We start from the raw sequence: 72,089 nt of genomic DNA, 5'->3' as shown, positions 1-72,089 counted from the left end.
TGACGATGAAGATGAGAAATAGCCAGGTCCAAAGAGGAGTCATTGTCCAGCAAATGGAGCAGCGGTGGAGTTGCTACAATCAGTCTCCAAGTGGGAGATTGTTGGGTGTGGAGCCTGATTATCTTCTATATTCAAAGGTATCGCCACATAGGACCCCAGTTCAAAATGGGGGCGGCAATGCCGCCCGTAAAATATTCGCTGCAGTGGGGTCCAGGGGGGGTGGCTGCGACCTTTGGGAGCCCCCCCCTGGCGGGGGGTTTCAGGGGCAGCGCCCCCGAAGCTAAAAATAGCTGTAAAATTGCCTTGTAAAAGTATAGTAATTTCTAGTCAATCTGGGTCGTTCATTAGGCGGATGATCTGACGGTAGAACTTATGTTTAGTTTAGGGTTTTTTGCCCTAGAAGGCAACTCCTCTCTTAGTATGAGGGTATTATATTTGAGGCTGTGTGATATATGTGTATTCTGTGAGCGAGAAATAGAGAGGTGAGACTGTGAGAGAAAACAGAGGATATTACAACGGATTTGCTGTAGGTTGTGTCTCTTCATTTTGCTGGATAATAGAAAGGAAGGACTGGCTGTTCGGGGTGGACATAGCCCAAACTGGGTGAACCACGTATATCTGTGTCTCTCTTGTTTTGTGTGTTTTCTGTGTTTATATTTCTACAATATTTTATGTGTTCCATTGCTCCGTAATATATAATTTTCTAATAGTTAATCATGTCATTGCATTCGCACCCAGTTAGACATAACACATATTGCATTAAATTTGGAATTAAATGGTGGATCAAGAATTTAAAACTAACCAAAAAACTCAATTTTAGTCATGTCCTTGTAATATAATTTTTCCAATTTTACTGAAATATGTGTTACATGGTCGAATTCGAAATTGATGCATTTTGTAATTCTTTCAAATCCTGAATATTTATAGTTTTCCCTTTCAGAATATTTATACTTTTCAATGATGCAAGGGTTTTCTATTCTTTACATTTTGTTCATAATTCCTGTAGCATTTAAACTATGATTTATGTGTAGTATGCAATGTACAATTTTCTTTTATGTTTTTCTACATGCCTATAGATTGAGGCCTCATTACTTAATAACCTGAATTATATTAGCATATACAGACTTACATTTAGGTACTTACACAGTAACAACTCAGCTATTCTTTAACCATAGATCTATACACTAGAATTAAATAAACTTTATAAACTAAATCATACTTATCTATTTCCATAGGCTGAACAACTTCAGTCTCTTGGAAGATCTCACCACCCAACCTCGAGTCTGGAAATGACGTCCAAACCCTCCCCTGAGCTCTTCCCTCCAAACCGTATTTATAAAATCTATATTCAATTTAGGTATCTTGAAGTGTCAAGACCAATAGTCCAGCCTCAAGTCACATACCCTCATGGATTCTCTCTAGATCTCCCACTAGTTTATCTCACCCAACTCAAGGAGTTTCTAGTGGCAACATTCTTCTTTTTTACCAAATTTATACTTTCCTCTCTCCAATTCTCCAGCCCCCTAAGCCTTCCTCGAATTTTTCTTTTGAGGAAAAAGGTGAGTAACCACCTTAACTGTCTCAGGAGGTTTAACAATTGTTTCCTTTTCTTGAAAATACTTTAATTCTTATTATGTATTATTCATAAATTACTTTGGCCAATGGAGCCACAGTCCTAATTTGGTGTTTCCATAGAACATATGATGATAAAAACACATCACTACAGTAAAAGTAAAAGTAAAAATAAAAACAATAGAGTAAGATAATTGTTCATGTAATCTGGGGTGTCACAATTGATTAGGCTCAAGAAGTAGGCAACCCCACATAGGCTCAAGGAGTAGGTAGCCACAGCCAAAGAGTTTTCACTCCATTGGCGGTTAATATGGGAGTAGGCAGCCCCAAGGAGCTTTCACTCTAGTCAAGTGTCACAATTGATTAGGCTCAAGGAGTAGGCAACCCCACATAGGCTCAAGGAGTAGGCAGTCACAGCCAAAGAGTTTTCACTCCATTAGCGATTAATATGGGAGTAGGCAGCCCCAAGGAGCTTTCACTCTAGTCAATAACCAACGTCTTGGCTCTTGCTTACTCGTTGAGTCATTGCTGTAAACGAAAAATATTTATGACTTTAAATAAAAAAAATATTTTAAATTTATTTATTTTATCTTTATATGTAAAATTGCGAAAAAATATTTTATTTAAGTTGAAAATTAAAATGTTATTTTATAATGAACATTAAGTGTTATTAATGGATTACATTGTATTGTAATGTGTGGATTAATATATTATTAATTTCCACTTTTCCATATCTTACTATATTGTTTCTTAAAATAATAGATAGTTATTATCAAACTATATTATTATCAAATCTTTTTAATAAGTCTTAATATTTATAATAAATCTTCCTAATAATATTATTGATAAGAACATATTATTATTAAACATTATTAATAAATATTATTAAATTATAATTTAATAATAATTTGTAAATTTACTTACTAATAATTAGTTTAATTAGTCATTTCCATTTTATTATGAAATATATTTTTCCTTTATATTGCATAAATAATTATTAGTAACTTCTTTGTATTTAATAAGAATTATTAATAAATTTTGTATTTAATAATTCTTACTGATATACTTAATCATGATAATAAAGTTTTATTAATAATATTAATAATAAAGTTTTATTAATACTATTAATATAATGATTCAGTAATAAAATATATTATTAATATTAAAATATATTAATTAATTAATAATAATTAATAAGGTTTCTTTATAGTTCTTAGAATAGTATGTTGTATCCAACTATACCAATCCTAATGGGACAAGTAGATATGGCAATGAATAGTTCAGGACTTTCTCGGCCCACATAGTTTAAAATCGTGGTCGTTCCTCTTCTGACAAGACTGCCTCGTGAATCATCAATTAGGCGCCTGTGCCTGTTGAAAACTTGGATTGCCTTCGATTTCCCAGAAGATTTAGTGGCGATGGACGTTTTTTCCCCCGTTTAATCCTCAGACAATTTGACCGTCTAGATACCGATGTTGATTGTCATAGGTGAGCTATTACTAGCATTTGCACCAAATGTTGCAAAGGAAACGCCGTAAGGCATAAATTGAGGAACAATTCCGACATGGGAATGGGAAAATGTACATAAGATGCAGATATGTAGCATAAATGAGATTCTAAAGATGTATAAATTGAAGTTTATTTAGGGTGCTTAAGTCTATATTTTTTTTTAATTATTGAATTAATATTGCATATAAATCTCATAAAATTCAACCAACTTATAATTGAGGGCTCTGATCTCTAAGTTTGACTTTGGGTCATTAACATGGTAATGCACTGTCTCAACCACTAAACCACATAACAACAAACAAAAGACTACAAAATGTTACGATCATTACTATAGTAAACCCAATGACTCTACACACAATAATTTATTCTTTACTCGAAGAGAATATTGCTTAACCATATCCACAAAAAGATTGCAAGGTGGAAAGCATTATGCAGAACAAAATCTCTGTTATTATAACTTGTAAGTTGTAGCATTGTTCCAACCAATAAAACTATCTTCACATTTTGGAAGATCAAATGGAAATAAGTTTTGAAGAATTCAATAAAAAACGTCCAAGATCATTGGATCACATGATTAATGGTACCCTGTCCTATGAATCTAATATTTTTATGCACTTACAATTAAGGGAGAAAACAAGGTCCAAACAATGTATACCACAGGGACCAATAAATAGTATATTTGCTAATCCTTGCTAGGATCAGAAAAAACAACATTACTTCTCCTTAAATCCTTCACAATCAAATTATACAATTGTTGTACAACACAAGGCCCATGCTGTTGTCAATAGTTCTGATTGAGAATGCGACCAGATTCCTTCAATCTCATACAGTGATTAATGCACCAATTATACAATTGTTGTACAACACAAGACTCATGTTGTTGCCAATCAAGCAATAGTTCTGATCGAGAATGCGCCAGATTCCTTCAATCTCATATAGTGATTAATGCACCAAACACAGATGTACTAGTTGCAACGAATTTTATATCATTTTGCTGATGTTGTCATGTCAAAATCAATGTGATACAATTAAGTCACCTTTAAGAAGAACCTCATTGCAATTTCTATACAAGGATGTCTGTCTTATCATTACTCATTCTAATTTCACCTCTTTTGTTGTCAGACTTCACGAATTAGCCTCCAAATGCTTCCTTCATCCACAGACCAGTGAATTACCTTTTATAAATATATTGTTTGAGCATTGGAACTCAATAACATTTACAAAATTATAAAAAGTTTATCTCCAATCAATTTCTTTTCTTTTCTTTTTCTTTTTCTGATTTCCACTTATTATTGTTATATAAATATCTAAACTCATTTTATAATACTTTAAAAATAGAAATTTTCATATATTATAATCCCTAAATCCTTTCTTCCCATTCTTAATGACTTTTGCAATTGGAAATAGGGCTTTGCAATTAGGTTCCCTCTGCATTAAACTCTACAACTGATGCACCACGGTTAGTGTTGGAGTCCTTGGAGGGGTTTTATTCTCTTGAACAAAATTCAAGTGACAAGAAAGAGTCTGGGCTCCCGGCTCTACACCGGGCCTGTACATTATTACTGGAATCTCTTCTACCTGTTTTGGCAGATCCTATTTTGGGTGTTGAACATCCAGTTCTGCCCTTAAATATAAAGGAGCAAGCCAAAAGTATTGCACATGAATGGAAGTCGAAGATAAACCTTGAAGGAGATGTTTCCAATGGCAATTCGTTGGAGGCCCAGGCCTTCTTGCAACTTCTAGCTACTTTTGGAATTGCGTCAGAGTTTGATAAAGATGACTTATGCAAGCTTGTTCTTGCATTTGCACGGTGCAGGCAGACACCTGAACTCTGTCGTTCCCTTGGACTTGAATAAAAAATTCCAGCTTGGTTGGCTGGTGTTCTGTAATGTTAGCCTCAGTGGCTAGACTAGCAAAATTTCCATCCATTTTGGTAGATAGGCTTTTTGTTGTTTTTCTGGCATTCATGGCTAGCTTGGTTTTTTTGAGGGACTGGTGGATTTTATCAGTATACTTGGTTGTGGCTGATTGAGTTGAAGATAAATGTTGGTAATCCTGGCTGTAGTAAACCTTCCCAATGATTTTTGTTTAGTCCAGTGAACGGGTTTCTAAGTTGACGGGGTTGGTAGTCTTTTCTTTAGATCTCAACATTTCATATGCAAGGCAAACACTGAGTGGCCTCTACTAGGTAGACATCTTTTTATGAGGTAGAAAGTTGTATGTAAGTTATTTTGTTGATATTAATAAAGGCACCTGAAGATGATCAGCTATGGTAAAGTGTCATAAGGCCTTTCATGAGTGGGGAACTGTTTACTTACGAAAATGGTCTCAAGCTGGCATAGCTGTTATCTTTATTGACAAATCCGTTGAAGTTGTCTGTATTGTTTTTTCTTTCACAATAAACTATCTTTTGGTATTTCAAATGTTTGTGACATATTCAGAGTAACTGAAAATTTTGTGACAATTTCATGCAGATGTTATAGAAACCCTGGTCAATAGTGGAAAACAAATTGAGGCAGTCAACTTTGCTCATGCATTTGGGCTGACAGAGAAGTTTGCACCTGTTCCTTTGTTGATAACAAATTGAGGCAGTCAACTTTTCTCATGCATTTGGGCTGACAGAGAAGTTTGCACCTGTTCCTTTGTTGAAGGAATATCTGAAAGATGCTAAGAAAGCTTCTCAGGCAAGTTTAAAAAGCGGGAATAACTCTACTATTGCACAAGTACGATTGTATTATTGTTATACAAAATGTCTTGTTATGTGATGATCATTTTGGCTTAGTATTGTTGGTTATATCGGAAGTTCCTTTTTTGACCAATATTTTTATTTGCTGCTACAGAATGAAGTAAATACAAAAGAGCTTTATGCTTACAGAGCTGTTATAAAGTGCATTAAGGAGCACAAACTTGAATCGCAGTTCTCACCAAATCCTCTTCAAAAGCGTGTAGCTCAGCTAGAGAAAGCTAAGGCTGACAGAAAAAGGTCTGCAGGTGCTGTTAAGTCTCAACCTAAGCGTCCTCGTGCCAATGGAGGAAATGTTGGTGTATATATGCCTCCGTTAAGTGCAGATGAAAGAACTCCAACTCTTTATGCTTCTTCCAATGGTGTAGACAGAAGCTTTTATAGGTCTTTGGATAGAGTACAATATTTTGGTGCAGCTCCAGGTGTTACATCCTACAACCTACAGGGCCAAAATGCATATGACAGATCAAACCAAGGATTATATGGAGCAGGCTATGGTGTTGGAAATAGGACTCCAGTCTCGCTCTCAAGGCCATATATGTATCCATCAGATAACATGGGGCCTTCGTTGTTGGGTTCTGATTCTTACAATTCCTCTACTAATTACAGCAACCATCACTTTGGCAGTAGACTGCCTGCCCCTCCTCCAACTTATCAGTCTTATTTTATACATTAGGTAGGTACAGTGCTTATCTTACCGTGGTCAAGCAAGTTCTGATCTTATCAGGCCCCATAAAACCTTTTCTATTGGATGTGGCTGGTAGTAAGCACTTAGCTTTGAAGAGGTTTTTTTACTTTGTTTCTGTAAATCTAAAAGATTGGCAAAGTTCATTTGGCAGCTTTTCACAATTTTCAGTGGTGTTTTCTTCTATTAAGGAATTTTATTTTTGTATGGTATTGAGTGCTTCATCACTTTCCCAGGTTACTATATACTATAGTGTTTACAGTTCAAAGATGATTCTATGCATAATTTTGGTATTTTTTTATTTGTTTGACAAATTAGAGAGGATCAATCTGTCTCTTTGTGGAAGATTAAAATTTGGTGAATAATATATCATTTGTGATCTTGTTCGGAGCTCATAACACAAGACTTTCAATTGCATTGTATGCCGAGGGCTGGTCTTGTGCTGAATATGATTTAATTGTCCACTTGCACGTTACCTCATTGGTACCTATTTACTCTACGCCTATGAAGCGAATCAGATTTTATTTTGATTAGTCCAATTGTAAGGCTATTTTTGAAACTGGACCCTGCCCCTCTTAAGCTGGACCCTGCCCCTCTTAAGCTGCTGCATGATTTAAATCCCCCTTTTTGAGCAGAAATGATTTGTAGTGCTAGTGGTATAGTTGTTATACCCTGCATTAATATTTTTGTGTTCTCTGTAACAAGGACAAAGCACATTGGAGTTATATGTCCCATATAGAACTAGCAATTGTCTCAAAAGGTACAAAGAGAGGCCGATAGGATTATTAAATTAGAATTGTTGAATTTCTCTAGAAGAGATGTTGGTTCAAGCCTACAAGGAGCAAAGAGATTTGATGTTTGGAGTTCTATGCTTTTTAGACACCATATTTCTTTAAATACAACTTAATTTTAGAAAAAGTTCAACCGCAATGCAGTTCTGCCATGCAGACATACACTTAAATCGCTATTAGGCTTATGATATTGACAAATTCAAAGTAAACTGGTATACAAGAGAATGTACCAAGCTAAACCATAAGTTACACATCTTCAAACCTAAAAAATTACATAACAATGGTTTGGCATATCAATAGTGATATCATAATTGCTTTTCCTTCCACATACATACAATTGCTCCAAAGGCAAGGAAAAGAAAAATTTTCAGCTCTAGTGAGCACCAGTGGGTCACCAAAACGAGTGACCACTAATGGCTTTCACATTTATACAAGGAATTGGCAAGGGACGTTACATGGACTCCACTCAACTTCAGACACAGCTTCAGCCAATATGGAGAGTGATTGAAATTGAACATAGCTAAGTAGTGGCATTGGCTCACAGTAATACACCAAGTATAAAATATTTAAGCTTTTACAGAAGCAAGGAGTAAGAAAAATTATGAAGCTCAGAGAAGTAGATTTAAATCAATCAAAGCTTGTTGAACGACTATAATGTCCATAGAAATAATCTTCCAATGTTCTGCTCTCATGTACAAGATTTACACTTTGATCTGGACAACTGTTTGATACCAAACCATCATCAACTCCAAGCATTGCAAGTGATAGATGAGTTTGGATGTCACAACTCCCGGAGTTTTCTCCAGATTCATCCTCAATCAATTCATCTAATTCCATGGACATTGTCAATTACCTCTTGGTCCAATAAGGTAGGTCATCTCCTTCTCCTCGTAGTAATTTCAAAGTCTGCAATAATAAGTTACAGACAAACAATGAGGAAGAATAAGTTCACGTTCTTACATTAACATTTATACATTGTTTGAAATTTCACAAAGTCAGTTTAATGCAAAGGTAAGCCACTTTATTTGGGGAAACCAAAGCTTTCAATTCAAATCTTGCAATCTAGATTTCAGCTAGGATAGTGATTCTCAGGAAAGCTATATACTCTCTTGATATTGGAGCGAAAGCAGATATGCTGGCTCTTCTTGCCTATTCAGGGAGGGGTAATTTGCATACTGAAGCTTTGGTTTGAGATATGATGTAATCTCTTTTGCTAATATTCAAAGAATATTATATTTCATTAATGGAAAAATAGATTATTGGCAATTGAGGCTTTGAATATTTTGCCATAATCCACCATCAGCATTTAGGGCTAACCTGTTTAAGGGTGATGATTTTACAAACTGAACTACTAAACAAATGTTTAGATTACAACCCTAAACACTAGGTCTAAACACCCTTTACTCTATGATAGAAGGATATCAACTCGATATTTCATGTGCCATTCTTCGTTATGGGAAAAAACAATTCTAGCACTAACTCCTCACAGGAAAGGAAATGTCTTCAAGCAACTAAGTTTGACATAAGATCAGAAACTGAAACATATATATGAAACTAATGAGAATAAGAGTAATTACTCTATTCATTCGAGGTCGAAACTAAGCTCCCTGTCTCAGACAACATGCTGCACCAATGACCATTCTCTTCATCTTCCTCATGTCATAAGCATCTTCCAAAAGTGGATCTACAAGTTCTTTTACAGAGCCAGCTGCCAGTAATGGCCTTTCCTAAATTTTGAACTTTACAAGAGATTAAGATTCTGAACCAAGACAAAGAAACCAAAAGAATCCAAAATTATCAAATACAAAACAAGCAGCCTTGCCTAAATTTTGAAATTTACAAGAGATTAAGATTCTGAACCAAGACAAAGAAACCAAAAGAATCCAAAATTATCAAATACAAAACAAGCAAGGACACTAGAGCCCTACCCACATAACCAAGCTTTCTTGGCCTTTAGGATTCTTGTCATTGATTGGTTTTCTTCCAGTTATTAGCTCTAGAAGAACTACTCCAAAGGAATACACGTCCATCTTCTCATTAACCTTGCCATACATGAAATATTCTGGAGCCAGATACCTGAAATATGATAGCAGCTAGTTTTATGAAGGCTTGATTATAAATGACATTTATTTTCCTAAGGAAAGAGCTGGTGTAAAGAAAGAAATGGATATTTACCCAAATGTACCTACAACATCACTGCCTATTATTGTTTCTCACCCCCTCAAGAATAGATTCACTAATGGATTCCCACAGTTTGAAATAGAATCCAAGGCATCAAAAGGTAAACCTAGGATACCCACTTATTCAAGACATGTTCTCTAGAGACTGTCACTTTGCATTTAAGTAATTTCATTCATCCTCTTATGCAGATCTCAACAAGTTTCCTTCAACCGATCATCTTGGGTACCTGCTTGAGGTACTGGAGAATAACGAAGATGAACCTAAGCGGGACAATGATGATCAAGAAAGGTAGAGACCCTCATCCACAGTTTGCAGTTCTGTAAAATAAAGAACATGACAAAGATTTACTCAGAAAACAAGCTATCAATAATGGGTTCCTGGAAGTAGTTGAATAGAAGCTACTTTGTTTTGTTTTGGTGATTATTATAAAAAGGTAATGATCAGTGAGTTTCTTTCCTTGCAACAGCTATGGACATAACCTTCCAGAGAGTCCATTTTCAAATCTTAATGGATCCAATGATATTAAAACAATATTATATACTACAGAGAAAACAATGGGGAACATGCCCACTATTTCCAAAGTTTTAACACAAGCATCATCAACATCTGCTATCGATAAGGAACTTACTTGTTCTATATGCCTGGGTACTTAGAATAATCGTTTTTTTTACATTGTTATTTCAATGATTTATCTGTATTCTAACAACAGACAACAAAATCTGAAACTTCTACCCATAAATCTATGTGCAGATGCCGTTGTGGAACCGAAGCAATTAGCGTGTAGCCACTTATTTTGTTTCAAATGTGTGCCAAAGGTGAGATAAACCAAGCACTCATTTTCATTATTAAATCAATATATTTTTGAAAGAACATATATAACTGATTCAAGCTGCCATTTCTATGAATTCTGTTGGTGCAGGTAATTAAATTGTCTGAGGAGTGCCCCGAGATACATCAAGGATTTTATCAGTATACTTGGTTGTGGCATCCATCAATATACTTGGTTGCTACCACTTAAATACTTTATTTACAAGTCTTTTTTTATTTGTGAGATAAAAGGGAGGGAATTCAGAGTGATGCTCCTATTAAAATTTTTGACTCCGATCGACCTATTATGGCCATTAAATTCTGACTCCCATGGACCGACGAATATTATTATTTTTTCTCTGTATAAATAGGTCAATCTCAAATTTCAGGAGAATGACTTGGAGTCAATTAGAGATTCGCATGTTTTAGTACGTGAAAAATTTCCTCATGGTTTCAGAACCATAACTGACCTAGCCTCGAAATGTGCTGCATTTGAGAGATCTGAACGCCCATCCATGAACCTAAGTTGCTCGTTCTGTTGAAATTTGAGTTGAGTTGAGTTAGGTTGGGTTGAAAATATGTGGTTAACATTTTTTACGATAGTGGATTGTTAATTTGCTGTAGTGATTTAGATTAAGTTGAGGATAGAATTTTTTTAATATCACTATATTATTAAAAATATATTTGATCTGTAAAATTAACATAGATTTATTTTAAGTACGGATCTAACCTAAGTCAAGAAAAATCAAATTGTATAGATCCATTTTAAGTACGCAATCTAACGAGAAAGATCAATTTTTTTCACTGGAAAAGGATCTCAAATTTTTTCACCTGCAAACTTCTTTAGAGTGAAAAATAGAACGTGTTGATTTTCATAATTTAAATTGTATCTTTGAATGTCAAAAGAAAGTATATATAAAATGAAATAAATATTTTAACCATAAAAATTTATAAAAAAATTAAATGATATATAATATATATGTAAATTAAAATATTTTACATTTTATCATCAAAATTAAAACGTTGCAGCAGTCCATTTATCGTTCAATATATCATTTTAAACCCTTTTGGGCATTTATTTTTGATTTGTACAGATGGCGTTTCACATAGATTGTGAACATTGGTCCTCAAAGATCTGACTGAATTGCATTGTTGTGGTCATGATTTGTGACCATCACTAGAAAAGACAATCTCACAAATCCTTACTAGATATTCTGGAATACATTTCACAATAGTTTGGTAACAGTTACTAAAATCTTACCCTCCATGGACACACGTTCCACTGGCCACAAGTGCTTCAGTGTTTCCATCGAGAGTAATATTTAACTCATTCATACAAAATCTTATTGGGGATGGATATGTCAAGCTGTTAATTTCCTGATATATGGATAACTTTCCAATCTGTTCTCTAGAGACTGTCACTTTGCATTTAAGTAATTTCATTCATCCTCTTATGCAGATCTCAACAAGTTTCCTTCAACCGATCATCTTGGGTACCTGCTTGAGGTACTGGAGAATAACGAAGATAAGCCTAAGCGGGACAATGATGATCAAGAAAAGTAGAGACCATCATCCACAGTCTGCAGTTCTGTAAAATAAAGAACATGACAAAGATTTACTTAGAAAACAAGCTGTCAATAATGGGTTCCTGGAAGTAGTTGAATAGAAGCTACTTTGTTTTGTTTTGGTGATTATTATAAAAAGGTAATGATCAGTGAGTTTCTTTCCTTGCAACAGCTATGGACATAACCTTCCAGAGAGTCCATTTTCAAATCTTAATGGATCCAATGGTATTAAAACAGTATTATATACTACAGAGAAAACAATGGGGAACATGCCCACTATTTCCAAAGTTTTAACACAAGCATCATCAAAATCTGCTATCGATAAGGAACTTACTTGTTCTATATGCCTGGGTACTTAGAATATTCGTTTTTTTTACATTGTTATTTCAATGATTTATCTGTATTCTAACAACAGACAACAAAATCTGAAACTTCTACCCATAAATCTATGTGCAGATGTCGTTGTGGAGCCGAAGCAATTAGCATGTAGCCACTTATTTTGTTTCAAATGTGTGCCAAAGGTGAGATAAACCAAGCACTCATTTGCATTATTAAATCCATATATTTTTGAAAGAACATATATAACTGATTCAGGCTGCCATTTCTGTGAATTCTGTTGGTGCAGGTAATTAAATTGTCTGAGGAGTGCCCTATCTGTGTGCAACACAAGGGCAACCAGGGCTTTAAACTTTCTGCAAGGAGAGATTTACAATTTGATTATTACCCTTGGGAAAGAGAGCCAGTCCCACACCAAATGTGGCATCAAAACAAATGTATTCTAGACACAGATGAACAGAACTTACCGCAACCAATAACAGCCGCAAGCTGAAGGGTAGGTGTTGGAGCATACAGGAAGGGGGAAATAAAATGGAAGACAATTTGTAAATGAATAGTTGAATGGTGGATAAAGATCAAATCCATCAGACATGCCAGCACGTATTCACGCATGGAACAATCCTCATGATAGAGTGTCGTCTCAAATATAGGTAGAAGCCAAAAAAATGAGTTTGGAATTGAAGCAGCAGGAGCATGCCAATTTAAGTGCCAACAACCTGGTCTCTGAATCTTTAGATTGCAATCCATTTCCAAGATAAATTGCTAGTCTAGACTTCATCAAAGCTTCCTCCTCCTCCTTTGCCTCTTTCTCCAGCACATACTAAAAATCACCAAAATGAAATAACCATTAACTTCTGAACATAAACATTAAACGCTAAACCCTAAACCCCCATTTTTAATAATAAATCCTAAACGTTAACACTCGGCTACCTTCGAATTATAAAATCTAAAACCTGCACTCTAGAACAGAGTCGTTTGTTGTTGGCGTTCTCAAGTCTAAACCCTAGACTCCTAAGTCAGATATGCAGTTTAAAATACATCATTTATACTCTAAACACAATGTTAATGGATCCTTAAAACCGAAATCATGAACCCCAACCTATCGTTGCAGTTTAAATTCTAAGATATGAATCACGAACCTGGTCGATCTCTACTGAACTTTAAAATTCAATCCTGAACCTTAAATGAGGTAAATTAAATACCTCTAAAAGACGATCTTGATCGAAAATGGAGCTGCAAATCTTCTCCTCCACAACATAAAGCATCTCCTCATTCGAGGATTTGCCAAACCCTAATTCGAACATTGCTTCCCTGAGGGCATGAAAACTGAAATCTACAATGCATTTGGTGTAATCCACCAAACTCTGGGCCTCGACAACGGAATTGGCGTTAAGGGCTCGGCGGAGCAGCTGAGAGCAAAGTTGTTTGCGGCTACTGAATTGCAAAACAAAACCCTCAGATTTGAGGGAATCCAAAATTCCACTCAGGGCCCGCAAATCTTTGCACTCGGACAGAAAATTGAAGTGGTCTATCCGCACTGAATTGGGATTTTCAAACTGAGCAGGCAGCCAGGAAATTTGTCTACAGATAACTATAGAAAATACAGAAGATGCCAAGGAAATCGAAACTCCAGCGAAGCCATCACTACTGTCTGCGAAGGGTTTCGAGCGGGTAATCTCTCCAGCATGAGATAAACAGGGAGTTCAACCAGTGCTGATTAAAATTCCAACTATAATGATCTGATCCAACGGCACAATCTCTTTTAATCGTCTAACACATCAAATCAATGGTCAAAAATAGGACACGGTGGCATATAAGGGAGTTCTTCCCATAGGGAAACGCCTTACGGCGTAATTATACAGTGGCATATGCTTATCAACCCCTTGGTTTGTTGATGCATAACCTATTATGGTGTACACAATCAATAAATATGATTAGATTGTTTAGATTTTGAAAGATCCATTGGCAATAGATTTTCAAAACCCTATGCAATTTGAGTTGTTGCCCTGAAACACATATCAACATTTCCATTAATTTCACCATACCTGCTCTATGTGGCCTTGAGGAAAGTGAAAAGCTCTCTCCCCAATACGAGGCAAAGTAACAAGTGGACCAGCACATGCATGCCATATCTCTTCATAAAGAAGAGATTCACTGACATCTGCAACAAACAAGCACATGTATTAAACCTTAACTACCTTTAGCACTCTTAAATACAAGGGGTGTCTAAGTGGATCAAACAAAAGGCCTTCGCTAGAGTAGATTAGTAGGGGAGTTTCACAGTAAAAACATAAAAGAAAGAAGCCAAAAAAAAACAAACAAACAAACAAACAAACAGGCTCTTCGATTTTTAATGGTACAGAAAGATGGAAATGTCGTGAGTGGATTTCATATTCCCGGTAATAAACCCAAAAACAGGGCAGCAAATTTTAGTGGAATTGTCTGCTCAATTTCTAGGTCTAAATCAATGGTAAAAACACATTAACAAAGCACTCAAAAAATAGTATAGTTCATATTTCTTGTGATTCCATACTCAAATCCCATAAAGGAGGCAGTAAAATATTTGGATTATTACAAAAATTCAAAATCCTCCAATCCATCATGTCTATAAAATTGGGTTTATTGAGTATGATCATGAATAGATGATGGTAACTCGCCTGGCAAGGAAGTGGAACAATTGTCTAAATGAAAATGGGATAATATATCATTCAAGAAGTCTTAATGCCAATAGGTTGTTATGAACTTCTCACACCACGAAACGTAGTTAGAGATGGCCCAGATGGGTAATGGGTAAATGATGGTCACGCGCAGCCAAGGAAGTAAAAATTGCCAACTAAATCAAGATGGGATGGAAAATCATTCAAATAGGCCTAATGCCCATGGGTTATGAACTTCTTACACCGGGAAATTCATAGTTATGATAGTCAGTCAATGGATTTTGAGTAAAATCCACACATAGGGTAGAAGAAAAATGAAAACGTAAACCTATGAGAAAAAATGAGGAGATGGGTTCTGGATTTCTTGTACCAAGAATCCATATATCCAACTGCAAGATGTCGGTTGACTTTATAGGGCCAGAACACCTCGTATACTAATAAAACTTCTTATCCAAATGAAACTACAACAAAGGTGAGAACAGAGTTACCAGTCCCAATCCCTCCCGAAAATGCATTCTGTGTTGAATTTGTACTTTGGGAAGGCATAAGAGACTGAGGAGCTCCTGCAACCTCATTGGGTAAAGTCAAATAGTTACCTGCAGAACTATTATTAGTCAACCTGCCAGAGAAATTTCTTAAGCTATTTGCATAAGCCATGATATCTCGTGGGAAGGAAATCAAGTGAAATTACATGGGCCAAGGCTACTTGGCTCCTACTGAATATTGCCGTATGGAAAAAATAAAACTAGTAGCAGTATACAGTATAGATGCATACGCCAAATGACAGTCAAATTTTAAATCAATATTTTTAATAATTGTATCAATTTATTACAATCTCTTCCTACAAATTACAGATAGCCATTAAGCCAAGAACAGTACATGAGCTTGGGAATCGAACTCACCCCAGGAACTTTAGTGGTGGCTGAGTTAAATGGGTAAGATTTCCAGACTTTGTTGTTTTTATTTTGATCACGAATTATATACTGTTACCTATGTTGAGATATAATAATAACAAGAAATCTGGAGTCCTAAATGCCTAACTTCACCCATTTTACTAAGTATTTTGTCAACAAAACAACAAGATATTTTTGCCAGATTAGTAGAGTAGATCAGGTCAAAAGGCTATTTATAAACTACATTTTAATATCAGCAACATAACCCTCCTTTAGATCTAAGACTCCAAAAGGAAAATCCCATCACAAACGAGCAAAACCGTGATGAAAGAACACCTCGTATACTAATAAAACTTCTTATCCAAATGAAACTACAACAAAGGTGAGAACAGAGTTACCAGTCCCAATCCCTCCCGAAAATGCATTCTGTGTTGAATTTGTACTTTGGGAAGGCATAAGAGACTGAGGAGCTCCTGCAACCTCATTGGGTAAAGTCAAATAGTTACCTGCAGAACTATTATTAGTCAACCTGCCAGAGAAATTTCTTAAGCTATTTGCATAAGCCATGATATCTCGTGGGAAGGAAATCAAGTGAAATTACATGGGCCAAGGCTACTTGGCTCCTACTGAATATTTCCGTATGGAAAAAATAAAACTAGTAGCAGTATACAGTATAGATGCATACGCCAAATGACAGTCAAATTTTAAATCAATATTTTTAATAATTGTATCAATTTATTACAATCTCTTCCTACAAATTACAGATAGCCATTAAGCCAAGAACAGTACATGAGCTTGGGAATCGAATTCACCCTAGGAACTTTAGTGGTGGCTGAGTTAAATGGGTAAGATTTCCAGACTTTGTTGTTTTTATTTTGATCACGAATTATATACTGTTACCTAGGTTGAGATATAATAATAACAAGAAATCTGGAGTCCTAAATGCCTAACTTCACCCATTTTACTAAGTATTTTGTCAACAAAACAACAAGATATTTTTGCCAGATTAGTAGAGTAGATCAGGTCAAAAGACTATTTATAAACTACATTTTAATATCAGCAACATAACCCTCCTTTAGATCTAAGACTCCAAAAGGAAAATCCCATCACAAACGAGCAAAACCGTGATGAAAGATGTGTTCTTACATCGAGGCGTCAAATTCTCTCCAAGTTCGAACATGTAGTTGCCATTCTTTTCGTTGTTTCCATGGTGGTGAGCCAGTGCGAGAGCCCTCTTCCTTGGGCTTTATATTGGAAGACATAGACTTACTATTGTCTGAACCAGAGGTGGAGCTCTCTGTCGTACTTCTAATACCAAAATCTTTCCCAGTAAATATCAGTGTTGGCTGGACCTACACACAAACCGGTTTCTCCATTTCCCAGAAGGATACAAAACCCTTTAAACATATTTCATGAAAGCTTGAATGCCAGGGTAGTGGAAACCTAGTGCTCTAAATGCTAACAAGTGGATCTAGAAAAAAACTGGTTACAGATCAAGATATTCGAAAATAGAAAACTAACCTGAAATTGTGATGGAAGGACGTCCCACGATGACGTTAATTTGCAGAGCTTCCTGGGGTTTGTATGCCCTTCCATTCTTTGCTTCAGGTATGGCAGCATCAAACCGCTCACGTGAACCTTCGGGAGAAAACAAAGAATAGTTACAGACCTAGAACAAATACCCAACGCAGTGAATTAGAAGGTCTTGAAATTCTAGTGATGTTGACTCAATATCGGGGCAGACGCTGCATAAATTGAGAGATTGAATGCGCCATACCGAATTGGGCATTAGATCACAGATCTCTGGTACATCATAATTACAGACCATAGGTGACAACAGCCCTCCGGCGATACATCATAATTACAGACCATAGGTGACAACAGCCCTCCGGCGATGTAGCTGGCATGCCGCGGCGGGAGGACATCACTAAAAAAGAAGATGCCAAGGAAATCGAAACTCCAGCGAAGCCATCACTACTGTCTGCAAAGGGTTTCGAGCGGGTAATCTCTCCAGCATGAGATAAACAGGGAGTTCAACCAGCGCTGATTAAAATTCCAACTATAATGATCTGATCCAACGGCACAATTTCTTTTAATCGTCTAACACATCAGATCAAAGGTCGAAAATAGGACACGGTGGCATATAAGGGAGTTCTTCCCAGAGGGAAACGCCTTACGGCGTAATTATCAATTTGCTCCTTTGGCATTCGATCCACAAAACTCGAGAGAGAGAAAGGGCAGATGATAGGGTAATCGCAGTCTTCTTCCGCCTCTGTGTGTTACCTCGTTGAGCCCACTGTTAGAACGATTCAAGGCGAGATCGAAACGATTGAATGAATGACGGACGACGAATGAAACAGACAGACTAATTCTTAGTCCATTTGAAGCGAATAGATCTGTCGATTATGGTTTTGATATTCTTGATTACTTTTTCAAATTGCTTTAACTCAAGAGTCAAGAGCAAGGACTCAACCTCCTAGAGTTATTTGCAGGTGAAGGTGGTGTGGGTAAAATATATGGTGTGGAGGGTAGCGGTGAGTTGGACAGGGCAAAGAGAAATTTATAGTGCTCTCATTCTTTGGAGGTTGAATGTGGTGGTTGTCTACACAGTTAGGGTTCGCTGATGTGTGGAGGTTAGCTTTTTAAAGTGTCATCTAAAGTTGTCTTTTAATAATTTATTTACACACCCTTTGGCATTCCCTTTCTTTCTTTCTTTTGTGCTATTTTTCTTGTAAATTGGGTCTTAAGGCCCAGGTGTCTCAGTCTCTTTGTGTCTTTTTCTTCTTGAATTCTGGGAAATTTATTGGGATTGTTGGGGTTGCTCGGTGCTGGGTTTGTATCAGTGCTTTCTCTTTGGATGTGGTTATATCTAGCAACCTTGGTGACGGTTGGTTTGGGTAGGTTTATTTGGGTGTAGTTTAGGTTGGTGTTGCAGGTATAGGGGGATTCACTAGAGGAAAAATACCATACAACATGCATTCATATTGGGGAATATATATTGAGAAAAAAATGACATAATTTATTGAGCATAGAATAGGGGGTAAAGGTTTTTTATATTGGTAGGTATAAAAAATGGAGCTCAGAGTTAATGAAAAAATATAAATGGATATAAAAAACGTTAATAAAAAAATGGATACATACAATATCTAGTGAAAGTAGGGGTTTTTTTAATTGGGAGATGTATTGGGTTTGTATTGGTAGGGGCTTAAATAATGTTATTTTTACAGGTATTTTCTAATATGTAATCAAATTAGGAGTATTCAAGAACCAGAAGAGATGAAGGAGATGTAAGATAAAGAAAGTTGGAAGACCGTAGGGAAAAAAAAGAAAGCTACAACACCAATCTTGCCAAGAAAGACGAGGAGCCAGATAATTAGAAACTAAGAAAATTATAGGTCCGATAGACCAATTTGGTCTCAATGGATGTTAACCACCACCACCACCACCATCATCATCATTGTTTATTATGCCCCAAATGCACATAATATGTCACAGGTTCATTGAGTGAAGTCCTCCTGGTTGTGGGTGGGAATTGGATTTATGTTTGTGGTTCCTTAGATTCCATAGTTTTTTCATCTAGGGGTAATGCTATTCTAGTTCAATGGTTGAGGGAGGAAAGGTTGTGGTTGGGGAAGTGTCATCCTCCTCATTCTTTGGTGGGTCTTCATCCAAGCTTCAATCTTACATATAGTGTTGTTGTGACGAGGTAGTTTGTTGGTATCCAAGGTTTTTTGAAGGTGGGTTAAATTAGTCCTTGTGGTTTTTTGCACGTAGGGGAAGCCCCTATAGTGAAATTGAAGCACCACTTTCTGAGTTGACGATGCCACTAAGGTAGAGGTAGAGGATCAGGAGGGTTGGAAATGATAGAACCCAACCTAGATAGAGAGGGGAAAAGATGTTTTCCCATGAATCTATGACATATTAATTAAATGCAATTACACCTTAAACACACCAGAAAATTTGGGAGCTTGAGGTTAAAGTTGGAGAGGAAAGGCAGTCTCTCTCAGATTCTAAGTTGTTGGAGGATTTTTTAGGATTGACATCTGATACAGGTGGATATTGGTGGCCACCCGCTAATTCCACTTGGATCCCCTCTAGTGCTTCTTTCTGTTTTTTCGGTTTCATTAATTATAGCACATTTTACTATTTTTAGCAGTTTTTCGGGTCCAAAACTTCCGGAGTTATTTTGAGGCCCTAAACGACGTTTTTTGGAATATTTCTGTCTAAAAATCGTCTTTTCTGTCATATTCCTTAGAGAGATCTTTCCAACGGGCTATCATGCGCGTCAAATGGAGATAATACGACCAATTCGCGACCTCGTGAAGTTGATGTACCAACTTACCCAAAAACGAGGCCCACAATTTGGCATTTCATCTTCTAGGGTTAGGTTTTGGAATGTGAAGGGTTTTCCATTGTTTCTCAACAATAAATAGGCCTTCGAGCCTCATTGTAACACAGTTCAGAGGAATGTAGCCACACATCTCTTCTCAGAGATAACCTACCATCGCCCTAGCTGGTTTATTTCCATTTTTGGTTGTAAGCATATTTCAGTATTTTCCATTAATGAAATGAAGTATTATTTCCGCTGCATCTTTCTGTATATGGTTATCTCTGTAATTTGTTGCGTTCCTGTTTAAGTCTGGATCAGTGGTACCAGAGCGGTCTGCTTTTTCTCTGTTTTTCTTTGCATGTCCCTAAGAGGTCGGGATATAAGGAGTTAGGGCTTGAGCTGGTCGAACCTTTGTAAGACCAGCCTCGCAAATCCCGATGGCCTCCCATGGCGGATGAGAAGAAAGACGAGGGAGTAGGAGATCCTATCAAAATCTTGCTCGAAGAAGCCCTTGAGCGACAACGGAACGCGATGATGGACCACTTTGCCCAAATCCTTCAACGGCTACCCAAAAGTGACGCATTGGCTTCCAATAGCTACTCTGGAAACGCCACACCCTTTAAGGTACGAGTTAATTTTGAAATCCCCATATTCGAGGGTCAGATAGACGCACATGCCATAGATAAATGGTTAAATCTGCTAGAGGGTTATTTTTTTGTTCATGAATTTTCGATTCGGGAAAAGATTGTTTTCGCTCTTCTCAAAGCAGCCCCCCACGTCAAGGACTGGTGGGAAACCTACTGCGAGCAGAAGGATGAAACTACAGGCATGCTATTTTCAGCCGCACCCACTTGGAATTCATTCCGGGATGCCATTAAGGAGCAATACTACCCTGTTGGAAGCTATGAGGATGAATACATAAAGTGGACCATGCTGCGGCATGGAAGGGATCAATATGTGTCGGAGTTCACCAATATTTTCCATACCCTTTGCACGAAGTTGGGTATCAAGGATTCGGAGCAGCGTTTGATACTCAAATACCGCCGCTGCCTGCACAAGTACATCCAGGAAGAAATGGAATTCCTGAACATCTCATCGCTCGGCATAGCATACCGATATGCCATCAAGATTGAGCAAAATTTTAAACAAAAGAAGCAAGACTTTGGATCTGCGAATTCAAAGCAAGAGAAAGCTGCCCCTAAACCAGAGAACAAAGGACAAAGCCAAGGCGAGGTAGCCCAAGACAACCCGCCAAAGCTACAAGCAAAGAACAATGCCGCAAAGCCGAAAAAGGACACGGGAAAATGGTGTGAGTTCCATAAGAGCTCCACTCACAACACAAGTGAGTGTCAGGCCAAGCAGTAACTGGTGGCTGAGCTAAAGGTTTCAGAATCAAATGCATGTTCCGACTCTGAGTCAAAACCCGACAAGGGGAATGACAAAGGGAAGCAGATCATTGATGCGGATCCCAATGCCACTGTTGCTACTCCCAACATCCAGAAAAATGAACCCGAAGATCTAGAGGAGGAGGAGCCTCTCTTCCACTCTCAGATGTGGGTAAGGGGCTCCCCACTATAGTTCATTGTCGATAGCGGGAGCCAAAAGGACCTCATTTCGGCAGAGGTCGTGAAGCGGTTGGGCTTACCGACCACAGCACATCCACAACCGTACACCATCGGGTGGCTGCACCAAGGACGGGATCTTCGCGTGAGCCAACAGTGTCGCCTTCCATACAACATCAAGCCCTTCACAGATGAGGTATTGTGTGACATTTCTCCACTTGAAGTTTGTGATGTATTATTAGGACAACCATACTTGTGGAAGCGACATGCTGTGTATGAATCAAGGCCCCGTGTTGTTATTATTACATTGGGAAATGAGTTGTACAGGATACCAGAGGTAGCACTGCCTGCTGCCATCTCTTTGATTACTGCAAAATAATGCAGTAAGCTCATTTCCAAAACTGGAAAATTTGTTTTCCTGATGATACGCCCTCAAGGAAAGAAGAAGACGGTGGCCACAACCTCCAGACAGGGCCCCTCTGCACGACAACTACAGATGGACAAGGTCATGGAGGAGTACGAGGACATCTTCACCTCCCCCGTAGGGGTTCCTCTGCACTGTCAGGTCAAGCACTCCATCGATTTGACCCCAGGTACGCCGCTACCCAATGGACCAATTTATTGGCGCTCCGTTCTGGAGAACGATGAAATCAATAGGCAGATTCAGGAGCTGCTGCAGAAAGGCCACATCCGCTGAGTTCATCGCCTTGCGGGAGCCCAATTGTGTTGGTACAAAAGAAGGATGGGACTTGGAGACTCTGTATTGACTATCGGGCGCTGAACAAGATCACTGTCCGTAATAGATACCCGATCCCGCAGATTGATGACCTCCTGGACCAACTAAAGGGGGCAAAATATTTCAACAAGATTGATCTGAAGTCAGGATATCACCAGGTACCAATCGAACCCTCTAATTTGTGGAAGACTGTTGTCAAAGCCAAGGAGGGCCTTTTCGAATGGTTGGTTATGCCTTTCAGGTTGACGAATGCTCCTACAACCTTCATGAGGCTAATGGATGACATCTTGCAGCCATTCACCAACTCATTTGTAGTGGTATACTTGGATGACATTCTGATCTTCAGCCAGAGTTGGGAAGAGCACCTCCACCACATCCGACAGGTTCTCCAAACACTACGGCAACACAAGCTATGTGAAAATTTGGAGAAATGCACTTTTGGCATGACCGAGGTTCAGTATCTAGGATACATTATTGATGAACAGGGGGTGCATGTGGATCTAGCCAAGATAAAAGTCATTCGGGATTGGCCATCTCCAACCACTCTAATAGAGCTCCGCAGCTTTCTAGGTCTTGCCAACTTCTACCACAGGTTCGTGTTGGGGTTTTCTCATATCACTTGGCCTTTGAGTTAAGTCACCAAGGAAGGAGCGAAGGCAAAATTCTTTTGGTCTGAATCTCAACAGAAGGCATTCATAGAGTTGAAAGATCGCCTCTGCACGACACCAGTGCTCGCATTACCAGATTTACAACAACCATTTGAGGTCGAGAAAGATGCCTCTGACTATGCTATTGGGGTAGTCCTTACTCAACACGGGCATCCAGTGGCATATCACAGTGAAACACTTTCAGACACAGTCCAAAAGTATCCCACTTATGATAAAGAGATGTATTCCATTGTGCAGGCCTGTCGACAATGGAAGCATTACATTTTGGGGAAGGAAATGGTCATCCACACAGACCACCGACCCCTGCAGTTCATACAGACCCAAGGGAAATTGCAGAATGATCGCCATCAGAAGTGGTCCACATACCTGCAACAGTTCCATTTGAATATCAAGTATAAGAAGGGCAGCACTAATAATGTTGCATATTGCCTCAGTCGACCACCGATCATGGCGTTAACCACCGTGCTCAACTCTTGTGGGCACAAGACTTCTGATTGGCCACTGCTCTAAAAAAGCGACCCAGAATTCGGCCACACATACCAGAACCTCTTGGAGGGTCAGCATGTTCTAGATTTTCACCTCCAGGATGGCCTGTTATGCCACCTGGGTCACCTTTGTGTTCCTTCAAGCGAGCGTGCCAAGATGATTTGGGAAGCACACTACAGTCGGGCTGTTGGGCATTTTGGGGTCGAAAAAATGGTGGCAGTACTGCAGAAGTATTTCTATTGGCCGAATCTTCGACAAGATGTTGGGAAGTACATCAGGTCATGCACTGCCTGTGCCATTGCCAAACCAACCATCAAGAAGCAATGCCTCTATACCCCGCTGCCTACCCCTAGTCGGCCTTGGGAATCCATTTCCATGGATTACATGTCAGGCCTTCCTTCCATTAAGCATGGAAATGACTGTGTTTTTGTGGTCATCGACAGGTTCTCAAAGATGGCCATTATGGTGGCCTGCAAGAAGAATATCACAGCAGAAGCCACTGCTAAACTCTTCTTTGAATGAGTGTGGGTACACTTTGGGATCCCACAGTCTATCATCTCAAATCGGGACAGCAGGTTCCTTGGTACATTTTGGTCTAGTCTCTGGTCGATGCTGGACACCAAACTCACTAAGTCCACAACCTTCCATCCTCAAACTGATGGCCAGACAGAGGTTTTCAACAGGATGATCATACACATTCTACGCATGTACAACTCAAAGCATCCACACACATGGGACGAGAGCCTCCCCTATGTTCAGCATAGCTACAACTGGGCTCTCCACAGCTCGATTGGCCACAACCCTTTTCAAGTGGGCTTGGGATTCCAACCACTATGTCCCATCGATGTGGCCATGCCATTTGCAGCTACTCATGTAGATTCTTCTCATGTCCAGTTCGAAACAGATAAGGCAAACAACTTCATTGAGCACATCCAACATACTCGCCAGCGGGTCCATGACATTCTGTAGAAATCAAATGCTAAGTACAAGCAACAACATGATCAACATCGGGTGCCACACAAGTTTCAGGTGGGTGACAAAGTCTGGTTGCATTTGCAAAAGGAACGCCTTACCGGAGCCTATCGAAAACTCATACCACTCCGATATGGCCCTTACACCATTACCAAGGCTATGGGAGACAAAGCATTTGAGCTCAGCATTCCCCCATTCCTTGGCCTGCACCCGGTGTTCAATGTTGACTACCTTCGGCCATACTTTCCACCATTACTAGACACGTCTGACATTGCAGAATAACTCACATCCACAGAGTTAAATCCAGCTTGCATGGAAAAAGTTGTAACTGATCGGATCATCGACACACAGATCAAGCACATTCGCTAGCAGAATATCCAACTGTATCGAGTTGTCAAAGCAGGACAACTCCTTCACCAGGGCAAGTGGCTCACCAGGGACCAAGTGCAGTAGAAGTTCCCTCATCTCATGGAGGAACTCAACACAATGGGGACCATTGCTTCCTAAGGGGGGAGGAATGATCCAAGTGGATATTGGTGGCCACCCGCTAATTCCACTTGGATCCCCTCTAGTGCTTCTTTCAGTTTTTTCAGTTTCCTTAATTATAGCACAATTTACTATTTTTAGCAATTTTTCGGGTCCTAAGCTTTCGGAGCCATTTTGAGGCCTTAAATGACGTTTTTTGGGAAATCTACCGCCAACAATTTTTCTACCCAAAAATTGTCTTTTCTGTTGTAGTCCTCGAAGAGATCTTTCCAACGGGCTATCATGCGTGTCAAACGGAGATAATACGACCAATTCACGACCCCGGGAAGTTGATGTACCAACTTACCCAAAAACGGGGCCCACAATTTGGCGTTTCATCTTCCAGGGTTAGGTTTTGGAATGTGAAGGGTTTTTCATTGTTTCTCAACAATAAATAGGCCTTCGAGCCTCATTATAACACAGTTCAGAGGCATGTAGCCACACATCTCTTCTCAGAGATAAGCTACCAACGCCCTAGCTGGTTTATTTCCATTTCTGGTTGTAATTATATTTTAGTATTTTCCATTAATGAAATGAAGTATTATTTCCACTGCATCTTTGTGTATATGGTTATCTCTGTAATTTGTTGCATTCCTGTTTAATTCTGGATCAACGTCAGACCTTAGATATACTAGGGGTAGGAAGAAACAATACCTAAACTTAGTAGAACTTCAATGGAAAATGAAGACACTATTGGGCTTGGTTCTAAGGGATAAGCAGGTGGATAAGTATAACATTTCACCTCTCTAAAGGATGTTATAAGGATGCTAAGAAACTTTTGGTTCTATGTGGATAAAATTGATGCACATCTGGTGCATGTGGAGAGTCTTGTTCCTTGCAAATCTACTGGTGGGGATATGGGGGATACCCCTAGTTCTAGTGCTAGGGTTCCAACAACTATGTCATCTTTAGACAATGAGCAATGAATAAGGGTGGTGGGTGGCACAATTTGAGTCTCTCCTGAAGCCTATGTTTTTGTCTATGATGAGGCCCTAGATGGCCTTTGGATTTACAAATTATGATGACATATCATGGTCATAGTTGCGTGTTTTTTCAATTCATGTATGTTTCTCTTTTGCTATCTATGGAGTTTCCTTTCTTTTCTGGTGTATGAAGTGCAAGGTGATATATAATTGTTGCAACTTTTTGAGGCTATTTTCTTGTTTCTTAGGTTGAAGAATATGGTTTTGTCTTCAGTTGATCAATGGTTTTAGTGGATTCTTTAGTCGTGGCTGACTAGATGGTTTTCATGTATTCCAAGGAGTTTGATGTTGTGGGCATCTATTTTGACACTCCTTTGTGGTCTTTTGCTCTGATTTTGATGCATTACATGTATGAGGAGAATTCCAAGCCTTATAAGCCACTAGTGCATTGTTTTTTGTTTATGAAGTGTTTAATGGATCATCTAGGAAACATAGGTCAATGGTTGAAGTCTCGGTGCTCCCATGGTGCACCTGGTATTCTCTATGTAATCCAGTTTTCATGAGAAATATAAAATATTTTAATTTACAAAAAAAACAAAGGCAATGTAGATCTTAAGAAAAAAATATTACTTGGTAAATAGAATGTTACATGGTGAATTTTATAGAGACATCTTACATAATTTACCACAAATTAATTAATTAAAAAAATATTATGTCAACATGTGTTATATTGGACATGTCGTATTGATAAGTCAAGATAGTGGCCCATGAGAGATTATTTACAAATTAAGAATTTCGATAATAAAGTGGAGTGAATCTCCATATTTAAAAATATTGTTACATGTTTTTTAAAATGTATATATGCTTAAATCATATATTAATTCTTTCTATAAATAATAATAATAATAGTAATTTAAAATAAAGTTACATTTTAGTTAATATTATAATTATTAATCTTGGCAATGCAACAAGAGAGGTATGCTTTGTTGATTAACATGAATTGATACTTATTAGCCCCTTCCAAGGCTAGAATCTAACAATCAATTTGTTTGTTGACCAGTATTAGTTTAGCATCAACCAATGAAACTCATAATGTTTAACTTTAAAAAATAAATATCTATTTTTAAATATTACGATAAAGAGATGTGCTTTGTTGATTACCATGAATTGATACTTATTAGCCCCTTCCAAGGCTAGAATCTAGCAATCAATTTATTTGTTGATCACTATTAGTTTAGCATCAAGCAATGAAACTCATAATGTTTAACTTTGAAAAATAAATATTTATTTTTAAATATTATGAAAAAATTAATTTTCAAACATTTATTTAGACCATAACTTTAAAGTCTTATTGCAATCTTTGCACAAGATAATGGCATGTGGATAACTGCCTAGCATACTTATATCATAATTTATGGATATGGTTGCAATATTCATGCATTTTATTTAGATATTTGTGTAGTGATTATTTATTATTAAGTTTTTAAGTAAGTAAGTAACTTATTGCCCACCATAATTACGTTGTAAGGTGTTCCCTCTGAAATCTCCCCAAATTGCCTTTCTGTCTTAATTTTAACCATCAAATCCATTGTTAGACGATTCAACAATGGTCTGCTGTCCAATTTAATTGAAAAACAATAAAAAACTTTTAAAATATAAAATTAGTTAATTAAAAGTTTAATTAATTCTCGTTACTCGTGCTCGGGCAGATAGCGGCTTTGTTGTAGAAAGGGGTCGAATACCTTCTTATTTGCTGTAGTAGGATGTGAGGAGGGCCATGGAGGGCTGGGATAGTGGCTTTTCTATAAAGAAGGACTAAATACCTTCTTATTTACTGCAGGAGGATGTGAGGAGGGCCACGGGGCAGGGAGGTAGTACCTTCTTCTTTACTGCAGGATGGGAGGGCCGCGGAGTGCAAGGAGCTAAGGAGCAAGGAAAACACTGCAATTTGCTCCGTGATTCGACTAAGAGAATAGCTCTGCAACTAGTTCACCATTGGGGTTACAGATGCAGGTTCCTGGATGGTTTTCTATGGTCGCCAGGCCCGGTAATACCTCAGCTCATTATTCTGAGACTTAACTTCTTTCCTTTCCTCCATCTTTCAAGTAATAACCCTGTCATAATTTTTCTGTTGCAGCAGCGGGGAGGTTTGCTTATTATTTTTGTCTTCACCATCAGAAATGCGGGTCTATCACAGTCTGGAGGTGACCGATTCCGCCACCTCACTCGACTGGATTGAGACCTTGTTCATGAGGGTTCAAATTCACCAGGGCAACTCTGCATTCCTCTGTCGACAAAGGTATGTACCGAGGTTTAACTTTTCATCTTAAAGAGTTTGGAAACCCTAATTCAGTTTTATATTTCTTGCAGGACTCCGACAACTCTCAAAATGGGTGGTTCGAAAGGAATGCAGTACTAATTCTCAATCTGCTTCGAAATTCACAATCATCAGTTGGGAAGGTTCGCTTTGCAACCAAATCCTTGGACAACCTCAGGTAAGGTTTTATATGCAACCAAATCCTCACACAACCTCAGGCAAAGTCCAACCATTAAATATATTGTATTCAAAATTACTGGGTTCATCAAGAAATTTAATTCCTGCTTCCTTATCGCAGCGTGAACAATGGCCATGGCGACCCTAGGTCTCAGCCCCACAGGTAATTTTGATTTCATCTTTCTATCAGTTATGCTACACATATTTCCAGGTCTGGAAATCAACTCACTCGCTGCTTCTCAACTGCAGGTAAACTTGTCGGTAGAATTACCTAAAGGAAAGGTTTCACGTTTGCTCAAAATGCCCAGGTTCTCACACAACCCTCTGACATGTATGTTGGAGGTTGTCCATTATTGGTCAAACCCTCCAAGGTTCCAGTTCTCTTCTTATAAATTTTCTTTTTATAAAATTCTTGACAAAGCTTTCCATGAAATCATAAGTCATTCTAAATTTTCTCTTCTCACTACAGTTAGTCAATTTCTAATATAATTATTCAGTGCTAATGTTAGCAGTCGGTCCTTCTCTGCTGGATTGGTCCAACCATTAAATATATTGTATTCAAAATTACTGGGTTCATCAAGAAATTTAATTCCTGCTTCCTTATCGCAGCGTAAGCAATGGCCATGGCGACCCTAGGTCTTCATCGATAATTGTTTGCAAAGCTCTGGTTTCTTCTTTCTATAATGGTCGGTGTTTATCTCTCCTCTACTGCTCCATTGGTGTATCAACATTTATGGTCATTTCTCAGTTGCAACGTTACAACTGAGTTATTTTAACTTCGAAGAGGACCCAACCATCATATGCATAATTTTTAACTTCGAAGAGGACCCAACCATCATATGCATAATTTTTGTCAAGATGTTATTCCCCTGTTTTTGGTCAGTTTTTCTTATTGTGGGTCATAACTCCTAAATCATAGGTATTGAATGGAGACACTCTGTTTGTCTTAGGATTTTATGGGGAAACTCTGTTTTGCATTGCAAATTTGAGTATATTTTAGATCGAGCAAGATATTTTTTGTATTTAAATATTTAGCGATTCAAATATAGATTCTGGATTCACTCCAAGTAGATTTTGATAGAATCTCAATGATAGGAGATTCAAAACATTTGTATGCTTTTAATTTATGTTCAAATTTGCAGTGAAAACTTACAATCAAATATTTCTATGACATTTTTCTCTTTTGTTTTCAATCTTTTATTAAATAAACATTATGGTGTAAAGCATATTACAAAAAACTTAAAAGTTTGGTGGGATTCAGGAATTGGAAAAACCGAGTTAGTACTGGAATTTGCTTACATATATGCACAGAGGTATAGGATGGTATTATGGGTTGGTGGAGAAGCTCGTTACCTGAGACAGAACTATTTGAATCTGTCTCGGTTACTTGGGTTGGATGTGAGTAATGAGACACATATTGCCTCATAGAAAGGTAGGAATAAGACATTTGAGGAGCAGGAAATGGAAGCCTTGCAGAGAGTGAGAAAGGAGCTCAGTAGAGACATTCCTTACCTTCTTGTGATTGACAATTTGGAGAGTGAGAGAGATTGGTGGGACAGTCGGGACCTTTTGGAGCTTCTTCCACGTTTTGGTGGAACAACGCATGTGATAATTTCTACTCGACTCTCCTGTGTGATGAATCTAGATCCAGTGAGGCTGTCATACTTATCAAGTGTGGAAGCTATGTCTTTGATGAAGGGAAAGAGGAGGGATTTTTCAGTAGTGGAGCTTGATGCGCTAAGAACAATTGAAGAAAGGTTGGGTCGGTTAACATTAGGCCTCGGGATCGTTGGTTCCATCCTATCAGAGCTTCCCATTACACCTTCTAGACTCCTTGATACCATTAATAGGGTGTCCTTGAGAGATATGTTATGGAGTATTCGAGAAGATTCAACTTTGAGAAGTCATCCCTTTCTTATGTAGCTTTTAGATGTATGCTTCAACATTCTTGATCATGCAAATAAACCAAAGAAATTAGCTACCAGGATGTTATTTGTTGGTGCTTGGTTTGCTCCTTACCCTATCCCTATCTCTCTTCGTTCAATTGCAGCGCACAAGGCTCCTGAAAGAGCAAGTGGATTTTAGTTATAGAAGAAATGCCTGAATGTGATTGGTTGCTATTGTAGGGTATCTCAAATAACAAAATCAGAAGCAGAAGGATCAACTATGTTGATTAGATTTGGTATTGCAAGAAGTAGCACCAGAGAGGGATGGATTAACATGCATGAGATGATTCAGTTATATGCGAGAAAAAAAGGAGGCAACTCTGCTACTAGAGCTATGTTACAAGGTGTTGGTAGGAGAGGGGAAATCTCCCTACATTCAAAGCATTTATGGGCAGCTTGTTTTCTTGTATTTGGATTTGGAAATGACCCAGTGATTGTAGAACCTAAGGTATCTGAATTACTTTCCTTCATTAAAATATTAGCAATTCCATTGGCACTTCATTCTTTTACTTCCTTCTCAAGATGCTAGGTAGCTTTAGAACTTCTATGTATCTGCACTTGTGCCTTGGAGGCTGCCGAAGAGTCCTTTGTTTCTCAAGTGCAAAATTGGTTGGATAAATCCACATGTTGGAGAATGCTTGGTCACGTTGATACTAAATTGGATGAGTATCTTTGGCAAAATGTAACACTTCTAAAGGCTTTGCTTTTGGAAATGAGGGAAAAACTAATGCTCAGAGGTGGACTATATGATGGAGGGGAGGATCTCTGCAGAACCTGCATCAGTATCAAAATGGTAATGTTGGGTGCAGATCATCCTGACACCATAGCTGCTCAATAGACACTGGCCAAACTTGTCAGATACCAAACAAATATTAGAGTTGGGTAGATGATAAGTTTGATTAATGCAGTTGACATACAACTGTGGAATATGTAGGCAACATTCTGATGCTCACCAAGTCATTCCCCTGTCATATGTTTATTAGTGAAATATTATTCGAAAAATTATGCATGTTGTTTTATTCTGTTCCTCTATTTTTTAGGAAAATTCACTATTCTTTGTAGAGGATATCACTAATTCAAATGCGATACAATTCAAAGGGCTTCTTATACTAAAAAAAAAGATTATGGAGGACCATCAGACTGCCAAAGGACAAATTAAATTGTGAGCGTGGGATGATTGTAAGTTGTGACATTTATTTATTTTTCTTCTTTTACTCCCATGTATTTCCTACTTATTTAGTGAATATTGGGAAAAAGATAGATGTTGCTGGCTACAATTTTGTTCATTTGTGTGCTTTTAATTTATGGTCAATCTTGTAGTGAAAACTTACAATCAAATATTTCTATGACATTTTTCTCTTTCGATTTCAATATTTTATTAAATAAACATAATGGTGTAAATCATATTACAAAAAACTTAAAAGTTTGGTGGAAGATTACGGAGAACCATCAGATTTCCAAAGGACAAATTAAATTGTGAGCAGGGGATGATTGTAAATTCCGGGGATGATTGAAGAATTGGATTGAAGTTCATTGAATTTTGAGTTGGGATGATTGGGATGATTGAATTCTAAAGTTTTCCCTTGCACAAGCCAATTGCAATGTCTTGGTAGTCTTTGAAACCAAATCCTCGTGCAACCTCAGGTAAGGTTTGATTTGCAACCAAACCCTCACACAACCTCATGCAAGGTCCAACCATTAAATATATTGTATTCAAAATTACTGGGTTCATCAAGAAATTTAATTCCTGCTTCCTTATCACAGCGTGAGCAATGGCCATGGTGACCCTTGGTCTCAACCCCACAGGTAATTCTAATTTCATCTTTCTATCAGTTATGCTACACATATTTCCGGGTCTGGAAATCAACTCACTCGCTGCTTCTCAACTGCAGGTAAACTTGTCGGCAGAATTACCTAAAGGAAAGGTTTCATGTTTGCTCGAAATTCCCAGGTTCTCACACAACCCTCTGACATGTATGTTGGAGGTTGTCCATTATTGGTCAAACCCTCCAAGGTTCCAGTCGCTTATATATGATTTTCAGTTCTCTGAGAACTATAGATAGGGATTTGCTATCTAGCACAGTTGCCATGGGATTTTTGGATTGTTCGAGGAAATTTACCCTCAAAGGAATTTTCTCTTTACTTAGATTTATGTATTATACTCTTGTTAAGTTTCTCAGAAAGTGTACTTGCATGAACTTGAGACCTGTAGTTTTTATGAGCACTGGGATTGTTTTATGACTGATAATGCCATTTAAAAAGAGATCAATAAAATTTTCTTTTTATAAACTGCTTGACAAAGCTTTCCATGAAATCATAAGTCGTTCTGAATTTTCTCACTACAATCAATCAATTTATAATATAGTTATTCAGTGCTAATGTTAGCAGTCGTAATTCTCCAGTCCTTCTCTGCTAGATTTTTAAAGGGTTTTGAGCATGCATGCAATTATGATTATATATATATTTTTTTTTATTAAATACGCCTTAGGGTCTTATACAGAGGCCTCCCTCTGTAACATATTAGTGTTCTTAATTCGCCGGGTTGAACAAATCTGGAAATGGATTTTAAAAATGGAATGAGATTATCTGCAATTTTGATGTATGCCATTTTCCTGGCAGTTTACACTACTATATGGACAGCTATGTTATACTTTTGTTTGTTTAAGGGTGGTTAGCCCAACTTCGACTTTACTATTTCTTTATGTAGTTATGCATACTTGGAATCTTTTCTTCTAGATGTGATCAATACATTTTTATACGTTGTTTCTTAGTTTCACTTGTGTGGCTATTTCCAGAATTGATACGTAAAAATCTCAGATCAAAAATATTCCTTACTTCGGTTAATGAGAGCATTACATAATTACTCCCAAATCTCCATTCATGCTGTGAGTTTTTTTTTAAAGTATCTTACTGCGGTATGGTTCCTCACTAGGTAGACCCTATCACCTACAATATCCCTCTTTATTAAATGGTAGAATCTATTATTACTGCAGTTATTCGGGCTTTCCAATATTCCAAGTATTATATTTCCTCTATATATATGTTTAGTCTAAATATTGTGCCCTAGTACTGATGGTTGCTTATAATGTATTTTGGCTTAGTATCTACAAAGTCAATTTATAGAATGCAAGATATATTTTCCTACTTCCTTTCGTTGAGTTTCTTTTCTTAATATGGAAATTTGGAATGGAACCTAGCCCTGGGTTTTGCTCACTCATATCCTAGTATTCACATCCTAAACTTAAGAACATTTTTTGGGCTGCTGGTTAGTTGTCTTGGCCCCAAAAATAACTTATTTCTCTTATTTTTAAATAAATTTACCACCAAATATAACCCTTTTGTGGAACCTTTCCCTCAACAAGATAAATTATTCAGTCAAAAGGAAAAATCAATCCAATTGGTAATATTAATGATCAAGTTAAACAAACATTACTGAAAAGACAATAGGTTATAGAGTCATTAAATAACACTGTAAAAACTATGTCATATGATGTACCTATTCCTTTCTAATAGAAATCTGGAATAGCTAGCCCTGTCTTTTGTGGAGACTGCCAGTCATATATGTAGACAGATACATCAATAGATGTTAGTGTGAGGCTCCCTCTGTAACATATTAGTGTTCTTAATTCACCGGGTTGAACAAATCTGGGAATGGATTTAAAAATGGAATGAGATTATCTGTAATTTTGATGTATGCCATTTTCCTAGTATTTTATACTACTATATGGACAACTATGTTATGCTTTTGTTTGTTTAAGGGTGGTTAGCCCAACTTCAAACTTACTATTTCTTGATGTAGTTATGCATACTTGGAATCTTTTCTTCTAGATGTGATCAATAAATTTTTATACGTTGTCTATTAGTTTCACCTGTGTGGCTATTTTATAGGATTAATATGTAAAAATATCAAATTGAAAATATTTCTTACTTTGGTTAATGACACCATTATTGGTAATCTTTTCTTCTAGATGTGATCAATAAATTTTTATACGTTGTTTCTTAGTTTCACCTGTGTGGCTATTTTCCAGGATTGATACGTAAAAATCTCAGATCGAAAATATTCCTTACTTCGGTTAATGACACCATTACATAATTACTCCCAAATCTCCAGTCATGCTGTGAGTGTTTTTTTAAAGTATCTTACTGCGGTATGGTTCCTCACTAGGTAGACCCTATCACCTACAATATCCCTCTTTATTAAATGGTAGAATCTATTATTACTGCAGTTATTCGGGCTTTCCAATATTCCAAGTATTATATTTCCTCTATATATATATATATATATATATATATATATATATATATATATATTTAGTCTAAATATTGTGCCTTAGTATTGATGGTTGCTTATAATGTATTTTGGCTTAGTATCTACAAAGTCAATGTATAGAATGAAAGATATATTTTCCTACTTCCTTCTGTTGAGTTTATTTTCTTAATATGGAAATTTGGAATGGAACCTAGCCCTGGGTTCTGCTCACTCATCCCCCAGTATTCACATCCTGAACTTAAGAACATTTTTTGGGCTGCTGGTTAGTTGTCTTGGCCCAAAAAATAACTTATTTCTCTTATTTTTAAATAAATTTACCACCAAAGATAACCCTTTTGCAGAACCTTTCCCTCAACAAGATAAACTATTCAGTCAAAAGGAAAAATCAATCCAATTGGTAGTCTTAATGATCAAGTTAAAAAATTAGTACCGAAAAGACAATAGGTTACAGAGTCATTAAATAACACTGTAAAAACTGTGTCATATGATGTATATGTTCCTTTCTAATAGAAATTTGGAATAGCTAGCCCTATCTTTTGTGGAGATTGCCAATCATATATGTAGACAGATAGATCAATAGATGTTAGTGTGAGAAACTAGACTTTTTTCATCCTTTCTTGCAATCACACATTGACATGAAAACAAGCTATGGTCTATCACAAAACATCATATCATAATTTTCCATCTTTTCCTCACATGCCCATTCGCGTTTCTATATATGGAAAGAGGTAACAAGTTTTCTAAATATTCAAGCAGATGTGAATAGTTCTTCGATTGCAAAATGTATTACATTGGTTCGAGAGACAAATATAAAATAGGGCACTTCCTTTCTACATCATTTGGGGTATTTATAGGAGCAGGAACACCAAAAACTTTGAAGAGATTGTTCCACAAGTGAGAAAAAAAAACCTGATGATTGTGGAATATTTCAAGGATATTGGGCCTTGGTGTCAAAAATCACATAAGAGAATGTGTTGCAATAGAGAAATTGATTCGTCCATATGGGTGGGCTATTTTGATGGTGTTTCAACAAATGGAGTATATGGGTGTGGGGAAACACATTGTTTTGGTTTCCACGTAATGCTATCACTTCAATTGGTTTGGGGGTGAAGGTACAAATAACAGAGTTTCTTTATCTATGGGTTTACTGCGTTGTGCTAGCTGGATGACAATAGAGAAGATAAAGGTTGTTGGTGACTCCAAATCAGTAATTGAGTTGGTACAATGGCGTTCTACTTTTGGTCCACCCTATTTATATCATTAGAAGAAACAAATCAGATATTTAAAGCCGTCCTTTAAGAACATCTCCTTCTCCCACATATACAAAGAGTAGAACAAGGTGGCCTATCTTCCATCCAAAGAAGGGTGCACTGTTATGTTGAGTGTTATCTCCTATAAGACCTTCATCGATAATTGTTTGCAAAGCTTTGGTTTCTTCTTTCTATAATGGTCAGTGTTTATGTCTCCTCTACTACTCCATTGGTGTATCAACATTTATGGTCATTTTTTGGTTACAAGGTTACAACTGAGTTATTTTAACTTTGAAGAGAACCCAACCATCATATGCAAAATTTTTGTCAAGATGTTATTCCCCTATTTTTGGTCAGTGTTGCTTATTCTAGGTCATAACTGCTAAATTACAAGTATTGAATGGAGACACCCTGTTTGTCTTAGGATTTTATGGGTCAACTCTGTTTTTCATTGCAAATTTGAGTAGATTTTAGATCGAGCGGGAGCTTTTTTGTATTTCAATATTTAGCAATTCAAATATAGATTATGGGTTCACTCCAGACAGATTTTGATACAATCTCAATGATAGGAGATTCAAAACTATGCAAATGTAAAATATTTCTTATATAAAGGACAATTGGTTTTTTCTATTTGAAAAAAAAATCAAATCAGAATTTAAAGCTTTGCAAACTTGCTCCCGACTGGAGATCACAACGATTGCAAAGTAATGTTCACAGTGTGCCTTTGTGGATGAGAGATTCCAAAACACACCGATAAAAGTTTAATCATTGGATATTAATTAAATTGGATTATTGTTTTTGATGTAAATTGTGTGAGAGTGAAAGTAATTTCCATGTTTCAGCCAAACGCTCCACTTATTATTCCGGACAAGAAGTTAAAGAAAAATTGTGTGTGACTGAAAGTAATGTCGGATATTTCTGATTGACACTCCACCCATCATCAAGAACCAATAAAATATTTTTTTAAGCAGCTTTATCATCTTTGTCCTCGATGATAAATGGAGTGTCTACTAGAAACTGTTTCCATTACTTTTTCTCACACACAATTTAAATAATAAAAAAAAAACAATCCAACTTGAAGACGTTCCTTTTGCTGGCACGTGGTTTACATCCAGAAACAATAATCCAACTTGAATAGATATGGAAATCTTCATTTGCATAATAATTAAAATTGTTGAGTTAACAAAGCACTGAACCAAGGAGCTCACTAAATGAAAGAGATAAAACTCATCAAGTTCACCATAGATACAAGTATTCAACTAGAAAATCTTGCATAAATTATAATATGATGGAGAAATTGAGAGGCTTATCTCAAATCAACAAATAAGAAGTGATAATTGGCAAAAAGATAAAAAAAACTTGAACATGAAATCATACAAAATAAGAGAAACTACACTGCATTTTATTGAGTGAGGGAACAAATGCAGAGGATGTGATTACATGGTAGGAAGTGACTCTGTCGAGTATCTACAGACTTTCTAGATATAAACTTGATTTTCATATCAAATTTTTCAGACAGATCCACCTTTTTGGAATGAAATACAGAACTTTTCATCATGGAAGGAATAAGATTAGCTAGACTTCATGGAGAGATATGTGTGTCCAAGACTATAACTATACTGTGTTTGCTAATGAAAATGGAATGAGAATATAGTATATCGGAGTAAGAGCATGACAGAAGGAAAATATATAGTAGTTGAAGTGCTAGAAGGAAAAGATATAGCGGTCAAAGTCTGCTCAATGTTCTCCAAACAATGAACTTACACTGCTATATCTTCTCCTCCTTGCAATTTTACCAATGATTGCCAATTCATAGAGCACTTGCTTGGTCCTCTGGTTAAACATGTATTGGTCACTTGGTTTTTGATATCCTCCAACCACTTGCTTTATTGTGATCAAGAATGACATTCTTACATTTATTTCTCTGGCTCCAATTGAAATCAAAATCTACACAATTGAGCATGACAGATATTCGAGGGAAACTGCTCTGCTAGGGTCTAGAGCTTATAGAGATAGATCTAGATTATATAAAACATATTCATTTCTTCCTTAGAATGTTTTTTTATCTAAATTCATGGGGAGTGAGTGAAAGAAAATTTGGCAATGTTATCAGGAGGCCCACTAATTTTGAATGGGACATCATTCTTTAGATTTTATTCTTGTATGTTTCTTTCCAGATGAACATAGGTGAAAACCAATTACCGTCTCTTTCGAATTAATATAATTTACCAGGCAAACTCAATCAAGAATTTTGAATAATAAATCAGTGGGTTTCTTCTCGGAGAAAAAGTGAAGGATAGACCAGTAGCTTGAACTTTAATGAGAATGATGGATCATGTAGGGAATAGTGGAAAGTGCAACCTTTGTCAGTTTCCACCTTGTTGGTGTTGCTGAAATACCATAATAAGTGGTTTTGTTGGCACCTAAAGACATGCATGGAGAAGCTTCTTGTTGTGAAGAGTTATATTACATCTTTGTAATGAATAGAATTGTTTCAAAAGAACAAATATATTAAGTGTATATCTTTTGACTTAAGTTATCTTTAGACATATGGTTGTCTTGTTCTTCAACTTCAGATTTGTAATCATGAGTGATAGGGCTGAAGCATCCTCTTTGGCCATTTAAAATTGCAGCATTTATCAGGGTGGGTTCCATTACATGGTTTGATAGCTGTAATCATAAGCGATAGTGCTGAAGCATCTTCTTTGGCCATTTAAAATTGCAGCATTGTAAAAACTGTGTCATATGATATATTTGTTCCTTTCTAATAGAAATCTGGAATAGCCATATCTCATACCTCTAATTATCAAGAAATCTTGCACTTCCTTAGCAAAGAAGGTTTTTTGAACGATAATGCCACCAACACTGTACCTAATGGATATTCATATCTTTGTTTGCAAATGTTCCTAGTGTCTTTGGGTGCCATTACATGGTTTGATAGCTATAATCATAAGTGATAGGGCTGAAGCATCCTCTTTGGCCATTTGAAATTGTAGCACTTATTAGGGTGGGTGCCATTACATGGTTTGATAGCTGTAATCATAAGTGATAGGGCTGAAGCATCTTCTTTGGCCATTTAAAATTGTAGCACCTATCAAGGTGAACTGACCTATGAAAGGAAAATCAATCCAATTGTTAATTTTAATGACTTAGCTACCTATGAGCCCTGTCTTTTGTGGAGACTGCTAGTCATATATGTAGATAGATCGATAGATGTTAGTGTGAGAAACCAAACTGCATTTTATTGAGTGAAGGAATGAATGCAAAGGATGTGATTACATGGTAGGCAGTGACTATGCCTAGTATCTACAAAATTTCTAGATATAAACTTGATTTTCATATCAAATTTGTCAGACATACGCACCCCTTTGGAATGAAATCTAGAAATTGTCATCATGGAAGGAATAAGATTAGTTGGACTTCATGGAGAGAGAGGTGTGCCCAAGACTATAGTTGTACTGTGTTTTCTAATGAAAATGGAATGAGATAATAGTATATCAGAGTAGGAGCATGACAGAAAGAAAAGCTATAGCAGTAGAAGTTCCAAAAGGAAAAGATATAGCAGTCAAAGTCTGCTCAATGTTCTCCAAACATTGAACATACACTGCTATATCTTTTCCACCTTGCAATTTCACCAATGATCGCCAATTCATAGAGAACTCGCCTGGCCTTTTGACTAAACATTTATTGGTCACTTTGTTTTTGATATCCTCCAACCACTTGTTTTATTTTGATCAAGAATGACATTCTTACATTGCTTTCTCTGGCTCCAATTGAAATCAAAATCTACACAATTGAGCATGACAGATAGTCAAGGGAAACTACTCTCTGGGACTTTCTAGAGAGCAGGAGCATGGCATAAGGAAAAGATATAGCAATAAAAGTGCCAGAAGGAAAAGATATTGCAGTCAAATTGCACTCATTGTTCTCCCAACAATGAGCTTTTACTGATATATGTATTCCTCCTTGCAATTTTACCAATGATCACCAATCCAAAGAGCACTTGCCCAATCTTCTGATTAAACACACACTGGTCACTTAGTTTCTGATCATCCACCCTTGCTTTCAATAATTTCCATTTACATGTCGCTATTCTTCCCCACTCTATGCCTTGCAACGTTTCCTTTGCAAAATTAGGTGCAAATGCTAGTTTAAGTAAGCTTTTGCATAAAAAATGGATAAGAATAATATGTAAAGAAATATATTTACCATGAATTATTTCTCATCATTATTTATGTTCTTATTATGTAGGAATAAAAATGTAAATGTGTAAACTTACTAATGGTTACTATGCAATTCAGGTACTTGAGAAAACAATTATTTCATCCACTTCACATCTCAATTTATTATATCCTCCCCAACAAAACTATAGGACTCTATTTTCCTATTAATTGATATCAATTTAGCTAACATTAACCCATATAGGTTATGATTTTTAATTCATTCAAGACTTATTCAATTTATATGATTACGTTAATATGTATTTTAATTAATATATTAACAAAATATTTTAATTGTCAAAGACTTATTATTTTCTAGCTATTATATATATGAGAATTCCATATATTTATTGTTATTCAGTTTGGTTATGATATTAAAATTATATTTATATTATTATTAAAATAATTATATATTTTGATAAGTAAGGGTAGATTGAATGGTTGATCCACCACCCATGTTGGATTCCCCAAAATGACATGCTTAGCCTGTATTGATTAGGCTCAAGGATTAGGAAACTCCACAAAGGCTCAAGGAGTAGGTAACCCTAGGGAATTTTCACTCCATCGATGGTTAATACAGGAGTAGGCAGCCCCAGGGACCTTTCACTCCGGTCAATACAGAACGTCTTGGCTCTTGCTCACTCATTGGGTCATCATTGTAAACAAAAAAATATATATATATATTTTCTTTTTGACAGAGAGTAAAAAAAAATTATGAGTTTAAATAAAAAATATTTTAAATTTATTTATTTTATCTTTATATCTAAAATTGAGAAAAAATATTTTATTTAAGTTGGACATTGAAATATTATTTTGTAATGAACATTAAGTTAAAGTGTTATTAATTATGTCATATGGTGTTACCTCTGAGAATAAATCCCCTCCTAGGCCACATGTGCCCTCGTGAACTTTTGATTGGGATGTTAGAAAATTAAAATAGTTTAGACCATTGGATTGATTTTCGATTGGTATTAGTCAGTTACGATGTTATTCAACTTGCTTAGACTCCAAATCCTTCTTCTTGGAACAAAGATCTTTGATATAAGCATCGACATCACTGAGGAGAGAAGCTTTGTCCATTTTCTACACATTAGGACCACTGCACGAAGCTCATAAAATTTATGGTTCAATTTTCCTCTCCTTTGCCACTCAGCCTCAACATGATTCATAGGCTCTTCACGACCATCTGTAGGCTTTCTCCCACGTTTCTGTGGCATTCTCTCAACTATAACAGACCTTGAATCCTTAATTAAGGTAGAGGATTTTACTACAACAAAGGGCTTTATGACAACATACATTGAATCTTTAATTGAGGCAGAGGTTTCTACAACAAACATCTTTGCTTGAATGCTAGAGTGCAGGGTTTAATGGATTAGATGCTAAACCAATCATCTCCTCCTTTATTTCTATAAAAAACAAAATTCCAAGGTTTTAAGTTGTGTATGATTGCTTTTCTTAAAGTAATTTTAAATTGCTAATTGGCTAGTCTCTTCCCAACCACATATAGGTTAGTTGGAAGTTCAGGTCTACTATGCAGTCATGAATATGATTATCGTGTTACTCTAGATTGAATCATTTCACCTTTGTAGCTTATAGGGAAGTTTTTTCTACAGTGGCTATTGATCATTATGCATATTTTGGTTGGAATTCAATGTGCCAACTTATTTCTAATATATGAAAACTTGGAATGGAGATGTGAATTCTTGCTAAAGTAGCGTGATGTATTTTTCATATTTTGTAGTGTGAAAATGACCTACAATGACAAGTGCCATCTTCTGGAAAAAAAATTAAAATTGAAGGTTGTGGGTAAGTAGATAGTCAAATCGTCTATAACTGTCCGACCACTACTATATTCGATTTATTGATTGTTTGAATGATCAACAATGGGATACTGCCAACGTTATAATTGCAGGAGCATAATATTTCAGAATTTTTACTTTGGAAGCATGCCATACAGTTCCTCCAAATGCTGCTTCATGATAAGTACGGGTATGGTGCAGTGATTATAACTTCACATAATGATCTTGTATTCGCAATTCTTTATGGGTTCTGGGAGCCTTGATGTTAATTTAGAGTTATCTATTTTTTTCTGGGTGCATGACTTTTCAGGTTTTATCCACTTCCCCTTTAATATATATTATAAAACTTCCTTTTTCATATTGCCTTGATTTATCCCTTCTGGAGAACAAACTGGTTGAGATGGTTGTTGTAGTTGTCTCTGTCTCTAGGGGTGTCTTCATCTTCACAATTTTTGTTAGAATTGAAGCATGACAGAGGGTGTTCGGATTGATAATCTGCTAATATGGAGGTGAACAATCTATCCATATCATCGACGATTCTCTATTTGAGGAAGCAATAGCTATCATCTGTGGAGGAGTTTCAGGCTGTGAAACCTATAAACTCTTTTCTTTCTCTAGCAATGCTGTCTGAAGATAAATTGTTAGCATCTCTATGGGCTTAGTTGCAACTTTAGAAATCTCAAATGATAGAATATGAAACATGCCTAGAAAGCAATATTATTTATTCCTCAATACGCACCTGAAAGCTTTTACTTTGTTGAGTTCTGTACCCTCACAGAAATTCTCGAATGGTACTGTTATTGATCCCCAGTTGTTATTATATACAACTCAAGTCTAGCTCTTGATCCCATATTCCAGAAGCCATTTTGAAAGCTCATTGTCATCCAGCTCTATCTGGGGATTGATGAGAGGATAGCAAAGGCTCAGACCATTGATGACCAAATCAGCCAAAGCATGACTTTACCCAGATTTTTCTTTGAGCATGGAAAACTAACAAGTCTCCAAGAAAGAAACTAGGGATGGGGATTGATGACAGGATATCAAACACTTATAACCAAATCAACCAAACCTAACAGGCCTCAAAGAAAGAAAATATATCAACAACCCATATGGTAAGAAGTACAATATTTAAATAGATATCAAGGATGGATGGATAAAGCTGATTTTGGTCACATGCTGAGACTAAGAAACTGATCCAGGATCAAAATGGTTTAGAATGGAAGTGATTTCTTAACATTTTCCAAATTGTTGATAACAAGAAGAGGCTATGACACCAACTTAACCAAAAATGGCCAAAGGAAAGACCTAATTATTGGTAGGTGGGCACCATACTTCCTCACTTTAATTTTATCTTTCCATTTAAGAAATTTGTACCAGTTTTAAATTTAATAATTAAAAAAAACAAAACAAAAACACCTCCTAACATACCTTTAGCACCCCACACAACCATTGACTTCAAGGATCTCTTTGGCACCCCACACAACCATTGACTTCAGGGAATTGTTATTATTATTTACTTCGATTAAATTAAGTACAAACTTAATATTTTCAAATCTCATATTTTTATTTGAATTGATTCTTTCAAGTTATTATTGGCTGCTATGATGGAAGAATCTGCTCAGAAAAGGTGAAGTCCAGTAGACGAAAGAATGACTAGTTGCCTAGTCTCTTTCTCACCACATATAGGTCAACTGGAAGTTCAGGTATGCTATGAAGTCATGAATATGATTTCCATGTTGCTCTGGATTGAATCATTCACCTGTGTAGTCTAAAGACAAGTTGTCTCTACAGTGGATATTGATCATTATGAATATTTCGGTTGGAATCCAATGTGCCAGATTATTTCTAATATATGAAAACTCGAAATGGAGATGTGAATTCCTGCTAATGTAGTGTCATGTATCTTTCATATTTTGCAGTGTGAAAATGACCTGCAATGGAAAGTGCAATATTCTGGCAATTTTTTTGAAATTACATGTTGTGGGTAAGTAGATAGTCAAATCCTTTATAATCATCTGACCACTACCCTTTTGGTTGATTGACTATTTGAAGGATTAGCAATGGGATACTACAAATGTTATAATTGCAGGAGCATAATATTTCATAATTTTTACTTTGCAAGCATGTCATGCAGTTCCTCCACATGTGCTTCAAGATAAGTATGGGTATGGTGCAATGATTATAACCTTGCACAATGGTCCTGTACTCACAATGCTTGATGGTCCTTATCTCAGTTATCTTAATTGCAAATTTCTTGAATCTAAGGGTTCATAGATAAAATCAATATTGACTTGATAGTTAGGCTTTTGATTAAAAAAAATCTATCCATCCATACTAAACTGTAAAAAAGTGTCTTTAACTATAATAAATTTGTTGTGGATCAAGTGTTTTTGGAAGAAATTTTGCAGCTTGCCGAAAACATACAACATTTTGTATGAACACTCCACTCATTTTAGGGACAAACAAAGTTTTTTATGGATTCCAAAGTGAGTGCATGGTCTCGTTAAATTTGTTGTTGATCAAGTATTTTTGGAAGAAATTGTTTATACATTTCTAATGGATGCTCCACCCATCTTATGGACAAAGAAAGTTTTTTATGAATGCCAAAGAGAGTGCAAGACTCGGTTAAATAGAATGAAATGAAATGGATAACTTGAAATGATAAACAAAAGAAATGCTTAAATTGAGAAATAAATTATAAATTTAAAGAAATGCTTAAATTGGGGAATAAATTATAAATTTATGCGTGAGAATAAAAAAGGAATAATTATCAACCAAAACAGTTAATAATTTTCAAAGAGATTATCAAGATTGAATGGCTTTGAGGGGAATATTATTACTGATATTGATAAAAAAAATATGACTAGAATCCCTGATTAGGAAGCCCTCTAGTTACACAATTCCATACCCTACAAGCACATAGTTCCATATGGTGAGCATATACTACTTACCTTGTTCAAGTTCCAGAGCTTCAACATAGTAATACCATCATGGGATGGATCTGTGAAGATGCAATCACGAGTAGGAAGAGCATAATGTTGGCACCTGAGGATTGTGCCATCAGGAAGAACAAGCTTCTTGAGAAGATCAAAGTCATGGCCTCCTACTGCATCACTCACATACACTGGGCCTACGCATATGGCTCGAGATGTTGCATGGAATTTGGCACAGACATGATCAGACTGAAACATATCCTAGTCAGGTTGTATGAAGTTTCCCATCCACAAGCTGTTGAATCCGCAATGAATCATATGAACTCCTTGTAGCCAGTAAGCACCCATGGGATCGCCATTTGGATCCTGGAACCAGAAATCATCTCCTGTATCATTATAAGCCAATTTAATAAATTTATTTGTCTGGTTTGGTCTGAAATGTGTTCAAAATTTGAAGAATAATCATATTTCTTTTTCTATTATCTTACCCACTCGCCCCATAGCTATCTGTTTGGTCCCCAGGAAGAAGAAGTCGTTGCATTGCTCCATGCTGGCTATCAATCCGTTCCCACCCAAATTCTTTATCATGGACTGGCTTAATCCTTCGTAGTATGCTTTAGCCAGTTCTACTCTCCCCCCATATTCCTCAGCTAGAAATTCCAGTGTCTTTGCAACCAAACAAACAAAATATGTCAGAGATTATTCACTTGGCAAGATGTAATTTTATTGTGCTACAGTTTGGTTTTTTATTATAGGAATTGGTAATTGGGACGGTTTGTGTTAGTTTTTATTTTATTAGAGGAATTGACAATTGGGTCGGGCTATATTCATGACAGAGGGTTAAGGCTTGTAGTTGCATGAAGCAAGATCGATTCCAACCACAACACAGTTGCATCAAAGATTATAGTTACATAGAACAAAATCTATTCCAACCACTACTACTATAACCCTTGAGTGTAACTACCCACCCTTAAACAATACACGAACTGGTCAATCTAGAAATTGTGTGTAACTACCCACCCCTTAAACAAAACATGAATTGGTCAATCTAGAAATTGAACATAGTTCTTTTATCACTCAATAACTTTACATATCAAACCTTAGGAAGTTAACTACCCAAGGAGAAAGAGAACACTCCATATCAAAACCTTACCAAGTGAACTACCCAAGGAGAAAGAGAACACTGTTTCAGTTGAGAAATAATTTAAAAGAGATTTTAATAGATTTTTTCAAATACATTCTCTTTTAACAGGATAATAGTTTGCCTTTATCTTTTTTTAATCTTGTAAATGCTAAAATAGATTTGAATGACTTACATGAATGACGTCCACTTTCACTCTTGTGGCGCCCACTCTGGCCAGATATGAATGCATAGAATTATAAAAATCAACAGCCTGATGAGGATCCACAAGGCCAATCCCAGCTTCAACAACCTTATCTACAGCCAAATCCTGCATCATACAATTTACAACTGGGGAAATATTGAAGGGTATGTGCTTTACATTGAGGTGTGTAGCTCCTGGCCTGACACCACCCCATCCACCGCACAGGGCATGCTAGAAATAAACATCATCAAGGCCCTTGAACTCTTTCTTCAAATCATCAATAAATGCCTTGAGACCCATCTCTGTAACAGAGGAATTATCAGCACTAGTAATGCCAACTTCCCCATCTCCATTTTGAGTTGATTCTGTACTCTGACCTGGATCAACGAATAAGGACTTGGAACCATCAACACTTAATGATACATTACTATTAACAACAGAACCTTCACATTCTGCATCTTCATGGATTTCTGATAATTCTCCATCTACCAACTCGGTTTTTTTATTAGCCAATCTTGATTTCTCAGCTCTCTCCTGAGCTATAGCCATGCCAATCACTTTTTTGTGCTTCTCCTGATCAAATTTGGGAGAATCAAGCCTTCTCATAGTGCTTGCTCTATATTTTTTTAACTTATCACACTCCTCAAATCTATATATTATGCCTGTCATCTGAGATCCTCCAATAATGGCTAGTTGGCTAATCTCTTTCTAACCACATATAGGTCAGTTGGAAAATCAATTCTACTATGCAGCCATGAATATGATTGTCGTGTTGCTCTGGTTTGAAGAATTTCACCTTTGTATCTTATAAGCAAGTTGTTTCTACAGTGAATATTGATCATTATGCATATTTCGGTTGGAATTCAATGTGCTAGCTTATTTCTAATATATGAAAACTTGGAATGGAGATGTGAATTCCTGCTAATGTAGTGTGATGTATTTTTCATAATTTTTAGTGCGAAAACAACCCGCAATGGAAAGTGCCATATTCCGGAAATTTTTTAAAATTTCAGGTTGTGGGTAAGTAGATAGTCAAATCCTCTATAACTATCTGACCACTACTCTTTTGGTTGATTGATTTTTTGAATGATCAACAATGGGATACTACCAATGTTATAATTGCAGGAGCATAATATTTCAGAATTTTTACTTTGCAAGCATGCCATACAGTTCCTCCACATGTGCTTCAAAATAAGTATGGGTATGGTGCAATGATTATAACCTTATACAATGGTCCTATACTCACAACTCTTGATGGGTTGTGGGGGCCTCCATGTTAATTGGGAGGTATCTAAATTTTTTAGGGTGTATTAATTTTCAGGTTTTATGCACTACTCCTTCAATATATATTGTATAACTTCCTTTTTCGTATATGGTGACAACTTGAAATATGCAAGTTTTGTAATGTTTTGACTACAGTCCTTAGTTGTGAGGAAATGTCTAGCCCAACAATTATTAACAGACACATTGATCCCAGGAGCACTAGTACAATCCACTTTAGTGGCTTTATGCTTTGAGCCAAAGAACTCTTCTTGCAAGCTAAAGTGGGACATTCAAGTTTTCAACATCCTCTGTAATTAGTATTTTCAATGTGTATTTTCTATAACACATTTTTTATATTCGATATTTTTAATATTTTTTAATTTGTTCCAATCTATCGGTATGGAGGTACAACCATACCAGAACCTAACACTTCGTTTTCAGGTTAATGTATTAATAAGGAGTTGTCTACCAAGTGATAAATTTGCTAGGAGAGTTAAAACTTGTAGGAATCTAGTCATTTTTTCTTAAAAAATATGATAGCAAGAGTGTTTGAATCTTGTTTTTATGGTCAAAATGGATTCAGTATCATCAAAACCCACCAAAATCTTGAATTTTGACAGCTGTAACTGGGATTTCCAAAAAAAATCGCCAAATTTTACCAAAAACATACCTGAATTTCCATTATTTTCCTGACAAATTTGAAGCCTCATTAAATTACGTGTATTGATAATATTTTTGCTAGGAGTATTATATTTGCAGGTTTTATACAAATGGATTGTATATGTGGGAGTTTAGTAGCGGGGAGTCTAAATCAAGACTAACTACCAATCAACTGGTGACAAACCAATTTATATGGCACACTGAAAATGCTTTTCCATTTCTTGTTATATACGCAAGAATCTGGTGAAAGATTATAGTAATAACATAAAGCAGACATTTTAATGGTTTGTACCATTAAGGAACCAATTGTAATCATTTGACAACTGATCATAAGCCTCACTCACTAATTATATTCTCTGTACAACTTTATACTTATGTCAATATTCTAACTAGCTTCAACTACAACAAAGGACTTGATCTAAACAAGTAGACTTAGGATTCCTTTTCAAAAATGTATGAGGCTTCATAGAGGCTGGTGAGGCAATACTATGTGAGGGAACATCCTGCATGAATTTATCAAATTACCAAGCGCAGTGCCAAGATTATGATTCGCTTTTCATTTCTTTGTTTGATGTGTCTATCCCGAGTCTGATGAACTAGAATCATTTTCCCGTGTTTTCTATATCATCTTCAGAAGGAGAATCTACCAACCTAGGCCAGTGAATGTACAAAAACATTAAAAAGTAAAATGATGCAATGCTTTCTTATTTATGCTCATATATCATGTAATACAATTAAATTTATTGGGATAAATTTTGAAAATCTATCAACTCATAATAGAAACATCAATAAAATGATATAATCCATTGCAGTTGGTACACCTATGTTTGGTGCATTAATCACTGTATGAGATTGAAGGAATCTGGTGGAATTCTTGATTAGAACTATTGTTTGATTGGCAATAGCATGAACCTTGTGTTGTACAACATTTGTATTGACCGTGAAGGATTTAAGGAGCAGTAATGTTGTTTTCACTCAGCTTAGCAAGGATTATCAAATTGACTATTTATTCTTCCCTGTGGTATACAATCATTAGATCTTGTTTTCTCCCTTAACTGTAATTGCATAAAAATATTAGATTCATAGGATAGGGTACCATTAATCCTGTGATCCGATGGTTTTGGATGTTTTCTCATTAAATTCTTCAAAACTTATTTCCATTTGATCTTCCAAAATGTGATGATAATTTTGTTGGTTGCAACAATCCTACAAGTTATAATAACATAGATTCTATTATGAGGAATGCTTTCCAACTTGCATTCTTTTAGTGGATATGGGTAAGAAATATGTTCTTCCAGTAAAGAATAAATTCTTGTGTGTAGAGCCATTGGGTTTACTATGGTAATGATCATAACATTTTGCAGTCTTTTGTTTGTTGGTGTGTGCTTTAGTGGTTGAGACAGGGCATCACCATGTTAATGATCCAAAGTCAAACTTAGAGATCAAAGCCCTGAATTATAAGTTGGTTGAATTTTATGAGATTTATATGCACTATTAATTTAATAATTAATAAAAAAATATAGTCTCAGGAACCCTAAATCAACTTCTATTTATACATCTTTAGAATTTCATTTCTACTACATCTCTGCATCTTATTTAGATTTTACTTTATGCTTGCAGTACAAATTTGGCCTGAGATTTATATGCAATATTAATTCAATAATTAATAAAAATATATATTCTTAGGCACCCTAAATCAACCTCAATTTATACAACTTTAGAATTTCATTTATGCTACATCTCTGCATCTTATTTAGATTTTCCCATTCCCATGTCACGATTGTTCGTCAATTTATGCCTTACAGTGTCTCCTTTACAACATCTAGTGTAAATGCTAGTGTATTACATTGTAGAATAATGTGTGGTTTAATGTATTATTAATTTCCATGATTATTGGCTTTTCCATATCTTAATATCTTATTTCTTAAAATGATACATGGTTATTATCAAACTATATTATTATCAAATCTTTTTGATAAGCCTTAATATTTATAATAAATCTTCATAATAATATTATTTATAATACCTTATTATTATGAAACATTATTAAAGAATATTATTAAATTATAGGTTAATAATTATTTGTAAATTTACTTACCAATAGTTAGTTTAATTAGTTATTCTTATTTTATGAATGGATGTAGATGGAAAAGGAGTGGTCAACATTCAATTGACACAGGAAGGATATAAAGTTATCTTTCAAGGCTAAGAATGTGTTATATATGAAAATCCCCCAAGCAAGTAGTTGATAGCAAAGGTGCAGATGACAAGGAACATACTCTTTCTTCTCATTATGAATTACAATGGTCAGGTTAGTTCTTTTACAGTTGATTGGTGGAAGTAGTTACTTCCTCAGTTTCATTGATGACTATAGCATAAAGACTTGTGTTTACTTCTTAAAGCAGAAGTCTGAAACTTTTGCAAGGTTTAAAGAATTCAAAACCTTAGCAGAGAACCAAAGTTATCGATAGATCAAGGTATTGAGGTCAGATTGTGGTACATGATATGATTCAAAGGCATTCCAAGATTACTGCAAATAACATGGAATCAGAAAACAGTTTACAACTAGATACATATCGCAACAGAATGGTATAGTAGAGAGAAAGAACATAACCATTATGAACATGGAAAGAAGCATGTTGAAAGGAAGAAACTTGTCTAATGAGTATTGGGCAGAAGCAGTTGCATGTTCTATTTATGTGATCAACAAATCTCCCACAAAGATTGTAATGAACATAGCACCAGAATAAGAATGGTCATGTATTTCTTGCAACGTATCTCATCTCAGAGTATTTGGATGTGTAGCTTATGCACATGTGCCTAAGGAGTGAAGAGGAAAATTGGATGATAAAAGTGAAAAATGCATATTTACTGGTTATAGTGAGCAATCAAAAGCTTAGAAATTGTATAACCTTGTCACAAAGAAGACCATAATTAGCAGAGATGTTGAGTTCAAAGGAAAAGAGTAATTGAATGGAACTATAAACAAAATAGTTGATGCATAAGTGCCACTGATGGAAGAATATTATGTAGCTGAAAAGGAGCAACAAGAATCACAGGTGAAGACACCAAACGAAGACACACCAACAAGGACTCCAAGATTCTTAGAGCAGCATGGATCTTCAAGCACATCAACAGACCAAGATTCTTCCAGCAATCAATCAGGTGATGAACCAAGCAACGGTAAGAGAAATATGAGAAGTCTGAAAGATATTTATGATGATTTGGATGTTAGTTCAAAATTTTCATTGTTGTCATTCCAACCTTCTTCATTTAAAGAAGAAATTAGAGATGAAAATTGGGTGCAAGCCATGGATGAAGAAATTGAAGCTATTGAGAAGAATAATACATGGGATTTGGTTGATTCTCCAAAGGAAAAAAATCTCATTGGTGTAAAGTGGGTGTACAAGACAAAGTTGAATGAGAAAGGTGAGTGTTGTGGGGAAAAGTATCCAACACGGAATGACCCTATCCCACTCTAAGGGTGATAGTTCCTTAGCAACAGTCAAAGCAAAGCTATCTAAGATTACTTCTTTATGACATGCAAAAGAGGAAAGGAAGAGATCCACTTACCGATGTCTTGCGCAAATGGTCGATCCAATATTCTCTCTTTGCTGCTTGCTCCCAGCTCCTTGTCTTCTCACGGGCCCAGCTACACAAGATCCTGCAAATAAGAAGAGAAAGGGAAACTACAAGAAGCTTGCATTCATAATTGATTCAAGGATTAGCATAAATCAAATACGCAAGTAAGACAATACATCATTGAAACACATGCGAATAGAATAATCTCAAATGCTTTATTAATGGAAGAAAGTAAGGTTCAGGCGGTGATACAACCATAAGAGGCCCAATCCAGCATCACCTTCCCGACGGAAAGAAATCTCCTCTTCACCTCCCTCAAGCAATCACCCAATACTCTCAACTGTAAACCAACAACAATTCTTTGCACAAAATTCCGGCCTCCAGATCCCATGGGATGAGATCCTTATATAGAGTTTTGGAGTGAAGATAAGTCAGCTTGATGTGTGATTGTTGTCCTCTTCAACCCCAGTTGTTCTTTAGTTCTTGAGTCCACTCGGAGATTCTACCTTCCACTTGGAGTTTTAGAACCTCTTTACTCATCATTAGGCGAATCTTCTGATCCAAGTGTCAATTTGGAAGCTTCCTGAGCACTGGCACATTGAGGAAAGATTCCTCCACATGTCCAAACTCGCTCAGCGCATGTAGCCTTTGATGAAGTTGACATTCAGCGCAGGTACACCATGGAGCAGTTGACATTCAGCGCAGATGCTCAGTGGAGCAGCTGCTTTGATCCAAAATTGACCTGTTTTTGAGTGTTTTTCAGTGGAGAACTGATCTGAAGTGCTGTGGTTTGCTGACCTTGTTCCTCTAGGGGTAGGAACAACATGTTTAGGGACTTTGGATCCCTTAGATTATTGACATTTCATGCTTTATGCTATAAGGCACAAAAATGTCTATAACAGTTGCCCCCTAAAGTATGAGGTCGTTTATCGGGCGAAATGCTTTATTAGGAGGATCCGAAGTTCATTCAATCGTCGGGAGGTGACCTGTAACAAAATACAATACAATACATTATTTTTCATACTGCTTTCATGATCTAGCTGATGCGGGCATTTCCCATGCTCAACTTTATAAATACATTTTCTGTACATAAACAGACGATCGTCTGATAGTAGACTGATAATTCTCTGCTTAAATTATCATCCTTTTAGTAGGATGATCATCTGCTGCACATGTCTATGTCTTTATCTCCTGAATATATATCGCAGCCCGGATGGATGAAACTAGATCCGGGGTCTTCAAACTTGTCCGATCTTCACTCTAAGTACAGGTCGATCCATGTGAGAATTTCTTGGAGTCGAACATGGAAAGACATCGCTTGATTACCAGTCAATAATGTAAACTGTTAACAAGCGCAAGAGGAATCACCGATAATGATGATGACCCTCAAGGTACTACAGCACAATTCACGTGGCATGAATATAGGATTTGGCGTCGAACACCACGCAAAGTCTCCCGGTCGAAGGTCATTAGTGTATACCTGTCACCGGAAGTGAGAAACTTGCCATTGAGGCATGCAAGCTTCAAAGTACTGAGGGGGTGTCCCTAGATCAACTTCTTGGATAATGAGTTGATGTCGACAAGAAGCGATCTGTCAAAGGAGGGCCTTAATGAATCCCACATCAGTGACACGGAATGGAGCTAGTAATTGTGATGATGGTGAAAATGATCTGTGAAATATGATTCAGGGTGGCGGTCATGAAAGGATGAAAGATGATGTATGGCAGTGGATGGGACCCGATTGACACTCTCTGAATGACATCTCTTGAACATATAACGACACTGATGTGATGGATCGGTAGCATTACCCCAAATGTGGATGGTATGGCGAGACCATGGTGAAGGGACCGGTGAATGAAAACAACCCAACCCGATGTTTTTACGGAGGCAAAAGTGTCATGTTCAAGAGCGACTTGCTACCATTAAGCTTTGAGGTTCTCCCAATTTTTCCCCAGTCATTTCTGACCAGTACCTCTTTATTTTTGTCAAGCTTGAGGAGGATAACATATGCTTGTTCTATAACCTGCCCTTCGGGCAAGCCCATCGCTATGTTTTAACGAGCCTAGCGATAGGGAAACTTGTTCTCGTCTAAAGACAAGTTTGTCGCTATTCAGTATTTTTAACGAGCTTAGCGACAAAGACAACTCGGTCCTTTTCATTTTTAGAGAGTCTAAAAAGGGTACATAAAGTTAACTCCAAAGGTCCTTTTTCGTCATCTAATCCCTTAAGTCCGAAAAAGTATAAAACAATACAGAAGGGATGAATGTTCGATAGCTTTATCGAGCCGAACTAGACAAGCGCTCGATCTTTTTGTGCAATAATCCCTCAGGTCCAAAAAGATTAAAATCTAGAGGATCGATAGCTCTTCCGGTCCTTTTAACGAGCTGGAAGGCCAAAACTCGGGAAACTTTTCATATTTTACGAGTCAGTGAAAAGAGCTCAAAGAAGACTCGTATCTTGAGGAACGAGTGATAAACAGGGATAGCAGCAGATTCCAGGTACAGGTTGGAATTTTCCAATCATGGCAGTGTCACAAGGATGGCTAGGTGAAATCACTCTTCGCAACTGTTCCTCAAAATAGGTAAACAATCAAGCGGATGTGAATGATCGGCCAAATGAAAAGTGGAGGTGACGGTGCAAACACGACCAAGGCTTTTATGGCTGATGAATTTACGGTCCCAAATGGTTATTTACCGGTTCATTTTTTCTTGATGAGCTTGAACTCTGGGGGAAGCTTGCTCACAGGTGCATTTATTTTTTAACGAGCATGAACTCTTGCTAAAACTGCTCGGTTTTGCGTTTATTTTTTAACGAGCATGAACTTTGCCAAAACTGCTCGTTTTTGCGTTTATTTTTTAACGAGCATGAACTTTGCCAAAACTGCTCGTTTTTACCAGTCATAAAGTAGGAAGGTCTCCTGGTAGGTTGCTCGCTATTTTTTAAGGAGCTTCATCTCGCTATGCTTTGCTCCATATACTCTCTTTATGCAAGCTGGGTATCGACTTATCCTACGGGTTAGAGGGGTTAGATCTACCTAAAAAACTAAAAAGTCGCCCGTGCTTGCATTCCAAGAGGTTTGCATGCCCCTAGGTATAAAGTCTAATTTCAAGGTCGCCCCTACTTTTCCGTTAAAAACCCTTGTTTTCAACGGGTGAGGCCTACCTCTTTCAGGTTACCCAAAGATTGTTCCGTTAATCTTTCAAACAAAACATTTCTTCGGCTATGCCTACTAAAGATAGACAATGGTGAGTAACGGGCCCCCGTCCTCCCACATAACTTTAACAAAAGAATCTTTTTCCAGAACAATCACATTCCTAACTGCCCCTTCTTCTTCATGAGAGCCGGACTTTCTTGCCGGCTCTTACTCTTATGAAGATGAAGGAGGGGACGGGGTACGGACTAGTCATATTCTCCCGCGGAAATTCTACTTTACACCCAAGGTTTTTTTCTGACCCCAGCAGACCAGGATGCATGCCCCCTGGGTTCCGGCCCTACTTTCCCGAATAACTCGCACTCATTAGGAAGAAGAACCGGAGGTAGAGACCTTTCTTGATCGAAAAGACCATTCAGGATAGGTATGTGACTATTTACGATGCGTGATCCCGGAAATGAAAGTTGGTCTACGAGTTTGACCATTCTTCCTTCGTATGGAAAACACATTATTCGAAAGAGTGAGGAGACTATTGCTTCCATGCAATATATGTAGTCTCGTCCAAGGAGTAGGTTATAATCCAAGGGTCCTTGGACGACCATCAAATTCATCTTGACAGCCTTCCCTTTCAATGTAATAGGAACATTAGGTAGAATCCCTAATGGTCGACTGGTTCCTTTGTCAAAACCCGAGAGATTCCTTATCTCAGGCAAAAGCGCCGGGCAACCCAGTGCTTTCCAAGCAATAGAGGACAGGATACTCACAGATGCCCCTTCATCAACGATAGTTCCAGCCATCACCATTTTGTATATTTGGACTATAATTCTAAATGGTATACTGGCTGGCAACCGGGGTCTGCCTAGTTGGTTCCAATCAAAGGACACAACCAGGTTGCTTGGTGGTGGGACCGAATATACGGCCGGATATGATCCTGACAATGCTCCTTCCTGCAGTAAAGGAGTGGGCGCATTCCCCTGATGCTCATCAGAATCGATGTTGATGAAAAGAATCTGGATGGTGTCATCCTTACTCTCTTCGGTGAGGGTGTCAGCCGAAGATGAATCTTCAGTGACGGTGTCATTTGAAGACGAAACTTCTGAAGGGAGAACCGGGTCAACTGCCGTTTTGACCTTTGGACTTTCGTCCGGTCCGGATTCAGTAGTTTCATCTTCAGTGACTGACGCTTCAGCTGGCCCCACGAGCGGGGCAGCTGTATTTTCAACCAACGAAGGACTTGGCGCGAGTTTTTGATATCCAGGAGGAAGTAGCAACGGTGCAACCGGTTGATCTTCCAAAACTCTCTTTGCTTCGTCTAAAAAGGGACAATGGCGGAGGGTGTGATTGCCTTCACACAGTTCACAGGGGAATCTCATTCCCCTTCGTCGTCTAGAACCTTCACTTTCGCTGATCGATGGTAAGCATTCAACCTGGCTGTCAGAGGTTGATGCTTCCGAACTGTGCAAACGAGGGGACCAGTCCCTTAGTATTCGGGGAATACTGGGACAATCACGGTGGAAGTGGTCTCCTTCACATATGACACATGGCGGCTTAGGCCTGGTCTGTGCCGTGTGTGGATTTTGGTTAGATGTCTTTTGCTTGCCCCCAGCCGCCTTTGGCTCCTTCTGCTTCTTTTCCTTCTTCTTCTTCTCCTTTTTCTTCTCTATGGGAGCTCGGCTTTCGGCGGCTCGACCTTTCGAAGAGGAAGGATCGGAATCCTTCTTCTTCTCTATGGGAGCTCGGCTTTCGGCAGCTCGACCCTTTGAAGAGGAAGGATCGGAGGAAGATCTGTAAGAAGCGGAAGGCTGGAGGGCAGCTCTAGACTGGTCTAACGGTTGACTCGACTGTTCAGGAACCGTGGTGGTCTGAACTACAGTGGTTGAGAATAGCCAAACTGGCAGGCCAATTGTCAGTCCTGGAAGCGACAATGTGGCCATGTGGGGCGCACCAACTTCTCCCCAAGAGGAGAAAGGGCTAGGGTTCCCATCATGTGGAATCCCTTGGTCGGCGTGTTCCATGTTCTCAACCTCAAGATCAACGCAGGAATAAGGGGTGATTATGTTCCGTTTAGAATGAATTTTATATGACGACGCTTTAGACACGACTTGCTTTTTCACTTTTTAAGAGTCGAGAAAAAGCTAAAGATGACTCTAGTCTCCTTCGATGTATTAACGAGCCCGAAGTGACAAATGCTCGGATGGGCTTTTTCAGTTATAGAGTTTGAAAAAGGCCAAAAGAAACTACTCTGGAGTTCTAGGCAGAGGGTGTGCCAAACCTTTCGCGAAACCACAGAATACGTTTTACGGTACGAGTGGTCGATCTTCGTGAATGCTGTGTTCACTGCATCGCGATCAGTAGGGCGGCCGACACGGCTTCCTATGGATAAAGGCTTTGTTCCTATAGGGGTCTCCCAATATACGCGATGGTACGCGGGAGCACAAATCCTTATTAGTGCTATCGTCCCTCAGGAGGAATCACCCACCTTCGTAGAGATCGACAGTCACTATGTTTAACGACGCCGGAACACGTCTCTACCTAGACCTCTACTGTGTTTCGTTATGTTTCAAAGCGTTGTTATGTAAATTCAGTTCGTTTTAGGTTGATCTTGCTTAGCAGTTTGCCTTTATGGATCACCACGTGATGTATGATACAACTCCTAAATGCAGTCTAAGAATGATAAGCAAGCTTTTTCAATTCTTTCAACTTATGAAAATCTTAACTACTGAGGGAAAAGAAAGACATCATCTTTTCAAACAGATCATAGAGCACACACTGATGCACTTTTCCTAAGTCGACATGCAAACTGTCAAAATGCACATGCACAATGCAAGTATTTCTTTTCTTCTTCCTTAATGTTTATGTATTACAAAAAGAAAGTTGTTGTATGATTTCGAATTCAATTTCAAGCGAAAATAAACAAGCTTTTGTCCAATAATCAAAAGAACACCTTAAGATTCACTCGTTTCAACACAAGAAATACTGAAATCTGAACCACATAACGGAAGCAAATGCTCAAGCAGCCATGAACAGCAATAAACTAGCTCTTAGAATCATGACGACACTTTATCACAGGTCTAGATCCAAGAGGCCACAGCAAGACTAGTTCACTTTCGCTACGGGAAACTGTGAATGAAAGTAAGAAATACAATAAGAACAATCACGGTTTCTTCACACAACTGAGGTGGAATGATGGCAAAGAAAGGTAATTTCAGATGGGTATACAGGTTGACAACAGGCTGCAAAAACAATACTGAAAATTGGGCAACAGAAAGCAGGGAACCCCAGTAGCACAATGCAAAACTGGTTCAGCGCAGGTAGAACACTGTCAATCTGACATTCAGCGCAGGTAGCCCCTTCGGGACCTGCGTTGCAGCGCAGGTAGCCTTCACTGCAGCTGCACTGAAGAGAAAACTCTCGTCTCTCTTTGGTTCCGGGTCACAGATTGCTCAAAAATCAATTGTTTTTGGCCAAATCAGAGGCTATCAATCAAGTATACTCTAGAGGATGATTAAAGGAAGATGAACACTATCACAAAGAGCTAATAAGAGTCCTTGTGGATCAGCTCTTCAAATCATAAACATGCCCAAAACTGAGCTAGAGTAGCTACCCTCTACTTTGCCTTCGAATGATTCGAATGCAGTTCGATTCGGTACTCCCTTTGTTTAGGAAATGAATAGCAAGAAACACAAGCTACCAACAAGACACGATCCCCAGTGGAGTCGCCAGTCTGTTGTGGGGAAAAGTATCCAACACGGAATGACCCTATCCCACTCTAAGGGTGATAGTTCCTTAGCAACAGTCAAAGCAAAGCTATCTAAGATTACTTCTTTATGACATGCAAAAGAGGAAATGAAGAGATCCACTTACCGATGTCTTGCGCAAATGGTCGATCCAATCTTCTCTCTTTGCTGCTTGCTCCCAGCTCCTTGTCTTCTCACGGGCCCAGCTACACAAGATCCTGCAAACAAGAAGAGAAAGGGAAACTACAAGAAGCATGCATTCATAATTGATTCAAGGATTAGCATAAATCAAATACGCAAGTAAGACAATACATCATTGAAACACATGCGAATAGAAGAACCTCAAATGCTTTATTAATGGAAGAAAGTAAGGTTCAGGCGGTGATACAACCATAAGAGGCCCAATCCAGCATCACCTTCCCGACGGAAAGAAATCTCCTCTTCACCTCCCTCAAGCAATCACCCAATACTCTCAACTGTAAACCAACAACAATTCTTTGCACAAAATTCCGGCCTCCAGATCCCATGGGATGAGATCCTTATATAGAGTTTTGGAGTGAAGATAAGTCAGCTTGATGTGTGACTGTTGTCCTCTTCAACCCCAGTTGTTCTTTAGTTCTTGAGTCCACTCGGAGATTCTACCTTCCACTTGGAGTTTTAGAACCTCTTTACTCATCATTAGGCGAATCTTCTGATCCAAGTGTCAATTTGGAAGCTTCCTGAGCACTGACACATTGAGGAAAGATTCCTCCACATGTCCAAACTCGCTCAGCGCAGGTAGCCTTTGATGAAGTTGACATTCAGCGCAGGTACACCATGGAGCAGTTGACATTCAGCGCAGATGCTCAGTTGAGCAGCTGCTTTGATCCAAAATTGACCTATTTTTGAGTGTTTTTCAGTGGAGAACTGATCTGAAGTGCTGTGGTTTGCTGACCTTGTTCCTCTAGGGGTAGGAACAACATGTTTAGGGACTTTGGATCCCTTAGATTATTGACATTTCATGCTTTATGCTGTAAGGCACAAAAATGTCTATAACAGTGAGATTGACAGATTTAAAGCTAGACTTGTAGCAAAAGGATTCTCGCAGCAACTGGGAATAGATTTTGGAGAAATGTTTGCCCTGGTAGCCAGGTTGGACACTGTAAGAGCAGTTCTAGCCACAGCAGCTCAGAACAAGTGGAAAGTATATCAGATGGATGTGAAATTAGCATCTTGAATGGAATTCTATAAGAAGAAATTTATGTGAAACAACCTCCAATATATGAAGTTGAAGGTAACAAAGAGAAAGTTTACAGGTTGAAGAAAGCTCTCTATGGAATGAAGCAGGCGCCTAGATCTTGGATATCAGAATTGACATCTACATGATAAAGAATGGAATTTGCATAATAACATTGAACCTACCTTACAAAAAAATGTAAATGACCATGGAAAAATTTTGATTGTTTGCTTATATGTTGATGACATGATTTTTATCAGTGATTTTGAGTTAGATGAATTTAAAGCAGCCCATTGTGACACTTTTGTCAGCGGAATCATAATCTGTAGTAGAAACATCAGCAGCATGTCAAGCAGTCTGGTTAAGAAGAGTATTTGATGGACTAAAGCGAAAACAACAAGGATCAATAACAATATATTGTGACAACACCTCAACAATTGCACTATCCAAGGATACTGTGTTTCATCAGAAGAGCAAGAATATTGATACTAGATATCACTTTATTAGAGAACTTGTGAGCAATGGGGAAGTTCACTTAAAGCCTTGTAAATCTAGTGATCAATTGGCTGATATATTTACTAAGTCATTAGCAAAAGATGTGTTTTAGTTTCATAGAAGAAACTTGGGTCTTGTAAGCATAGCTGAGACATAGACCAATAGGCATGTTTGAGTTCTCTTGAGTCATGTTTTAGTTCAGTGATCGTAATTAAGGGGGAGCATTAAAATAAGTTAATTACTCCCGCATGAGGAGTTGGCTAAAATTAGAGAATGAGTTAACTGAGTGTTGAGTGTTGAGTCAAGTCGAGTTAAGTGATAGACGACTTTTAGTGTGTGGTTGCATGTCAAGATATTTTGGCTGAGTCTCTAGTAGAAAAGGTCAAATACCCTTCATCGGGTTTATGTGATCAATAGAAGAGTTGTAGCTCGTGTGTTTTGTGTGTTAATTTGTGTTTTGTCTCCTCTTCCTTTCCAATATTTTTTTTCCCGTTTAATCATCAGACTAATTGACTATCTAGATAATGATGTTGATTGTCATATATGAGCTATTATTGTCAATTTTCTCATTTGGCATTCGATCCAAAAAACTTGAGAGAGAGAGAAAGGGCAGATGATATGCTTACAATAGGTTAATCACAACCTTCATCCACCTTCGTGTGTTACCTCGTTGAGCCCACTGTTAGAACTATTCAAGGTGAAATTGAAACGATTGAATGAATGAAATGGATGAATGGACAACGAATGCAATAAACAAATTATTTCTTAGTCTATTTGAAACAAATAGATCTGTCAATTATATTTTTTATATTCTTGATTACTTTTTCAAATTGCTTTCATTCTTATAAAGTTTGGTATTTGAAATAAAGAAGCCTTTCAACAAATTATATTTAAATATAATTATTACTATAGTGGTGGTCTTTATCAGAATAACAATTTATAAACTTCTATAATATATTAGAATTGGTTTTTTCAAAGTCTCATTTCCTATGAGCTAAGTATGGTGAGTTGTAAGTTCATATAAGGACTTGCATCTGACCAGTTGTGGTATTTATTATTAACAGATACTGGTTCTCCTCCATTGCTATATAATGGACAATGGTTCTCCTCCATTTCTACATAATGAAGCTCTTTTTTGTACTTTGACACAAGTTTGTGAGTAATAAGATATTCTTACTTGGTATCACACTAGGTTCGTTTCAGGATTTACGTTTGAGGGAGGGTGTTGTATTTTCGCACTCACCTCATTAAAAATCTATCATGTGGACTTAGGGCCACTCTGAGGTACACCCTAAGACCAATAAAAAAGTAATGATAATGGTTTGAAAGTTCTGCAAGTTTTAGTGTAATTGAAAATCTAACATAATAGCCCTTTATGAATTTTTATTATTAAAAATTTATGCATAGATAATTTAAAATTATTCTTCATCTTGTACATGATGTAATAGATGAAATTAATAATATCGTATGAATTCACAATATTCATGCATTGACCATATGAATTCATAATTAAAAATGACATATAATTTACATTGAATGCATTTGGCTCCAAACATCCTCCCCACGATGTTCCATTCGCATTCCCTTACACTATACGAGAATGAACATAAATTTGAAACATAACTTATGGCACCTACGTGGAATTAGCATTGAACACAAGGACTCTTGTTCCTCTACCGATGGTCGAGTTACTTCGTTTCTCTCTCATGAGTATAATATGTAGAGTCCACAGGCGAACCTACTATCACCATTTCGTTTATTGTGAATGGTAGGTTTTGATGTCCTAGGGTTTACTAAACCTAGGATTTGGTGCCCTATGTTTTGATGCCTTTCATTAGTTGTGGGTTGTTGCCATTTCCGTTGAAGATAGTAGCTTAAGAATGTTAAAATAAGATAATTTCTTTGGCATGAAGAGTTAGTTAAACATAAAAAGTGAGTTAACTGAGTGATTGAGTGGTTGAGTGTTTGAGTGTTGAGTCAAGTCAAGTTAAGTAATATACAACTTTGAGTGTGTGATTGCATGTGGTTGCATGTCAATATATTTTAGGTAGGTAGTTAGTTGGAAAAGGTTTAAATACCCTTCACCGGGTTCATTGTAATCATCATGTTTTGTGTGATCAATAGAAGAGAAGCAACTCGTGTTTTGTGTGAATTCATGCTTTGTCTCCTCCGCCTTTCCAACAAATTGGTATCAGAGCCAGAGAAGAACAATTAGAAATTGTGTAGCCACGACTTGCTGAGTGCTTAAGTAAAAAGTCGAAAGTTTCACTGCAATGGTTGAGCAATAAGCCATAGCTTGCTGATTTTTTTTTCCTGCCACAAGAAGAGGAGAGTAGCTTTCAAAAATAAAAGTCATCTAATCACCGTGATTGACAAATAAAAGCTGAGAATAAAAAAAAATTGTGGCCCCATATGCTGATAGTCATTGCCATAGCTTCGCTAAGAAGTGTGACAAATCTCAGCAAGTACGAAGTCATACTTTTTTAAAGTCACAAGGGCCGTATTGAGTCAACATCTGCTTGCTTAATCCAAAGTCAAGGAGTCGCGTGGGTTTTTTATTTTGAAGGTTTTTATTGAAAAGCTTTTGTTTTAATTAGAAGTTATTTTAATACATTGAGTGGGAATGAGCGCTCTTTAAAATTAAAGTTTGTGTTTTTGTTGGTTTTTTTTTAATGTATAAAGATTTTTCTTTTAAATCTCTTACATATATATATAAAAAAATATATCAAGAGTTTTTTCAAAAAGGTTTTTGAAAAAAAAAAAAAAAAATATATATATATATATATATATATATATATATATATATATTAAATAGAAAAACGTAGGGATTTTATTGAAACGGTATTTTTTTAGTAAGAGTTTTACAAAGGAGAAATTTATGGTTTTTCCACAAAATGATTTTTGGAGAAAGATGGCTTTCTCAAATTTCCAGCCATAGTTCCCACCATTTACAAGGAAAGATTATGATGTGTGGGCCATTAAGATGGCGGCCATGTTGTAGGCAAATGATGTTTGGGATTATGTCAAGTTTGGGTTTTCAAAACCTAAGAACAAAGAAGAAGAATAAGCTATCGTTCATACAAAGAGGGAACAATGGAAGAAAGACAAGAAGAAGAATGCACGTGTGTTGCAGCTTATTCAGCAGGGAATGGACCTAGCAGTGTTCCAGAAGATTATGATCACGTCTTCAACAAAAGTAGTTGGGATACTTTGGCGACAAACTATAAAGGTATGGCCAAAGCCAATGTTTTTAAGTTGCAGAATATTGGAAGAGATTTTGAAAGTTTACAAATGAAGGAAACATATGACATTGATTCTTTCATGAATTGGGTCATAACTGTTGTAAATCAGTTAAATATTTATGGTGAAGAAATTAAAGATCAAACAGTGGTTGAGAAGGTCCTCTGATCTTTGTCTACCAAATTTGATATTGTGGTAGCAGCGATAGAAGAAGCCAAGCATTTGGCGTCATTGACAATTGATGAGCTGATGGGATCACTTCTATCACATGAGGCAAGGATAGATAGAAATAAGGATTCCACTTTAGAGACCACTTTCAAAAGTTAGGTTTCTATTTCAAGAGACAAAGGTCAAGATAGAAGTAGATCGAGAGGCAGAGGACGAAGTGGAAGATATGGTGGTCAAAAAGATGGACGAGAAGAGCATGAACATGAAAGTGGAAGCAACTAAAGAAGCTTCAATGATAACAAAAGAGCTGGAAAATCAAAAGTGATATGCTATTATTGCAATAAATTTGGTCACTATGCTCATGATTGCAGGAAGAAGATAGTTGATCAAGGGAACCAGAAAGCTAATGTCACTATACAGAGCACTAACTTCATGTTCCTAGCTTGCCATACCATGCATGAACCTTCTACTAGTGTGTGGCTATTAGACAATGGTTGCAGTAACCACATGACAGGCAACAAGGATTTGGTTGCAAATTTCAATCAATCTGTGAAAATAGAGGTAAAGTTGGGGACTGACAAGACTATGGAAGTAGGTGGTAAAGGAGTGGTCAACATTCTGACTAAGCAGGGGGAGCCGAAGACAATCATAGAGGTATATTATGTTCCTAGTCTCAAACATAATTTTTTAAGTGTTGGTCAATTGACATAGAAAGGATATAGAATTATCTTTCAAGGTCAAGAATGTGCTATATATGACAAGTCCCCAAGCAAGCAGCTGATAGTGAAGGTGCAGATGGTAAGGAACGAACTCTTTCATCTAATTTTGAATTACAATGGTGTTGAAGCCTTGAAAATCATTGCTTACAACATGGGTAAAAACCACTCGGTCTGAACCTTGGTTGGCAATTCCTTTTCCGTTTGGTGTAGTGGCTCCGACTAGGGATAAAGGGACCAATTTCCCAATCTATTTTATGATCGTTCTGATGGGGTGATATGTGATATTTGTACTAATGTTTAAGCTAAAAGTAATCTAATTTAAACTAATAATCATATGTATATATCCTAATTTAAACACTACCTAGCTATGACTATACCCGGGAACAAATTTGAAGTATGCAATCTCCAATAATGTCTGAAAGTAATTGGTAATAAAGATCATTCAATTGCAATAAGAAATGAAATTGTTTTAACAATAATCATTTCGGATAAATAGTTAGCCGAAACGATTGTGAAAGATATATTGCATAAGAAATTATTCATGTATTTGGCATAAAGTTTATGTCATCACCATACAAAAGTGCAATAAATGATAACAAAGATTGAAACTTTCATACATAAACAGCTTGAGGAGAAGTTATTGCTTAATACATAAGTAAAACAAAATTACGAGATAAAAGTATCATTTATAATAAGTCGTGTTCATGTGATTCAACAATATTGATCTACTTCCAATCAATGTAACACCATCTAAGAGCACAAAAGTGAAATTTCAGTAGAAGATTGGAGATAAGATAAAAATAAGTCATGTTCCATTCATTTCACCAGAACTTACTCAAAGAGACAAAAGTGCATGTTTTGAAGATTGTTTCTGATAAAATTTCTGGACCTCTCTCTAAATGCATGAGAAGGGTTTAAATACTACACTATAAAACTAAAAATAGATTATTACTGAAATAGCTAAGGAGGTTTAAACGACCTTCCTCAAATTATGCAAAATAAAACAAAAATAGAAATAAACATGGTAACTAACTCCTTTGCGTTTGATCTTTGAGATTACAGATGTCTGTCATGAGCTTAAGTTGTAACGGTCGACTGATTTCAGATTTTAACTACCCAGTGAACATGGCATCGGTTAGTGTTGACACCATTTTCTCTGTAGAGGTGGTTAGGCATCGCAGGGTCATCTACTCGCTGTGAGGCTTCACTAAATGTTGCCAGTATGCTTCCGAGTTTAGCCTTGTCCTTTGCCTAATTACTTCTCATTTTTCCTTTCTTGCTTGCCTCCACTATTGTTCGAGTTGTTTGACATTTGGAAGAAAACCTGGAATGGACTCTGCTACCAGGTTGGTGCTATGTAAATTTTCATTGATGTTCTCAATAACATTGTTTGTTGCTGCTTTTGCATCTGTTGTTTCCTTTTCTGCCTATCTAAGCCTAGAATCCCAGTCTGCAAATAAAATTTCCTTGTGTGATTCCTCTAGTTTAGGAAAGTCGGCCTTTCTCCCATCTTTTGAATTCTGCCAGGTAATGAAGTCGGAAACTATTTTCAAGATTTCATCATATTCGAGTCTCATCTCAATGACTTGACTCGTCAACCTGTCACTTGTCTCGCAATAGGAATTCCATTGTGAGATCTTTTGGCATAATAGTTCCTTTTGGTGCATCAGCTGGGAGTTAAGGCTAAGTGCTTTAGTAATAAACTGATCAATTTTTGGATCATCATTATGCAGATCAATTATTCCTTGTATCTATGCTTCCTTTTCTGCTAAGCTGGCTTGATGTTTTATTTGCATCTACTCGAATTCTTGTTGGAGCTTAGCTAACTGTGATTCTGCTTGTTGGTTAGATTTTTCTTGTTGTAACTGTTGTTCTAACAACAAAATTTTATTTTCCCTTTCCTTGAAAAAAATTTGCACCTCTGTTTCTTTATCGATATTCGTTGTAGCATAGGCTCTTGCAAACTGCGATAACCTAGTAAAGTTGGCAGATGGGTCGATGGGTGAGTCTTTCTAGACAATATCCATCGGTTCATTATCGAGAGTAGTAGCAGTTGTAGCATCCAACTTCCTCTTCTTCCTTTGTCTTTTAACAATGGCTTTGTGGGTAGGGCTATAGAATACATCTAAAGGAGGAATCTCCTCAATCCTCAAAACAATTTCAGAGGTAGGAGTGACAGGAATGTGCTCTACCTCTTGAGTATTTACAGTTTTCTCTACTGCAATTTCTTGAGTTGTTTTGTGTTGTGGAGTTTGTAGCTCTGGCATTTGTTCCTCTGCATGGAGATTTTTATTAAAGTGCTCCCATTCTTCATCTAAATCAATCACCAAGGGTTTTATTGGCTGGGTGGAGGTGGAATGAATTTCAGTCTGTTTTTCTTTGAATTTTTCTAAGCTGTCTTTTCTGTAGACTGGGCTGTATCTCTTTCTGACTCCTTACTTTTGCTTCTCCCATTCTGTGATTGTTGTTCTGAGTGCTCTGACTCCCTGGTAGATTTCTCTTGGGATTCTGCTTGGGAATCATCTCTAGAGTTTCCTCTGGAACTTCCTTCTAGGCTTATGCTAGGAGTCAGCTCCCTTATTGGTTCAATCCGCAATTCATCCAATGGGACCTTTAACAATCTCCTTTCTCTATATTAATGAAAGGCATCAAGCTCTTCTTTGTCAAAGAGTACTGATCATATGTGCTTCACTTTTGTGAATGTCTCTTTCTGTAGGAAGATATCATCCAATGGATCTTCCTCGTGACTGAATACTTTCACTTTTACCATGGTAGTAAAGTCTTTGCCAGTGCCAAATGGGTTATACTACCTTCCTAGGAATTTAGGTAATTATAGAGATAACATTATATCTACTTCTTTAAATGCATGCCCCACATCGTGTAGTGCAAATACTCCACACTAAAAAGGGAATGTAGGCCAAATAGCCTTTTTTTCTTCCTTTAATGCTTTTCTTAGCCTACCCTCACTGATTGTTTGATAGGATATCTCTCTGGGCATCAATTTGTCTGCAACATAATAGGGGAGGACATGTGGCGAGGTAATGCTGCCAAATACCCTGATATACATGAATGTTTCCTCTCCAAATCATCTGGCCACTGGGAGGATATCTACCTCGGATTCCTTCGAAAACCTAAGGGCATCTGGGTTGTAAACTTGTTTGTTGATAGGGAGCATGACTCCATGACAAATTTTGTAAAAATTTGGGTAAAACTAAGATTCCTACATGTCTTTATGGTATATATGAACGGAAAGTGGATCTTGGACAGTCCACTTCAATCCCACAATAGGAAATTTTGAACCAAAACAAATTTCATCCATCACATAAGCACTCATAAAAAATGGAGGGTAAACCCTCGTTGAGACACTCCTTTTCCTCCTATAATAGATTATTGCCTTTGCTAAATTATGAGACAGAATTTGGGCCGAATTCATTAGAGTTGCGTTTACAACTGCATCTATTAATGGCAGTCATTCTTGGGAAAATTTAGTTCTATCGGGCTTGCCATACATCCTACGTAGGATGGTCGCTTCGAAACTATGAGGGGGATAAATAAACGCAGTAGAGTACATACCATTTTTGTCCTGTTTTATTTTTCCCTCATTATTTGACCAGGTCTGGGTGAAATCTGCTGGGTCCTCATTGTCTTTGGCAAACTTCTCAACAAACTGTTTGTTGTACATGACTTGTGGTTCTGGTAGGTGGTACATAATTCGTAAGTTGTCTGGAAAAAAAGATCCCATAACCTCTTGGCTTCTGGTCCTGAATTCTCTGTCTGAGATATCGACCTCATCAATAACCCATTTAACCATATCTGTATAAGGGATTATCTTTGGGCACGCAGCTATGCGATGCAAAAATGAACATGCCATCTAAAAAATGGAGGCTTCTGAGGAATCTCGACCATCAACGGTGATCTTTGTTTCTAGCAGTCTTGGTTCCTCTTCTTCAAAGATATTATACATGGTTTCCCATGTAGAGGTTCCTCCATCTCTGCTGCATGTAGTATTCAAAAATACAGGAGTCATTTCTAATTTCTTAGAGGTGACTACCTTGCCTTTCTTCACCATCGCTCCTTAAGATTTGTTCTATGGATTGTTCCTGAAAGTGAAGAAAAAAAGTAGCTATTGAATATACAAAGATAATAATGAACGTGAAATGGAATAATACAGACAACTTGTAAAGGTGATAAAAGGAGTTTTATTTGAATGCAAGTAAGAAGATATCATATCACATTGAATGAATTTTCACACATAAATTCCATTAACCTTCACTAAATTCCAACTAATGTTTCGTTATCACTTAGCTTTAATGGTCATAAATGTCTGCATCGTGACTCGCGAAGAAAGATTCTAAGGTGGCAAGCCTTTTGATTGTGATGATGTGGATTTTTCAATTTGTGAAGCAATATCACAGACCGCATTATCACATTATTCCATTTTTGTTTTCTTATCGTCTCTTATGTTACTGCAAGATGTGATATGTGAGAGCGAGTGCTTGTTATTATTTCTAAGACATAGCTCATTTGTTAGGTTTTCTATGTAAAGACCTTTTTACTAAGTGACAGACCTAAAACATTTGTTTGTAATGTATGTCGGGAGTGGGTCTGGGTCTTGATCACATTTCACAATTTTGACCGATGGTAAGTTTGTGGTGCTCTTTTAAATGCTCGAAATGTGATGTGGTAAGGGAAATGATGTGATCGAAATTTCACATTTCGCTTGTTTTTTAGGTAACTTATTAAGGCGTGCCTTCTATGAATAGCGATATGCGATGCGAGACTTAGTTTTGATGAGAAATACCTAAGGACCTAGTTTATATAAGAAACTTAGTAGTTTCAAAGCATTTTAGCATGAAGTCCTTCTTTGATTGCTTTTCGCTAGATTTGGTGGGTTAGCAAGGCTTTCAATCATGCTTAATCATGTGATATGCAAGAAAGGAAAGCATTTACTAGTTCCTTTTTAAAAGGGGTTTGATTGATATCTTGTTTTATTCCAAAATTAATAAGGAAAATGCCTACATGGTAAACTTATTCTTTGGAAAGATTTTTAAAGGGTCCCCAATTATTAATGTAATATTGACTACTACCATTAACAAATGGGGGGTTTTTGAATAGTACAAAAATTGGCGATTCACTTGGAAGAACGAGTTATCTCTAAGAGTTTTTTGAAATTTCTAAAACTTCCAAAATAAATATGATTTAGAAAATAAAATTTACATGAAATATAAGATAAGTCATACTTCTCTTTGAATATATAAATAATGCCTACTTAATTATAATCCTTTTGATTATCCTCAAATCATAAGAAATTTATTTTGTCTACATCAGTCATTACTTGGTTTTAAAGATAAAAACAGGGAGGCTCTTCTCAGATCAATTTTTGGTATACTCAGTTGTCATAGGTAGAGCCTCTGCTACCAGTAGGTGTTCATAGCCTCGACAGGGTTACCTTTTAGCCAACAATGATTTAGTATCCCACCTTGGTCAGAATGCAATTTTAAAGATAAGCTCGAGTTTATATACTCACGACCTTTTTATTTTTTGAAATAATTCTTTTTCTTCAACTTTTTATCTTTTAACCCTTAAAGGACAATGTCTTGGTTTGGTGACCAAAATTGACAATGCCATTCACTTGATTTATAACTTAACTGAACAAGTTGGCTCTTCATGAGACCCCTTGTCTTTCTGATTAATACAATCTCAATCCATTACCTTGTTTTCGTATGTAGTATTGGTAATGTCAGCAAGTTATAACCTTATGATCATGGTAAGCCGGCTCTTGATGAGACCTCTTATCCTTTAAGCTAATTACACTCTAAAAATGAAGGCTGATTATGTGGGGAGAATCATTGGCTCCTTAAAAGCTTCTGGATGACAGTTTTATAGTTTAAAGATGCTTTTCTATAGAGAGACTTTTCTTTGTTATTGATACTTTTCTTGATTGATTTAGAGGAAAGATTTCTTTCTAAAGTTAACTTTCATCAAAGATCAAATAATTTTGGAAGAGAAATAGAACTTAACTCCATGTTTCATGTGTGAAGATCATTTTCATAGCAATCTTTACTTATACAAGCGAAAAGTCAAAATTAAAAAGAGCCTATCATTTGTAAAGCCAAAAGTAAATGTTTTTCAACTTGTATTATTCTTTCTAGAAAAATAAAATAAAGGTAATACTATACAGTGAATAGAAGAGATCATCTTCTACGGATTTTTTTTTTAAGATCTTCCCATTAGTAGGTAGAGATTCTCTCTTGCCTGATAAATACTGCAATAAGAAGGTTGATGGGCTTATTTATTCGACAATCTGAAATGAACCAAGCCACATTTGTTGGAACCTAGTATGCTTACCTTTTTATTCATTGGCTTTATCCCATTTCAATACTAGGTCTCTGATTTGAAATGATTTTGAACTTATAGAACGTGAATCAAATGAATCTTTAACTAACTATTGATGATGTGCGTGTGAGGTTCTACCTTTTTCCCTTTCCTCTTCGAGCTTAAGGATTTCCAGCTGTCTAACTTGCATAGAAGAGGAGGGAGTTTCTTCAACGAATTAAACTAAGGCTAAATATGGAATAGCTACATTTGTAGGTAAGACATTTTCCTTTCCATGGACCAAATTAAAAGGAGAAGTGTCAATGGAGGCTTTTTGAGTTATTCAATCTGTTCATAGAGTAAATATCAAAGACTTATGCCAGTGCTTTTGACTTTTGTCAATATTTCATTTAATAATCCTTATGACATTTTTGTTTGTAGATTCAGCTAACCCATTTCCCTATGGATAATAGTTAGCAGAGTACATAAGATTAAAACCTCTTTTGGTAGATGTTCAACCAAATATGGTTATGATAAATTGATTGATGAATTCAATAATGTTTTCAGAATTGGCTACCTTGAGTGGAATTTCTTCCACCCATTTTGTAAAGTAATCAGTTGTTGTAAGGATGTATCTATGCTTCTTAGAAGAATGAGGAACGATCTCACCTATTATGTCCAATCCCCATTGCTCAAAAGGTTGTTCAATATTGACTGGTTGTAACAGTAATGTGGGTTTTCTTTGTCTCCCAGCAGTTGTCTGACAAACTTTACATCTCCTTACATAATTGTGTGCATCCTTGAATAATGTTGGCTAGTAATAGTCGGCATGCAGGATTTTATGTGTGGTGGTATCTCCTCCAAAATGTCCACCAGTTGGTCCATCATGAAGTTCTTGCAACACCTTCTCTGCCTCATATTTTTCAAGACATCTAAGTAAAGTGAAATCATAATTTATTCTAAATAGCACATCATTAACGATTTGATATTATCTAGCTTTTAGCCTCAAGGCCCTTCTCTTATTGTAATTTAATTGTGTTGGGGCATATCCATTTCTTAAGTAAAATATTATATCAGCATATCTTGACTTAGTGTCGTTAAGGATTACCTCATAGACTTGTACATCATCACCTAAGTCTTGTAGTGCCGAGATGCTCCTACAAAAACCTTGACCTTTTATAATTTTTATTGTTCTGATTTCAATGTCATGTCCTTGCAGAGATGTTACCCAATTTTCTCTCTTCTCACCTACATCCTTTGTATTAACATATTTCTCACTGCTGAGAATGGAACTATTACTTTGGTGTGGGTTTTGAGGAGAAAATGTCTTAAGTGTTTTATTGATTTGAAAACAGCAAAAGCTTG

At 36.9% G+C, this 72,089-nt stretch overlaps 2 protein-coding genes, 1 long non-coding RNA gene and 1 pseudogene across 4 annotated transcripts; 2 read left to right on the top strand and 2 right to left on the bottom strand.

The window, feature by feature from the left end:
• Window positions 1-5,350: 5,350 nt before the first annotated feature.
• LOC149216559 (FRIGIDA-like protein 4b) lies at window positions 5,351-6,500 on the top strand. The gene is made up of 4 exons (XM_089389998.1): window positions 5,351-5,459; window positions 5,556-5,644; window positions 5,733-5,804; window positions 5,922-6,500. Exons 1-4 carry the CDS (start codon window positions 5,351-5,353, stop codon window positions 6,498-6,500), a joined length of 849 nt encoding a protein of 282 aa, XP_089246124.1.
• A 7,659-nt stretch (window positions 6,501-14,159) lies between these two features.
• Window positions 14,160-16,063, bottom strand: LOC149216558 (putative auxin response factor 23). Its single transcript, XM_089391237.1, has 2 exons — window positions 15,335-16,063; window positions 14,160-14,350 (listed from the first exon to the last, which is right to left on the bottom strand). Exons 1-2 carry the CDS (start codon window positions 15,501-15,503, stop codon window positions 14,226-14,228), a joined length of 294 nt encoding a protein of 97 aa, XP_089247363.1. The 5' UTR covers window positions 15,504-16,063; the 3' UTR covers window positions 14,160-14,225.
• A 12,020-nt stretch (window positions 16,064-28,083) lies between these two features.
• LOC149216557 (uncharacterized) lies at window positions 28,084-28,436 on the top strand. Its single transcript, XR_016250574.1, has 2 exons — window positions 28,084-28,240; window positions 28,312-28,436. It is a non-coding gene; the product is annotated as an uncharacterized LOC149216557 (long non-coding RNA).
• Window positions 28,437-44,775: 16,339 nt separating this feature from the next.
• LOC149216556 (stachyose synthase-like) lies at window positions 44,776-48,123 on the bottom strand (annotated as a pseudogene). Its single transcript, XR_016250092.1, has 4 exons — window positions 48,112-48,123; window positions 46,170-46,886; window positions 45,342-45,519; window positions 44,776-45,239 (listed from the first exon to the last, which is right to left on the bottom strand). The product of XR_016250092.1 is annotated as a stachyose synthase-like (transcript).
• Window positions 48,124-72,089: the final 23,966 nt, after the last annotated feature.

The sequence above is a fragment of the Pinus tabuliformis genome, chromosome 1_1 (assembly GCF_031772625.1).
Source record: "Pinus tabuliformis cultivar Carrire ecotype Pingquan chromosome 1_1, CPIR1, whole genome shotgun sequence".
Classification (NCBI taxonomy): domain Eukaryota; kingdom Viridiplantae; phylum Streptophyta; class Pinopsida; order Pinales; family Pinaceae; genus Pinus; species Pinus tabuliformis.
This window is presented reverse-complemented; position numbering and strand designations above follow the sequence as displayed.

What these genes read in the sequence shown, in the direction of transcription:
- LOC149216559 (XM_089389998.1), top strand. Translation starts at nt 5,351, where the DNA reads ATGGTAAAGTGTCATAAGGCCTTTCATGAGTGGGGAACTGTTTACTTA. An exon ending in CAAATCCGTTGAAGTTGTCT is followed by an intron (nt 5,460 to 5,555) that starts GTATTGTTTTTT and finishes AATTTCATGCAG; the next exon opens with ATGTTATAGAAACCCTGGTC. An exon ending in ATAACTCTACTATTGCACAA is followed by an intron (nt 5,805 to 5,921) that starts GTACGATTGTAT and finishes TTGCTGCTACAG; the next exon opens with AATGAAGTAAATACAAAAGA.
- LOC149216558 (XM_089391237.1), bottom strand. Translation starts at nt 15,503, where the DNA reads ATGGCTTATGCAAATAGCTTAAGAAATTTCTCTGGCAGGTTGACTAAT. An exon ending in TTCGGGAGGGATTGGGACTG is followed by an intron (nt 14,351 to 15,334) that starts GTAACTCTGTTC and finishes TGTTTGTTGCAG; the next exon opens with ATGTCAGTGAATCTCTTCTT.